The 66821-nt window shown below is 43.7% G+C and overlaps 3 protein-coding genes across 3 annotated transcripts; 1 reads left to right on the forward strand and 2 right to left on the reverse strand.

The window, feature by feature from the left end:
- Positions 1–30731: 30731 nt before the first annotated feature.
- On the reverse strand, positions 30732–42659 carry LOC123753781 (uncharacterized). The gene is made up of 2 exons (XM_069305163.1): positions 42560–42659; positions 30732–32165 (listed from the first exon to the last, which is right to left on the reverse strand). The coding sequence occupies exon 2, from the start codon at positions 32161–32163 to the stop codon at positions 31132–31134; it is 1032 nt and encodes a 343-aa protein (XP_069161264.1). The 5' UTR covers positions 32164–32165; positions 42560–42659; the 3' UTR covers positions 30732–31131.
- A 975-nt stretch (positions 42660–43634) lies between these two features.
- LOC138352704 (protein IWS1 homolog) lies at positions 43635–44552 on the reverse strand. Its single transcript, XM_069305285.1, has one exon. It carries the CDS (start codon positions 44550–44552, stop codon positions 43635–43637), a length of 918 nt encoding a protein of 305 aa, XP_069161386.1.
- Positions 44553–48423: 3871 nt separating this feature from the next.
- Positions 48424–51672, forward strand: LOC138352638 (uncharacterized). Its single transcript, XM_069305164.1, has 5 exons — positions 48424–48483; positions 48767–48847; positions 50611–51088; positions 51166–51356; positions 51454–51672. The coding sequence occupies exons 3-5, from the start codon at positions 50951–50953 to the stop codon at positions 51578–51580; spliced, it is 456 nt and encodes a 151-aa protein (XP_069161265.1). The 5' UTR covers positions 48424–48483; positions 48767–48847; positions 50611–50950; the 3' UTR covers positions 51581–51672.
- The last annotated feature ends 15149 nt before the right edge of the window (positions 51673–66821 follow it).

A 66821-nucleotide genomic window follows, 5' to 3' on the forward strand; every position in this document is an offset into this window, starting at 1 on the left:
AACTAAGTATTAAGTAAAGCAAGTAAATATCAAAAGAAGGCACCAAACCGGGAAGGCTATGTAGTACCATCAAATGTGCGGAATAATCAGAGGGCGCTAAATATCACCAAGGATGCCAATATGAGAACAAAAACGCATAAGGCGAACGATATCAAAAGTATCCGAGTCACCAAGAATTCTATTGAGGGACAGGCGACCGCGAGGGGCGGTCGGAAAGCAAGACACACGCTCGTCTTGGAAGTCAGGACATTCAAGAAGAACATGCACGACTGTAAGAGGAACAATGTAATTAGGACAATAAGGAGCAGGGCGGCTGTTATAAATATATGTGTGTGGCTTCTATGGGGAACTGGTACTATTAAGGGGTAAGGGTAGTTAGAAGACAGAGTATCAAATATGGGAGAGCTAAAAGGCCCGGCCCCCAAAATAAACTATCTACAGTAGTAATAACTTGCTACTAGACCATATATGTTAGTCTAAGGGTTGATCACTGCGCTCCCACACAGGAAGAAGGGATACTCTAATTCATGTACTTATTTATTAACCCCTTAACAACCCCCCATATACACTCACACCAATAACAATAATAATAATAACTTTACCACACTATCTTACGTTAAAAGCCTTGGTCCACGTAGGCAGGATACAAGGTTTACACTAAACAAGCTAGGGTAAAGTACTACTGGATAAGCACTGAAGCTGGATGCAGCTTAGGGTAGTGAGACCATGTGGTACCCTAATACAAAACACAACACTTAGGGGTACCCAAAACACTGGCAAATACTAACTCCAGGTCTCACCAATATTTACTACCAGAGTAGGCACACTTAACACCATATAATACTTAACTTAAGGGTACAGGAACTTAGGGTAAGGGAAATAAGTAAGAGGAGAAGGGAGAAGAGTAGGGGTGCAGCCACAGAGTAGGTCTTGTCCGCACGAACACCAGCCAGAGAAGAGACCGCTCCTAGCGACCAGCTAGCCTCCCTCATGTCGTGGTGCTGGAAGGAGCCTAATTGATCGTGCAGCTAAGCACATTAAAGATCTTCCCCTATGCAATGTATTGTTACTTTACAAATGATTAGAAAGTATTAGTAAGCAAAGTTGGTGCCTATGTTATTATTTAATAATCAACCCCCAGCTCAGTCTTTAAATGCTCTTTGAGAAACAATAATAGTCTTACGTCTGGCAGAGAAGATACAAACAATTGCCGTTCGAGTTGCACTTAACTGTACTACTAGAAAGTTTAATAGCTCAATTTTGACCTCTGGTTTCCACTGGAGAACCCAGGGTCGTAACAGCGGCGCTCCATCAAGTGACCATGGGTTAAGCGAGTATTACCAATACGCAACCTCGCCAGAGCTGTTTCCCACCGCCGGTTACGGTGGAAGGAGGACGGCCACGAGGAAACACAACATTTAAGAGTACGTAGTTTGTTACCAGTACTCAGACGACCAAGAAGCCTGCCAACGGGTAAAGATGGAGGAATGGATGACCGGGTAAAAGTCGGAATATGGAATACCTTTACGAGAGATGGGACAAGAGCGGACAGCTTCCTTGGCGGCAGCATCCTCATGCTCATTTAAAGACACACTAATATGGCTGGGAACCCAACAAAACTCAACCGACTTATATTTACTGTGAACAAGAAACAGCCAATGCTAGATCTCGACAACTACCGGATGAACCGGATTAAAGGACTCGAGAGCCATGAGGGCACTATGCGAGTCAACAACAACTACAAAGGAAGACTGACAACGAGAAAGCAGAAGACGAAGAGCATAGAAAATATCATAAAGCTCCCCTGTAAAGATGCTAGTCTCCGGAGGTAAGCGACACATATAAGTGCGATCAGGAAAAACAAAAGAGTAGCCAACACCGTCCGCAGACTTAGACCCATCGGTGAAGACAAACGGAGCAGGAGTGAGAAGAAAAGTGCTCAAGGAAAAGGCGGTTTAGAACCGTAGGAGGGATAAAAGCTTTAGTGATGCGGGTCAAGGATGTACAAACCTGCAGAAGGAAGACTCTCCACGAGGGCAAAGAAGGAACAACACGAGGAGAAACATTAGAAACACGAACGAAAAGAATCCTGTAAGCGAGATAACCGGACAGAAAGAGGGAGGTGGTGAAGAGGAACAGGAACTACAGGAGGGGTGAAAGTTAAAGCACGACAGAGGTGAGAGGAAGGATGTTGTAAGGACCGCGCAAGATAGCAAAGACAGTAGCGATCACGGCGGTCCTGGAGAGACAGGAAGCCAGTGTCAACATACAAGCTAAGGACGGGAGTCGAACGAAAGGCACCAGAACTGAGGCGCAACTCAGTATGGTGCAAAGCATCAAGACGGTGAAGAGTAGAAGAAGCAGATGAGTAAGCAGGGCAACCATAATCGAGCTTAGACTGGACGAGAGAGGAATGTAAAGCAAGGAGTGCGCGCCTATCTGCTCCCCAAGAAGTATGGGACAATACCCGAAGGAGGGCAAGGGCCTTAAAGCACTCAACACGGAGGTAAGAGATATGGGGGAGACCAAGACCAACGAGTGTCAAGGAATAGCCCCAAAAGCTTCGCAGAATCTTTCTACTCAAGGGGATGACCATAAAGTGACAGAGGGACGAAGAACGACCCGTTTCCTAGTAAAAGACATGTCACAAGTCTTAGAAGTAGAGAACTTGAAGCCATGATCGGTGGCCCAAGACGACAAGGCATCAATCGCAAGTTGAAGCCGGCGCTGAAGGAGAAGCGAATCATCACCCTGACAGCAAAGGGTAAGATCATCGACATAGAGAGAGAAGAAGACACCTGAAGGAAGAGAGGAAAGAAGACTATTGAGGGCAACCAGAAAAAGAGTAGTGCTCAGAACACTACCCTGGGGCACACCTTCGTACTGCTGAAGAGAGGCAGAGAGAGCGGTACCAAGGCGCACCCGAAACGAACGACGAGAGAGGAAGCTGCGGAGAAAGAGAGGGTGATAACCACAAAGGCCAAAAGAATCAAGCTGGGACAGAATATGATATCGCCAAGTGGTGTCGTAAGCCTTCTCCAGGTCAAAAAGGACGGCAACAACGGAGGTCCTCGCAACAAAAGCAGTACGAATATAGACCTCCAAGTTCACGTGGACATCTGTCGTGCTGCGGCACTTGCGGAAAGCAAATTGAGAACGGGAGAGGAGGTGATGGTGTTCCAGGAACCATATCAGACGAACGTTAACCATACGTTCAAAGAGTTTGCAGACACAACTGGTGAGGGCAATAGGGCGAAAGTCCTTAGGGGAAGTTCCCTGAGACCCTGGTTTGCGAACAGGGAGGACAACGGCATCGAGCCAGTCCTCAGGGACTGACGACGACTCCCAGATCTGATTATACAGACTCAGTAAATACTGAGACGTGCACGGAGGGAGATGGCGAAGCATCTCATAATGAATACCATCGGAGCCCGCCGCCGTAGAACCGCAGAGGGCCAGGGCAGAACGAAGTTCAGAGAGAGAGAAGGGATCGTTATAGGAAAGTCGAAGACGATTGCAGAAATCTAAAGGACGAGACTCAAGGATAGGTTTACGATATAGGAAAGATTGGGGAAGATGAAGACCAGAGCTAAGGAAAGAAAAGTGGGAACCCAGTTCGGTAGCGACCTGCAACGGGTCCACCACAAGAGTATCACGGAGGTGAAAGACTGGTGAAACATCGGGAACGAACTTACCCGCTATACATGTTATCATGAATAATGGTAGAATCAATCGCATATTCGTAACATCCCTCCCGGTCCTTAAAAAAAATGAAATTAACTGAAGGTTGATTTAATTTTTTGACTGCATGAAATATAACATGAAAATATAACATGAAGGTACTTCAACAAAAGTATAAAACAGTACAATTTCACACAGTAAAAAAACAAAAACATTTAAATGCATCTTATGAGTATAGAACAATTCATTTAATGGCACTGCAATAGGAAATCCTCTAGATAAGGCATCAGCAATAACATTTTGCCTACCAGAAAACTGACGAATTACAATATTAAATTCTTGCAGAATAAATGACCATCTAAGTATTTTCTGGTTCTTACATTTCATGGAGTTAATGAATGTCAGGGGATTATGATCTGTATATGCTACAACTTGATAGCCTGAAAATGTGTCTCAAACTTCTTAACTGCCAAGATCAAACAAAGTGCTCCCTTCTCAACCACAGAATAATTACTTTGTGCCCTGTCAAATTTACGAGAGAAATAATATACAGGGATGTTCTAAATCATCTGGTCCTACCTGGAACAAAACATCATGTTGTAACACAGCAAACAATTGCTTTAAACTGGACATATGGTCTTCCCAACTCTTACTGAAAGTCAAAATGTCATTTAAATATGCCCTACAATCTGGCACATCCTTCAACAAAGAATTCATTAACTTATGAAATGTTGCTGGGGCATTCCTTAGTCCAAACGACATCACATTAAACTCGAATGCTCCATCAGGGGTGATAAAAGCATCACTTCCCTTGCAAAATCTGTAAGGTGTATCTGGTGATACACATTAGATAAGTCCAATTTTGATACAAAGTTAGCATGACCAATTTGGTCTTGATGCAGTCCTCTAGTAAAGGTAATGGATATACATCAACAACAGTTACCTGGTTTAACTTTCTATAAACCACTACTAATCGCCATTTACCATAGTGGTTTTGGTACCACAAAACACTGTGAACTCCAGAAACTCTGACTGGGTCTAATGAACCCATGTCGTATTAGATAATCAACCTTCTCCTGGATGATACGTCGTTTCTCGGGGAGTCACTCGATAAGGGTGTAGCCGAATTGGAGTTACATCTGTCAGTTTAATGTCATGAGTAATGAGAGACGTCTGAGTGGGGACCTCCCCAAGTAAGTTGGAGGACATCTTCAAAAGGTCGTGGAACTCTGCTCTCTGCCCTTCCTGCAAGTAAGTAATTATCAAAAGAAGGCACCAAACCGGGAAGGCTATGTAGCACCATCAAATGTGCGGAATAATCAGAGAGCGCTAAATATCACCAAGGATGCCAATACGAGAACAAAAACGCATAAGGCGAACGATATCAAAAGTATCTGAGTTACCAAGAATTCAAGTGATAGGTGACCGCGAGGGGCAGTCGGAAAGCCAGACACACGCTCGTCCTGGAAGTCAGGACATTCAAGAAAGGACATGCTCGACCGTAAGAGGGACAATGCAATTAGGACAATAAGGAGCAGGGCGGTGTTCCATCAAGCGACCATGGATTAAGCGAGTATGGCCAATATGCAACCTCGCCAGAGCTGTTTCCCATCGCCGGTTACGGTGGTAGGAGGACGGCCACGAGGAAACAACATTTAAGAGAACGTGGTTTGTTAAAATAACAGACGACCAAGAAGCCTGCCAACGGGTAAGGATGGAGGAATGGATAACCGGGTAAAAGTCGGAATATGGAATACCTTTACGAGAAATGGGAAAAGAGTGGACAGCTTCCTTGGCGGCAGCATCCGCACGCTCATTTAAATACACACCAATATGGCTGGGAACCACACAAAACTCAACCGATTTAAATTTACTGTGAACAAGAAACAGCCAATGCTGGATCTCGAGAACTACTGGATGAACCGGATTAAAGGACCCGAGAGCCATGAGGGCACTACGAGAGTGAACAACAACTACAAAGGAAGACTGACAACGAGAAATCAGGAGACGAAGAGCACAGAGAATAGCATAAAGCTCCGCTGTGAAGATGCTAGTCTCCAGAGGTAACCGACACACATAAGTGCGATCAGGAAAAACAACAGAGTAGCCAACACTGTCCGCAGACTTGTACCCATCGGTAAAGACAGAAACAGAGCGGGAGTGAGAAGAAAAGTGCTCAAGGAAAAGGCGTTTTAGAACCGTAGGAGGGGTAAAAGCTTTAGTGATGTGGGTCAAGGATGTACAAAACCGCAGAAGGGGGACTCTCCATGGGGGCAAAGAAAGAACAACACGCGGAGAAACATTAGAAATACGAACGGAAAGAAAATCCTGTAAGCGAGATAACCGGACAGAAAGAGGGTGGTGGTGAAGAGGAACAGGAACCGCAGGAGGGGTAAAAGTTAAAGCACGACAGAGGCGAGAGGAAGGATGTTGTAAGGACCCCGCAAGATAGCGAAGACAGTATCGATCACGGCGGTCCTGGAGAGACAGGAAGCCAGTGTCAACATACAAACAAAGGACGGGAGTCGAACGAAAGGCACCAGAACTGAGGTGCAACTCAGTATGGTGCAAAGCATCAAGACGTCGAAGAGTAGAAGGAGAAGCAGACGAGTAAGCAAAGCAACCATAATCGAGCTTAGACTGGACAAGAGAGGAATGTAAAGCAAGGAGAGTGCACCTATCCACTCCCCAAGAAGTATGGGACAATACCCAATGGAGGGTAAGGGCCTTAGAGCACTCAACACGGAGGTAAGAGATATGGGGAGACCAAGACAAACGAGTGTCAAGGAATAACCCCCAAAAGCTTCGCGGAATATTTGTACTCAAGGGGATGACCATAAAGTGACAGAGGGACGAAGAACGACCCGTTTCCGAGTAAAAGTCATAGCACAAGTCTTAGAAGTAGAGAACTTGAAGCCATGATCGGTGGCCCAAGATGACACGGCATCAATCGCAAGTTGAAGCTGGCGCTGAAGGAGAGGCGAATCATCACCCTGACAGCAAAGGGTAAGATCATCGACATAGAGAGCGGAGAAGACACCTGAAGGAAGAGTAAAGAAGACCATTGAGGGCAACCAGAAAAAGAGTAGTGCTCAGAACACTACCCTGGGGCACACCTTCGTATTGCTGAAAAGAGGCAGAGAGAGCGGTACCAAGTCGCACCCGAAAGGAACGGCGAGAGAGGAAACCGCGGAGAAAGAGAGGGAGATGACCACGAAGGCCAAAAGAATGAAGTTGGGATAGAATATGATATCGCCAAGTGGTGTCGTAAGCCTTTTTCCAGGTCAAAAAGGTTGGCAACAACGGAAGTCTTCGCAGCAAAAGGAGTACGAATATAGACCTCCAAGTTCACGTGGACATCTGTCGTGCTGCGGCATTTGCTGACTTACCACATCAGACGAACGTTAACCATACGTTCAAAGAGTTTGCAGACACAACTTGTGAGGGCAATAGAGCGAAAGTCCTTAGAGGGAATTTCCAATAGTCCCTGGTTTGCGAACAGGGAGGGAAACGGCATCGAGCCAGTCCTCAGGGACTGACGACGACTCCCAGATCTGATTATACAGACTCAGTAAATACTGAGACGTGCACGGAGGGAGATGGCGAAGCATCTCATAATGAATACCATCGGAGCCCGCCGCCGTAGAACCGCAGAGGGCCAGGGCAGAACGAAGTTCAGAGAGAGAGATGGGATCGTTATAGGAAAGTCGAAGACGATTGCAGAAATCTAAAGGACGAGACTCAAGGATAGGTTTACGATATAGGAAAGATTGGGGAAGATGAAGACCAGAGCTAAGGAAAGAAAAGTGGGAACCCAGTTCGGTAGCGACCTGCAACGGGTCCACCACAAGAGTATCACGGAGGTGAAAGACTGGTGAAACATCGGGAACGAACTTACCCGCTATACATGTTATCATGAATAATGGTAGAATCAATCGCATATTCGTAACATCCCTCCCGGTCCTTAAAAAAAATGAAATTAACTGAAGGTTGATTTAATTTTTTGACTGCATGAAATATAACATGAAAATATAACATGAAGGTACTTCAACAAAAGTATAAAACAGTACAATTTCACACAGTAAAAAAACAAAAACATTTAAATGCATCTTATGAGTATAGAACAATTCATTTAATGGCACTGCAATAGGAAATCCTCTAGATAAGGCATCAGCAATAACATTTTGCCTACCAGAAAACTGACGAATTACAATATTAAATTCTTGCAGAATAAATGACCATCTAAGTATTTTCTGGTTCTTACATTTCATGGAGTTAATGAATGTCAGGGGATTATGATCTGTATATGCTACAACTTGATAGCCTGAAAATGTGTCTCAAACTTCTTAACTGCCAAGATCAAACAAAGTGCTCCCTTCTCAACCACAGAATAATTACTTTGTGCCCTGTCAAATTTACGAGAGAAATAATATACAGGGATGTTCTAAATCATCTGGTCCTACCTGGAACAAAACATCATGTTGTAACACAGCAAACAATTGCTTTAAACTGGACATATGGTCTTCCCAACTCTTACTGAAAGTCAAAATGTCATTTAAATATGCCCTACAATCTGGCACATCCTTCAACAAAGAATTCATTAACTTATGAAATGTTGCTGGGGCATTCCTTAGTCCAAACGACATCACATTAAACTCGAATGCTCCATCAGGGGTGATAAAAGCATCACTTCCCTTGCAAAATCTGTAAGGTGTATCTGGTGATACACATTAGATAAGTCCAATTTTGATACAAAGTTAGCATGACCAATTTGGTCTTGATGCAGTCCTCTAGTAAAGGTAATGGATATACATCAACAACAGTTACCTGGTTTAACTTTCTATAAACCACTACTAATCGCCATTTACCATAGTGGTTTTGGTACCACAAAACACTGTGAACTCCAGAAACTCTGACTGGGTCTAATGAACCCATGTCGTATTAGATAATCAACCTTCTCCTGGATGATACGTCGTTTCTCGGGGAGTCACTCGATAAGGGTGTAGCCGAATTGGAGTTACATCTGTCAGTTTAATGTCATGAGTAATGAGAGACGTCTGAGTGGGGACCTCCCCAAGTAAGTTGGAGGACATCTTCAAAAGGTCGTGGAACTCTGCTCTCTGCCCTTCCTGCAAGTAAGTAATTATCAAAAGAAGGCACCAAACCGGGAAGGCTATGTAGCACCATCAAATGTGCGGAATAATCAGAGAGCGCTAAATATCACCAAGGATGCCAATACGAGAACAAAAACGCATAAGGCGAACGATATCAAAAGTATCTGAGTTACCAAGAATTCAAGTGATAGGTGACCGCGAGGGGCAGTCGGAAAGCCAGACACACGCTCGTCCTGGAAGTCAGGACATTCAAGAAAGGACATGCTCGACCGTAAGAGGGACAATGCAATTAGGACAATAAGGAGCAGGGCGGTGTTCCATCAAGCGACCATGGATTAAGCGAGTATGGCCAATATGCAACCTCGCCAGAGCTGTTTCCCATCGCCGGTTACGGTGGTAGGAGGACGGCCACGAGGAAACAACATTTAAGAGAACGTGGTTTGTTAAAATAACAGACGACCAAGAAGCCTGCCAACGGGTAAGGATGGAGGAATGGATAACCGGGTAAAAGTCGGAATATGGAATACCTTTACGAGAAATGGGAAAAGAGTGGACAGCTTCCTTGGCGGCAGCATCCGCACGCTCATTTAAATACACACCAATATGGCTGGGAACCACACAAAACTCAACCAATTTAAATTTACTGTGAACAAGAAACAGCCAATGCTGGATCTCGAGAACTACTGGATGAACCGGATTAAAGGACCCGAGAGCCATGAGGGCACTACGAGAGTGAACAACAACTACAAAGGAAGACTGACAACGAGAAATCAGGAGACGAAGAGCACAGAGAATAGCATAAAGCTCCGCTGTGAAGATGCTAGTCTCCAGAGGTAACCGACACACATAAGTGCGATCAGGAAAAACAACAGAGTAGCCAACACTGTCCGCAGACTTGTACCCATCGGTAAAGACAGAAACAGAGCGGGAGTGAGAAGAAAAGTGCTCAAGGAAAAGGCGTTTTAGAACCGTAGGAGGGGTAAAAGCTTTAGTGATGTGGGTCAAGGATGTACAAAACCGCAGAAGGGGGACTCTCCATGGGGGCAAAGAAAGAACAACACGCGGAGAAACATTAGAAATACGAACGGAAAGAAAATCCTGTAAGCGAGATAACCGGACAGAAAGAGGGTGGTGGTGAAGAGGAACAGGAACCGCAGGAGGGGTAAAAGTTAAAGCACGACAGAGGCGAGAGGAAGGATGTTGTAAGGACCCCGCAAGATAGCGAAGACAGTATCGATCACGGCGGTCCTGGAGAGACAGGAAGCCAGTGTCAACATACAAACAAAGGACGGGAGTCGAACGAAAGGCACCAGAACTGAGGTGCAACTCAGTATGGTGCAAAGCATCAAGACGTCGAAGAGTAGAAGGAGAAGCAGACGAGTAAGCAAAGCAACCATAATCGAGCTTAGACTGGACAAGAGAGGAATGTAAAGCAAGGAGAGTGCACCTATCCACTCCCCAAGAAGTATGGGACAATACCCAATGGAGGGTAAGGGCCTTAGAGCACTCAACACGGAGGTAAGAGATATGGGGAGACCAAGACAAACGAGTGTCAAGGAATAACCCCCAAAAGCTTCGCGGAATATTTGTACTCAAGGGGATGACCATAAAGTGACAGAGGGACGAAGAACGACCCGTTTCCGAGTAAAAGTCATAGCACAAGTCTTAGAAGTAGAGAACTTGAAGCCATGATCGGTGGCCCAAGATGACACGGCATCAATCGCAAGTTGAAGCTGGCGCTGAAGGAGAGGCGAATCATCACCCTGACAGCAAAGGGTAAGATCATCGACATAGAGAGCGGAGAAGACACCTGAAGGAAGAGTAAAGAAGACCATTGAGGGCAACCAGAAAAAGAGTAGTGCTCAGAACACTACCCTGGGGCACACCTTCGTATTGCTGAAAAGAGGCAGAGAGAGCGGTACCAAGTCGCACCCGAAAGGAACGGCGAGAGAGGAAACCGCGGAGAAAGAGAGGGAGATGACCACGAAGGCCAAAAGAATGAAGTTGGGATAGAATATGATATCGCCAAGTGGTGTCGTAAGCCTTTTTCCAGGTCAAAAAGGTTGGCAACAACGGAAGTCTTCGCAGCAAAAGGAGTACGAATATAGACCTCCAAGTTCACGTGGACATCTGTCGTGCTGCGGCATTTGCTGACTTACCACATCAGACGAACGTTAACCATACGTTCAAAGAGTTTGCAGACACAACTTGTGAGGGCAATAGAGCGAAAGTCCTTAGAGGGAATTTCCAATAGTCCCTGGTTTGCGAACAGGGAGGGAAACGGCATCGAGCCTGTCCTCAGAGACTGACGACGACCCCCAGATCCGATTATACAGACTCAGTAAATACTGAGACGTGCACGGAAGAAGATGGCGAAGCATCTCATAATGAATACCATCGGAGCCCGCCGCCGTAGAACCGCAGAGGGCCAGGGCAGAACAAAGTTCAGAGAGAGAGAGAAGGGATCGTTATAGGGAAGTCGAAGACGATTGCAGAAATCTAAAGGACGAGACTCAAGGACAAGTTTACGAAGAAGGAAAGATTGAGGAAGATGAAGACCAGATCTAACAGAAGAAAAGTGGGAACCCAGTTCAATAGCGACCTGCAATGGGTCCGCCACAGGAGTACTATGGAGGTGAAGGACCGGTGAAACATCGGAAACGAACTTACCCGCTATCTTGCGGATACGCTTCCAGATCTGTGGCAGAGGAGTTTTGGACGTAATGGTGAAGACATAAGATGCCCAACATTCACGTTTAGCTGTACGGATGGCCCTACGGGCCACCGCACTCGCTTTCCGAAAGAAAAGAAAAGAATCGGCCGTCTACCGACGGCGGTGCCTCTTCCAGGCTGCATGCTTACAGCAGACAGCCCGAGCACAGTCTGCATTCTACCAGGGAACGCACTTCTGCGGACTCCGAGAGGAAGAGCGAGGAATAGAGCGGAGGGCAGCGTCGAAGACAGTGTCATGAAAAAGGAGGAGAGCACGAGGGAGAGGCAGAAGGGAGAGGTCAGAGAGAGAAGCACTGAGGGTAAGTAGGTTCCAGTCTGCTTCAGCAAACTGCCACCTAGGGAAGGAGAGGGAAAGGCGAAAAGAGAAAAAGGAAACAAGGATGGGGAAATGGTCACTGCCATGGAGGTCATAAAGAACCTGCCACGTGAAATCTAAGTAAAGAGAAGAAGAGCAGAGAGAAAGATCAAGACAGGAAAGGGTGCGAGTCCGAGAGTCCAAATGAGTGGGCTCACCAGAATTCATAAGAGAGAGGAAAGAAGAGAGGATAAACGGCTCAAGAAGGCGACCTCGGGTATTCGTCAGAACATCACCCCAAAGAGAATGACGACAATTGAAATCACCGAGCAGGAGCACAGGCTCCGGCAAGGAGTCCAGTAGGTGTTTCAGATCAGGAAGAGAAAGCAGGACACTCGGGGGGAGATAAATGGAACAAACTGTGTACCATTTCCCCACAAAGATAAGAGCAGCAGAACAATGGAGAGGCAAAGGAAAAAGTAAGGGGACAAAGGGAACATCAGCGCGAATCAAGAGAGCAGAAGAATAAGGAGCCCTAGGAACAGCTTGTGGGGGGGGGGGAGTGAAAGGAATAGCCATGAAAGCGACCAGGACGAGCACCAAGCATCGGTTCCTGGAGACAGACACAAAGGGGCGAAAACCGCAAAATCAGAAGTTTGAGTTCGAGGAAATTGGCGTAATAACCTTGAATGTTCCCATTGAAGAATAGACATAGACGAGAAGAGAAAGGATAACAACAGAGAACAAGGAAGAAACAAAGGCGAAAGAGCAACATAGCACGTTAAAGAATATCAGGGTCGGGATCAGGGTCAGCAAAGTCAGGGTTAGGGGGCATGGGTTAACTTAGCAATATCGGAGCGAAGGCAGCAGGAGAACAGACCAGAGGTGGGCGAGCGGGGTCCGGAGGAGGAAGGAGGAGACAACAGAGAGGAGCAGTCAAGGACAGCAGCAGGAAGAGGAGTAGAAGAAAGAGGGGAGTGCACCTCAGCAAGGGCAGCAACCGAGGGAAGCGGGGGCCAAGGAAACCTCCATAGCAGGAACAGGGGGCGCAACCACCGAAATGGGAGGGGAAGGAGCAAGAAAATCAGTAGTAGGGACCGAGGAAGAGAGCAAAGCCTTCTTACTCGCCGGGGAGGAGGAAGGAGAGGAGCCAGGCTTACGCTTCTGATTTAAAGAGACCGGCATCCCAGCAACTACGTTCCGGGCAACGGATTTCACCGTCTCAACAGGAGAAGCTGAACGAGAGCACACACGACGGCCGAAAGGAGAGCGATGGACATCAGCCTGCACCGACAGGCGGCGGGGAGAGTCAATAGATGGAGGAGAAGGATGGGAAGGAGGATCGGAGGGAGACGAGGAAGAAGACACAGGAGACATGACAGACCGGGTAGAAAGAAGGGGAACCCCAGACAGAGGACCAGGAAGGGGACCCTCCGGGACAGAACTCAAATGAACAGAGGAGGGGGCAGTGGGCGTATCAGGGTCCAAGGCCCGGAAATGGTTGCGAGTCTGAGGAAGGTGGGAAGGACGAGGAGAGGAAGAGCGCAACACATGAGCATAAGAGACGTTAGCATAAAGCGGGAGCCGGCGAACCTGGCGCCTCGCCTCAGGAAAAGAAACGCTCCTGGTGCTTCAAGTTGAGGACGGCTGCCTCAAGCTTGTAATGGATACAGGCAAGGGAGAAGGTAGGATGGACCTCACCGCAGTTGAGGCAGCGAGCCTGGGGAGAAGTGCACTCCGACTTAGAGTGACCTTCACCCCCACACAAAGGACAGAGAGAGAGAGACAGTCCCAGAGCAGCGGAGGGCACCATGCCCAAATTTCCAGCACTTGTTACAAAGCCGAGGAGAAGGAATATACTCCTGGACAGAGCACCTGGCACCAGCAAGAATGACAGAGGGTGGAAGGGTCCTACCATCAAAGGTAATCTTCACAACCCGGAGGGGTTGACGGCGACTACCACGAGGGGGACGAGTAAACGTGTCCACCTGGAAGACAGAATGGCCTTGGGCATCAAGAATATGCCGAATATCATCGTGGCAGTCCTGCAGATTCCGAACACTGGTCGCAACATGGGGCGGGAGGAGAATAGTGCCAACGCTGGTGTTGGCACTATTCTCAACCGAACGTTCTTTGAGACCCGAACAGGGATCTCGCCAAGGCAGGATTAGGCATCCAAGTGGGAAGCTGCATCCTGAGGAGCAGCAGCAACGACACGTGTACCAAGACGAGTGGGGTTGAAGGTAACAGAGGCATTCCACGGAATCAACAAGATGCCGATGGAGGGAGAAATCATCAGGAGGCGCAAAATTAAGAGGGAGGAGATCAAAGTATTTGGCCCATGAAGCGGGACCAAACAAGGCCTGATACGCATCAGTACGGGAAGGAATCGAGCGAGTGCGGCCGTGGCGCTGACGGCGTTGAGGTTAAAAGGCGCAGTAGTCACAACGAGAGACTTAGCCGCACCAAGGAACGAAGTAGTCACCACTGGGGGCTTGAGGCTCGACCCAACCACAGAGGAGGAAGGGGAGCTTGGAAAAGAAGTCAGGATGGTCAGAGGAGGAGCAAGGTCGGGGCCCAATGCAGCGGGGGCTACAGAGCCCAGTCTTCCAATACAGGCCGACTCGGGGGCTTGGTCGCCCACCCCACGAGCCTGAGAGGGTACAACAGAAACATTCATCGACATACAGACGAAGAGAGAAATTCATTCACGAATGTGCCCCCATACCCACCATGGAGCCACAATTAGAGGCAGGACACCCAACAGGAAGCTATCGCCGATTATGCCGGGGCCCTCTAGGGGTGCGTCTTGAGTATACGCCCACAAACACCACCTTATGAAGGGTCAGTCCGTCGAGATCGGGTTCAGCGACGAAAGGAGGATTGACAATAAAAGGTTTCCCTCGCTCGAGACGTTGGGTACTACAGTTCTACGGGTGCAAGAGTATGCCTCCTCAAGCACCCGAGCGTCAAAATAGAAGAAGTCCAAAGGAATAACCAAAACAAGCAAAAGGTTGGCAGGAAACGTCAAGTAGATAGGAGAAGGGGGTTGAAAAACGAAACATAAGGAAAAGGAAAAGCGATCCAGCACAATTAGAGAAGACAGCAGCAGGAGTGCAAGGCCACAAAAGGACAGAGGACTGTCCCACAGCGCATCACACTCCGGCAGCCGTCTACTAAGCCCCCTCACGGCGCCAACGGGCCGGATGGGGAGGGAGCCTCATCCTGCAAATGACAACAATTCTTCCTCGGAACTGGAATTAGATAAAAGAGGATTACCATCTTCCCCTAAAACACTTGACTCCTCAGGATTTACCTCCTCAGTAACACAACAAGCCACAATACTTGGCCCACAATAAGCCTTCAACCGGTTCACATGTACACTCATGATTTGACGTTTGTGTTGGGGATTGCAAACTTTGTAGGTGACTTCAAGACATTTTACCACTTGATAAGGTCCTGCAAATTTATTTGACATAGAAGTACCCATGCGAGGCTTCAAGACCCTTACCAAATCTCCTGGTTCATAAACTCTGAGTTTGGCCTTGAACCTCTTGTCATGCTTCTCCTTCATTACCTGTTGTTGCTCGCCCAGATGTCGTAATACTCCTTCGTTCTAGACAGCTTGCTCTTCACATCCTTCAGATAACGCTCACTCTGCCTAGCTGTTACATCTCCCAACATTTTCTCTTGCAACATTTTTAAAGATCCTCTCACCTGATGTCCAAAAACAAGATCAAATGGAGAGCAGCCTAGGGCAGTGTGCAACCCGTCTCTAGCAGCAAATAGTACAAATGGTAAATTGTCATCCCAATGTCTGGATGAATCTTCCCCAGTTGCTTTTAACATCTTTTTGAGGGTTTGGTGGAACCGCTTGATTCCCCCTTGACTCTGGGGATGGTAAGGACTGGAAAAATTATGCTGTATACCAAATGAATTACAAAAGGTTTTAAATGTTGTGGAACAAAAATTGCTCCCATTATCAGTTTGAATTATACGGGGCATACCAAATAGTGAAAAAAATCGTTCCAACTGCTTTATAAGTGTAGAAGCCCTAATGTTACGTAAGGCATATGCTTCAGGGAACCTGGTGGTCATACATAGAATAGTAAACATATACATATTTCCGGATTTGGTACGGGGTAAAGGTCCAACACAATCCAGTACCACATGAGTAAAAGGTTCCTCTGGCATTACAATAGGGTATAATGGTGCTCGTGGCACAGTCTGGTTAGGTTTACCAACAGTTTGACACAACTCAATTGTGACAATATCTGACTACATCCTTTTTGAGTTTTGGCCATTAGAAAAAAATTACATATCTTATGATACATACTGGAAATCCCTTGGTGACCTCCCATCAGGATATCATGGGCAGCTTGCAATACCTGGTCCCTATACTCCTTGGGTACAACGAGCTGGGTCCTAGACTCGCAATCATCTGATGAGGGAGTTCCTGAGGGTCTCCATCTTCTCATCAGACATCGATCATTGAAATAACAACCCGTGCTCTCATCCAAAGTATCAATAGTGTCAGCTGCTTCTGTATAACAGTAAGCTAGACTGGGATCAGTACTCTGCAACTCATTCAAGGTCTGGAACTCAACAGCTGGAGCGAGCGGGCCAGGAACTGGTACCTGGGCCACCTCTTCCAGACCATCTGGGTCAGAGTAAATTAGGGCTTTGGCACCGGCCTCACTCTCGACATCCGCGTGAGCTAAGAATGTATCCTCAAGGTCCACCTCCACCTCCCTGTCTGAAGGGGGTCCTGGCCTCGAGAACCTCCACCTTAGTAGTAACAGGACTTACCACACTCTGCTTACCTATGGATCTGGTCACAACACAGGCTGGATAAATGACACCATCATCCGCATCTGGTTGAGCCAGTACTTCACTAGGTTAAGTAAACATGACAGGACAATCTGTCCCACTAACTTGACACTTGTCAAAGTCATTGCCTACAATAACATCAACCCCAAGGATGGGCAACTGCTCACTAACTGCTACAGTGCACCAACCCGGTGTAATTGATTATTTCAGGTTAACTTTAATTAATGGTACATGCTGGACATGACCTCCAAATCCTTGTAATAACACTACCTCCCCAGTGTCTTCTGTGCTAGCATCAGTAAGAACACGGTGAGAAATTAGAGACTGGGAAGCACCAGTGTCCCTTAATAACTCCACTGGCTTCCAGGTTCCACTAGTACATAATAAGGTACCCGAATGTAGGTATGGTTCAAAATTAGTCATCCACTTGGACATGACTGGAGCAACATTGACATTAAAGTCTTGCAAACCCCTACTCATAATCAGACCAGTTGGTCTCAACTCCGGGTGCAAAGCATAACAGGAATTTACCACGACCTCTTCTCCTGCAATGCGTGCAGTATCTGCCAGTGGTCGAAACAACCGAACCAACTGCAGGTTTAAACACTACATTACTTGAGAGTGACAACCCTGTCTGTTTTTCAGTTTTAGGCTTTACAGGAGAAGGGTTCAGGGGAGAAGGTGAGGTAGCTGGTCGGGGCTGGAAAACATGAGATTTAGGAGCATGATAATTAGTCTTAACATTATAATGATTAGTTGGTGCTCGAAAAGGCACCTTAGTAAGTAATTCATGCTCGTCAGCTAGCTTGACTAGTTTCATAAGATCAGTGGTTTGTTTGTTTTCCGCTATAAACAAAGCTAATTTCTCTGGTAGACAACCTAAAACTTCCTCAGTTACTATGAGGTTTCTCAAAGTCTCAAACTCTGTAATGTTAAGTGCTTTAACCCATCTGTCAAAATGATTTTGTTTAACCCGTACAAAGTCAGAAATAGTCTGGTTGTGTGCTCTTTTTAAACCTCTGAATTTTTGTCTATGTGCCTCTGGGATCTGCTAGTATGCATTCAAGATGCTCTGTTGGACAAATTTAAAATCGAAAGAATTCTCAGCAGGAATAGATGCAAAAACTTCCTGAGCTTTCCCCTTAAATTGTTCCTGCATAATGGCAACCCATTGATCCACAGGCCAATTCATGCTGACTGCTAACTTTTTAAAATGTAAAAAGAATATTTCTGGATCTTCCTCATTAAATTTAGGTAAATCTACATGTTTACTATACTTGGAAGAACTATTAGTGCTCTCTGGATTATTGCTAGTGTTACCTTGCCCTGCTGCAATTCTCTGTTTCTTCAACCTGTTATTATTTTCAGCCATACTCTGCTGAATTTCTAATTCTTTAGTTTGCTGCTCGGCTAGTTGTAACTGAGCCTCCAACTCAAGTTGTGTTTGCTGGTTCTGTAACTCCAACCTCTTTTTCTGCTTCCAGTCTAGCCATTTCTAATTTAGTCTCCATCTCCAACTTTAAGATTGCCACCTGGTCACTTGACTCTTCTTCTAACTCTCCTAAACACTCCTCGTCAAGTTGCTCCTCCTCCACCAAGTGTGTGACAATGACTTAACACTTGAGCCTTTAACATTTTACTGGAAACTGTTAGGTTCAATTTATCAGCCATAAACAACAAACCAGACTTCTTCAAGTCTTTAATTTTACCAAACTTTGGCTGCTTCACCAGCACAGCAACCTGCTCCTCCATGGTTGGCTCAATTATCACAACTTAGTACTTAAAACAACACTGAAAATTTTGCTTGGCCCCTGGCACAAGCTGAACACTTACCTCAATCATGAAGCGTTGAGAAGTTTTCACAGCAGCTCAGACTGAACAGAGAATATGTACACAGGCTTGATTAGGTGTCACTAGATAACTACAGAGTACCTAGGAAGGTAATTGCTATTAGTAATCTGCACTGTTAATTAGTACATTATGTTACAGGGAATTAATAATCAATGGATCCCGGACAGTGGCCTTCATTTTGTTATCACCTTTGAAGTCTAGGTATGGTTCTTTTGCTTGCAGTAATCAAAAAATAATAATTTCGGCCCTGCCTCAAAGTTTGTCTAGGGTAGTATTGAAAAACACTGCTTAACATGCAAAACAATATACTGTACTTAAGGGTAACAAGACATATGAAACAGATAAATGGTAAAAATTATAAGAAGCCAGAATTATCCTTCAGAATGCAATAATATCATAAAATCCCTTAATGAGCACAGACAATTTCTTAAACACATGAATGAATCAATGGAGTAGCACAAAATAGTCTTACTAAGAGAACTAACTAAGTATTAAGTAAAATAAACAAGATACACCGACTTATCTCCAATACTTGTCTCCTCCCAGCGAGCTAACCCACGCGACTACTTAGCCTCCCGCCAGCAAGGCAGGCGTCCTACCAAAAGATCAACTTAGCACCCACAGGAATTCTTGTGAAAACTCTACTAACAGAGTGTAGTACAAAAATATATAATCTGTAATCTTAAATGTATATAATACTGTTACAGTAATCACAGGAATTAATTACAATCAATAACAGGAATTATTCAAAGGCTGAAATATTGACGCTAGCTTGACAACAGGCCGCACACTGGAAACATCCAAATATGGTCATACCCCCACGGGTAAGCTACCACTCCCTCCAACAAGAAATAATTTGCACAAGCCTATAAAAAATAATGCAACTCAGGCACACTACAGCATGCTACAATATAAATCATACAATATTAACTGGAACACAACTGGATACCATACTAATAATAGTACTGAACAGGGAAAGGATTAAATGCTATACATAGTTATCATAAATAATAGTAGAATCAATCATAGATTCGTAACAGTGGTATCATGTATATAAGTTCGCCCCAGTAAACTGGTGGATTTTACCATAGCATTTAACTCTACCCATCGACCGGAGGCCTGGTCGACGACTGGGCCGTGGGGAAGGTAAGCCCCCAAAACACTTCAAGGTAAGGTAACCTACCCTAGACAACTTGTTGAGGCCAGGTGGTTTTTTGCTAATTTACGGATAGGTCTGTGGTGCCAGGGATGCTGTGGGATGTGGTGGCACAACAGGGAAACACTGGTTTCTGAGGTGCAAAGACCTTTGAAAAATTACGTTTTTTTTCATTATCGACAAAGTAATATTTGAATTATATTGTTGAGGAAAACTTTTCTTTACTATTAATATTTTAAGGGGACAGATATTTGATATCATAATTCTTTTCTGGTGACAAATTGGAGCATTTTGATCTGACGTAATCCTATAAACGTGCAGCACAAACTGTTGCTTCCACTGACAATAGTAAACAACCAACATTTAATGAATGAAAGCCCAGGTCGCTTGTGTCGTGGATTACGATTGGATCTTCAGATTGCTAAATGCTGTTGTTATATAAGTTTCATGCAGTCCGTCTTCGCATACAAAGAAACTCGTCAAACCCCCAATTCATGAATGAAAATCGGTTTACACAGGACTCACAACAGATGACGAGCAATCCCTATGGCGCAGTGGTAAAACACTCTCCCGGCGGATGCCAAGCGATTTGGGCTGCGATCGTATCTTGGCCCGGGAGAATTTACTGGGCGCCAGTCTTTAACTGTAGATTCTGATCAGCCAGCAGTGAATGTGTACCTGGTTGTTAAACGATTTGGCGGGTCGTATTCTTTGGAAAATTTGGATTGAGGACTTGCTCGAAACGCTATGCGTGCTAGTGGCTGTACAAGAATGTAAGAACTCTTGTATATATAAATAAATACAAAGTAAATACAAAAATGACATCCAAACACTTCCGGAACAAGTGCTCCGCTTACGTCCTCTGTTCGAACCACAATTCTATAAATGCTTTACCTACGTACTTCAAGTACAAATAATCGCCAACAGAACCTAAACACCTAACCTAATTTACGCCTAACCATACATAGAATTTTAATGTATAATAATATATATGAGATCATCTTCATATGATAAATCATCTATTCAAATTGAACTTCAGATAGATAATGTTAACATTAGCAATAAAAATGATGAAAAGTTCCTTGGCCTATACTTAGACAAGAGACTCAAATTCAGCACCCACAAACAACATAATCAAAAAAGTCTCAAAAACGGTCGGTATACTTTCTAAAATCAGATGTTATGTTCCAAACTCTGCTCTCCTCTCCTTATACTATGCACTAATCTATCCCTTTCTTACATATGGTATCTGTGCATGGGGTTCAACCACTGTAAATTACCTCAAGCCCATCATCACCCAGCAAAAATCTGCTATCATAGCTATAACACTTTCTACAGACAACACACAGCCCCTCTGTTGAAGTCCCCTAATATGCTAAACATACACTCCACACATTGTCATATGCTATTTACGTGTACAAAACCTTGTTCCTAAATGCTAATCTTGATCTGAAACTTCTCATTGATAGGTGCAATAGAACCCATGAGCACCAAACCAGAAATACATATCACTTTGATATATCCAGAGTCAAACTAAATCTGTACAAACATTCCATGCAAATACAAGGACCTAGTCTTTGGAACTCACTTCGACGAATTAATTTTTTTTTTAACCTATGCCCAATTCAAAAGTAAAACCAAAATTTACCTACTCTCATCCTCATAGCTTCTTACCTTGTGCTTCTAACTCACGCAATATCATGTACTACCCCCTTCCCTAATATTAGTAGTTAAGACATATATCTTTACCAGTGTAATCACTAATGTAAATTTATATTGTAGTTATTTGTTGATATAAAACCTTGCTACATGTACCTTTTCATCTTACCGGATATGTTAGATTAAGGACCTGCCCGAAACGCTATGCGTGTTAGTGGCTTTGCATGAATGTAAAAATACCAAGCATATGTAATCACACCAACCCATTGTTCCTTGTGAATAAATTATTATTATTATTATTATTATTATTATTATTATTATTATTATTATTATTATTATTATTATTATTATTATTATTATTATTATGTTGAACCCATACAAAAAGGTCTGAAGGAACTCCACAAATAGTCAAATGACTGGCAAATGTTTTTTGACTATTGACAAATGCAAGACCCTGCATGTAGGGCATAACAACCCACGCCACAACTACTAATTAATAACAATACATTATAGCAGATTGATGAAGAAAAGGACCTTGAAGTCAAAATCCACTACTCACTGAAAGTTGTACAGCAGGTAGGAGCATCAGTTAAAAAAACTAACCAAATACTTGGAATAATGAAGCATACCTTTGCCTTTAAGGAAAAGATGGTAGTGATTCAATTGTATAAATCTCTGATGCGCCCCCATTTGGATTACTGTATCCAAGCATGGATACCACATGTTCAGAAGGACATAGCTGCTTAAGAGAAAGTGCATCACCGGGCAACATAAATTATTCCAGAGCTAAGTCAACTCACGTATCAGGAACGGTTGAGGGCCACAGGGCTAACGACACTGCAAACCAGGCATGAGAGGGCGGATCTTACTGAAACCTAAAATACTGAACAATTTGGAGGATGTTGATCTAGACAATTTCTTCAAAAAGGTCAGATTTAACACGAAAAAGGAGCAACGGTTTCAAGCTCAACAAGCCACAATGTAGGACTGAAAACAGGAGATGCTTTTTCACCCACATGGATATTATCCCATATAACTGCCTTCCCGACGAAGCCATAAATGCCAAAACTCTGTTAATTTTTAAGATGCAGCAGGAAATGATCATCAAGGCAAGTGGGGGGGGGGGGGGGGGGAACTTCAACAAGCCACCGGCTTCCTGTCCTCGTCGAAACCACTAGTGTTAGTGGCTCTCAGGTACTCAGGTAAACTATTCTAAGAGATTCCAAATCCCAACTGCCAAATGTGGCATATAACATTAATAAATGTGCCATTGTCAAGACATGTTAATATAAAAGGTATCAACAGCTGCATGTTGATAGTACTGTGTATGAGGCCAAGCTTCATGAACAGGAGACACCGCTATATCAGGGGGTCCACTATATGACAGAAAGGGGGAATGTTGTCTGCCAAGGCTGCTAAGGTTGCAAGACACAATGCAACTAGCGAGAAAATTCATTGTCTGATACTTCCTCATAATGAATGGTTTTAATAGTACCAATATTATGGTAATATTAATTTGGTATGCATATATCTGTGGACCGCTAGAGTTAATGTTTTTATCAATGGCCTGCTTCTCTAGAGGGTTCGCCACCTCTTGAGTTACATGGTAGTCAGAGCAGAAAAATTTTTTTTTTAGTAGAAATGATTGGATAGACACTATGTATATTATAAATCTTATACTGGTGCGTTTGCTTTTTTCTTTCTCTTCAGTCTGCCATGTTTTGTAACAGCCTCGCAACAACACAATGGTGTACGCTTATAGTAGTGCAGACGGAGTCGAAGAGCTGGAGTGCGGGACGAGAGCATAGTAGCTGGATGAGGCTGGAGTCTGTCCAGTGTCGAGGCTGAGGCGTCTTGTGAGGGTAGGAACCGAACACGTCGAGTGTTATATTGTTGTTGGTGAATGTTGAAGATGTGCGATATCTCTCCAACGTCTGTACTGAACCACTCATAGAGTTAGACTAATGATAATTGATTGATTTATGAAGATTAAGCCACCCAAGAGGTCGTACGGGCATGAATAACCCGTAAAGATGATGATTCGTTGTTGTTGTTTTAGATTTAGATACCCAGAACGAAATGTTCATGTGGAACGGGCTATAATGAGCTCGTAAAAATAGTGATGATTTGCTGTCGACTGGTTAGAGTACCAGTCCACACCTCACCTAACCATCCTCTAGCAGGCTTGGGAAGAGGTATTAATTGTACACTTGGGAAGAGGTATTAATTGTAATTAGTGGACTAAGTAGAATTAACAGACCCATCTCATTATCTGCATATAGCTAATTAGAATAGGGAGCAAGTATATTCCTGATATAATATACTTGCTACAGTATGATTACACTACAGTATTATTTAAATAACAATGATTATTATTATAATTTGTATTATTATTATTATTATTAATTCAAGCTTCCTAATACTCATAATATTCTCATGGAACGAATAAGAACGATAAATTTCGTAAGTTCTTGCGTAACTGCTTAATGAATCCGGGCCCCCTGTTCCCAGCAAAATTTTAATGAAGTTGTTTTTCTCATCAACATTTCCAGTGGCGGGTCGTGAACAGTTAGAATTGAGGGACTGCATCATTGCAAGCGTAACACAACAGTAAAATAATAATCATTATTCATTTAATGTCAGCTGCGAAAAGTTGATACTTTACTGAGTTCAATGACAATTTTTCATTGTCATTGTTTGTCAGAGGGTAATTAAACATAAAGTAGTCAAAGCAACTTCAGCACCGTTAGCAACACATGCTCTCATTCAACTAAACACTAAACACGGGACTGATGGATTGACGGAGCTGCATCGAATGCAGCTAAACATTGCATGATGTAGTGCCGTTAAATCCTGCATTATCGTACAGCATGAAACTGCTATTTTTCTATCGTTTTAACGAATATTGTCAAAATTCAGCTTTGAATATATTGAAATTATCTTATAAAGACTTTGTTGCAACACATTTGTTAGTTGCTTATTATTCTAGTGTGAGGTTGATGGGGTCATACGCCTGGTAGTGAGTGCCTGGGGGAACTGGAGCTCAGCAGTTCCTATGAGCAAGTGTTTTCATGATTTTTTTATTTATTTATTTATATTTATTTATTTATTTATGCATATACAAGAATGTACATTGGGAATGTGAGGATACATAATATGGTAATTACAGTCTTGTAAAGCCACTAGTACGCGCAGCGTTTCGGGCAGGTCCTTAATCTAAGAAAATTTTAAGGAGGTAAATACTTGCAAAATTTATAGACAAAAAAATGATAACAGTTACATGGAATGATAAAAAGAAGATGAGAGAAAATTGTAGGTACAGTATATTAAAGCACATAGGTAGCTAAGATTGATTGCAATGACAGCTTGAATGGTAGTTGACAAAAATTGGTAGTCACAATACAGCATATGGCTAGCACATAAAAGAAGACAGTAATGAACACAACGATAAGGTTGTTTGATACTACATAAAAATTAGGAGATTGGGTAACACTAGGTACAGAGCAAATTTAAAGCTCAGTGTAGGAAACTGAGAAGATGAAATTAGGTACTTTTTGGTTTTGCTTTTAAATAAGGCAAAAGTTTTACAGTTTTTCAATTCACTAGGGAGTGAGTTCCATAGACTAGGTCCCTTAATTTGCATAGAGTGTTTACACAGATTAAGTTTGACCCTGGGGATATCAAAGAGATATTTATTTCTGGTGTGGTGATAATGGGTCCTATTACATCTGTCCAGGGAGAGTTTCAGAGCATGGTTTGCATTTAAGAACAAGGTTTTGTAAATGTAGTTGACACAAGAGAATGTGTGGAGGGAGTTAATATTTAGCAAGTTTAGGGATTTAAACAAGGGAGCTGAGTGTTGTCTGAAAGCAGAGTTAGTTATTATTCTGATAGCAGATTTTTGCTGTGTGATGATGGGCTTAAGGTGGTTTGCAGTGGTAGATCCCCATGCACAGATACCATAATTAAGATAGGGGTAGATTAGTACATAATATAGTGAGAGGAAAGCAGAGTTAGGGACATAATATCTGATTTTGGAGAGTATTCCAAATGTCTTAGAGACTTTCTTAGTTATGTGTTGAATGTGGGTGCTGAAGTTGAGTCTCTTGTCTAGGAATAGGCCAAGAAACTTGCCATAATTTTTATTACTGATGTTAATGTTGTCAATCTGTAGCTGAATTGCATTTGATGATTTCCTTCCAAATAAGATGTAGTAAGTCTTTTCGATGTTTAATGTTAGTTTGTTCGTTGACATCCATAAGTGGACTTTTTTTAATTCATTATTCACAACATTATTTAGTGTATGTGGATTGAGGTCTGAATAGATAAGGGTAGTATCGTCAGCAAACAATATAGGTTTGAGAATATTAGAGACATTAGGCAGATCGTTTATATATATAAGAAATAGAAGAGGTCCTAAGATACTGCCCTGTGGCACTCCAACGGTAATTGGTAGAGTGGAAGAAGTTGTATCATTGATGGTTACATATTGGTGTCTGTCACTAAGATAGGATCGGATGTAGTCAAGGGCAAGGCCTCGGATTCCATAATGCTGGAGTTTAAGTAAGAGGTAGATGTGATTAACAGTATCAAAGGCTTTTCTTAGGTCAATGAAGAGTCCAATCGGAACCATGATCATCAAAAATGGCCTCTGGCATGCTAAGTCCTAATTTACTGTCAGATTTTGTATGCAGAAATTGTTCAATCTTCATATGAGACGACGCCAAGACAAGCATGTATGAGGATCACAGGTGCGGGATCACTTCTCACAAGGCAAAGACGCGACCACCATGTATGTCCTGCCTCTGTCACGCGCTGCACCTGTAGTATCAAAATGGTCCTCTGGCCATGCCAACCGGGTCTCTCCAGGTACGAGTTCTCACTAGTTACAGAATTGATTAATCTTCGTCGTCACTGTAATAATTATACCTGGATAAATAGACACTAGAGGTTGTCTTCAGTTCATTGTTTATCCTCTCTCCCCCAAAGGTCTCATAATTATTATTATTATTATTATTATTATTATTATTTATATTATTATTATTGTACAAAATTATAAGGTAAGTAAAACAGAAAACTATCGATATTATAATATAATTATAACATAATTAGTAAAAAATACTACAACATAAGTCTCAATCCTAACAATACATATCACAGACTAAGCACTATAGAGAACACAGTTATATCTGGACTGAAGATGAATTATAATTCATCAGTGAATAATATTACTACAGGCACATTAAATAAATTGGTGAATACTAGAATGGATAAAACAATGGTTAAAACAAAGAAAACAAAGAGTTGTGCCACATGGGAATGACTCTCACTGGGGAAATGTGATAAGTGAGATACCACAAGGCTCCATTTTGGGGCCAACCTTTATTGTTATATACGTCGATGACTTAGATGAGAATATAACAAACCACATTATCAAATTTCCAGATGACACAAAGATTTATGGTAAAGTGGGAAGTGAAAATTATATTGAGATCTTAAAAGAAATCTACATGAACTCCACAAATGGTCAGATGCTTGGCAAATCCTTTTTAATATCGTTAAATGCAAGACCTTGCATGTGGGGTATAACAACCCATGCCACAACTACCAAATTAACCGCATTAACTTGTAGCATATTGATGAAGTAAAGGACCTTGAAGTCAGAATCAATCATTCACTGAAAGTTGCACAACAAATGGGCAGGAAAAAAAGATAAGCAAACCCTAGGAATAATCAAGCGTACCTTTGAATTTAAGGAAAGTAAGGTAGTCATTCAACTGTAGAAATCTCCGGTGCGCCCCACCAGGATTATTTCATCCAAGCATGCAGACCTCATCTTCAGAAAGACAGATTCATTGGAGAAAATTCAGCACCGGGCATCAAAAATAATTCAAGACAAAGTCAACTCTCATATCAGGACAGGTTGAGAACCACAGGGCTAACAATACTGTGTTATTGATCAACAACACTGTAACCTATGTATGAGCTGTGGAAAAGAAGTTCCTGTAAAATAGTCTAATAGGGGGTATAGGTGTTGTGAAGAACTCTGTAGGGTAAGGCAGGTCCTAGTCAATAACGGCTTCTCCAATGGTTTCATCGAAGACATCATAAGAAGGAAAGTGAAAAGCCATGCAACCTCCGAAGAGACAACTAACACAACACCTATACCCCCTATTAGACTATTTTACAGGAACTTCTTTTCCACAGCTCATAAAACAGAGGAAAGGGTCCTGAAAGATATTGTTAATAGAAACGTCATCCCTACAGACAAAAATCAGAGGATACAACTGACGATTTACTATAAAACCAGAAAAACGGCCAGCCTACTCATGAGAAACTCTCCAGACACAAAACAGAACGCTTTAAAAGAGACTAACGTCGTCTATGCCTTCAAATGCCCACTTGGGGACTGTAAGCTCCAAAAAACCCAGTATATAGGCAAGACAACAACATCTCTTTCTAGGCGTTTAACGATGCATAAACAACAGGGCTCCATTAAGGAACATATAATCTCTTCCCATAACCAAACCATCACCAGAGAAATCCTAGTAAACAACACAGAAATCATCGATAGATACAGCGATAGCAGGCGGCTTGACGTTTGCGAGGCACTACACATCAAGAAGTCAACACCAGCAATCAACAGCCAATTATTGCACAACTATATTCTACCCACCTCAAGACTCCGCTCCAATATAGAAGCATCAAGAAATATGGACCAATAGGCTTTCTACAAACACTTCTATTCAATACCCATTGTTTCTGTTCTGTCTTGTGTTGATACTTTTAATACCCTATTAATATCCCCTAGTGTTCTGTCTTGTGTTAATGCCACATCACCCTTCCCACCTCACTCAAAAGTAATGCCACATCACCCTTCCCACCTCACTCAAATGTAGATATAAAATCAGGGAAACGCAAGTTCTAATCAGTTGTGTATTTGTGAAGTCTTTGAAAATGTAATAAGTTTTACGAAACGCGCCCGTGTCGCGTCAGACTAGAAATAAAAATGAATTTTGGAGAAGTGATTTTTGATTTACCTCCAACAGTGAAGCGTAATGTACGAAAGATTGAGAAAATTCGTGTTAGAATTATTAATCTTACTTTTTCGGTCATATTTAATAATATATGTCTACAGGAAAGACTGCTACCAAAATATACTAATATATATATATATATATATATATATATATATATATATATATATATATATATATATATATATATATATATATATATATATATATATATATATATATATATATATATATATATATGTCGTACTTAGTAGCCAGAAAGCACCTCTCAGCCTAGTATGCAAGGCCCGATTTGCCTAATAAGCCAAGTTTTTTTTAATTAATATATTTTCTCTATTTTTTTTCTTATGAAATGATAAAGCTACCCATTTGATTATGTATGTGGTCAAAATTTTTTTATTGGAGTTAAAATTAACGTAGATATATGACCGAACCTAACCAACCCTACCTAACCTAACCTAACCTATCTTTATAGATTAGGTTAGGTTAGGTAGCCGAAAAAGTTAGGTTATGTTAGGTTAGGTTGGTTAGGTAGTCGAAGAAACATTAATTCATGAAAACTTGGCTTATTAGGCAAATCGGGCCTTGCATAGTAGGCTGAGAAGTGCGTTCTGGCTACTAGGTACGACATATATATATATATATATATATATATATATATATATATATATATATATATATATATATATATATATATATATATATATTTATATATATATATAATATATATATATATATATATGTATATATATATATATATATATATATATATATATATTTATATATATATATAATATATATATATATATATATATATATATATATATATATATATATATATATATATATATATATATATATATATAACTTTATTTGAAAATGTCATTACACAAAAAAAGTTACAATATTGATTACATGCAGGGTACAAGGCTGCTTGTCACAAGTTGAACAGCTCCTCCAACTCCTCAGATGGCGGGCAGGAACCATGGATGCAGAGAGCATTTCCTCTCTGGATTGCAACACTAAGGCGCTGAAAAAGAAAACTGGCAGCTCTAGGGTCTCTAGTTGTTTCGATTAGCTTAGACCCCAACTCCTTCAAAAAGCTAGCAGCACTTTTACCCCAGGCACCAAGTGTCTCTGAGGCAATGGGGACAAAATTGTAGTGGTGCTCAAGGTCTCTGTATTTACATGACTTGGCCTCTTCCCGGTGATTGGCAGTTCCTCCTGCTTGTGTAGCACTGAAGTCAACATAGGTATTGGCTAAAGTGGAAACGCAAGTGTAGTCCCACACCAACTGTCTACCATTCTTCCAGGGGTTCACCCTGATTCCGTCTGGGCGACCGACAGGCTCATCAGAATTGCGGGACATTAGGTAACGGGGCTCTCTCTCTGCTGGACAACCGGCTGTGGTAAGGCTTCTCTTAATAATGTCATTGACCTCGCCGTGTCTTGCATGCCATCCTCCTGTCCTTTGGCAGAGAAGGCCATGCCGTCCGTATCTGTCGGCCTCTGCCTCGCCTCAAATACACCTGTATTTGGTGTGGATTGGGGCAGCTAGGCGGAGAGCCACAGGAATTCGGAGGGCCTGCGGTGTGAGACGGGTGCTGGTTGCTGACATTGGGGTTGGTAATAGGAAATCACCTGCATGGGGAGCTGCTACAGCTCTAAGTCGGGCAGTGTCATGTGGTGTTGTCGCAGCTTCTTGGTCGGCAATGGGGCAATCCCAGCTGGATTGCTTCTGGGCTTCAGAAGGCGGTGGTTGGGGGGCTGGTCCTGCGAGAGAGACCCATTTGGTTGTGCAGTCTGTGAAGCTGGGTATCATGTACCCCTGCCTGTTGAACTAGGTGCTCAGGTAGGATTTCCTTCACCAAGTTGTCAGACCCCACTGAAGAGGACAGGAACGCTGGTACAGCAATTTGTGTTGCTGTGCGCACGCCAAGGCCCCCGAGTCTGACAGATATATATATATATGTTAGGCTTATTAACATATATATGTCTTATATATATATATATATAGCTTATTAATATTATATATTAATATATAGCTTATTAACATATATATATATATTAGGCTTATTTGCCTAATAAGCCAAGTTTTCATGAATTAATGTTTTCTCGACTACCTAACCTACCTAACCTAACCTAACCTATCTTTATAGGTTAGGTTAGGTTAGGTAGCCGAAAAAGTTAGGTTAGGTTAGGTTAGGTGGGTTAGGTAGTCGAGAAAACATTAATTCATGAAAACTTGGCTTATTAGGCAAATCGGGTCTTGCATAGTTGGCTGAGAAGTGCGTTCTGGCTACTAGGTACGACATATATATATATATATATATATATATATATATATATATATATATATATATATATATATATATATATATATATAATATATGTAAAGTTTTTCCTTTAAAAAATGGTGTCTTAATAATTTCAACAACTTATTCAATTTGGCCGGAGGTGAAAAAAAGTGGAAAATCTGTGAAATGGGGAATCTCCTCCATTCATACTAAAACGTAGATAGTGCCTGTCCAAAATTTATGTTTGGACTCCACAGTTATTATGGTTGGACTCCACAGTTATATATTTATATAGATTTTTGTTTTGTTTTTAAGGGAATTTAAACCCCCACTAAGGCTCCTGTGCCAAGTGCTTCACTCTGTGACCGCTGCTGACCACGCCACAAATTCTCAGACGGAAGGTGATGTTGTACTCACAGGTTGAGAAAGTCAGCCCCTGGCGGCACGACTTCTCACAGAGTGAAGACAGTTTGCTTCCTTAGTGTGAGAGTGTGTTGCTGTCGTGCGACAGTTTGTTACCTCCGAACAACAGTTTGCTTCTATTGAGCAACAGTTTAATACGACTCTGCAACAGTTTGGAGCCAGTATGGTAACTTCCAGGAGAAACGGACTCCCGCTGAACGACGGACCGTCGACCACTGATGTGGTTTGGACAGTTACAGGCGACGTTGTATTGTCCCTTCGTGCAGGCCACCACACAGTAGTCGCTCAGGGTGGTGGTGGGGTCCTGGTCATGGGATTTTGTCACCCCTTCATCTCTATCTGGAACTTCAGGCTTCGCTGGCCTGGAAAGCTGCTCTGGCTTCAGTTTGTGAACATTTGGTCCATTGGACATATCGTAAGGCGAAACGAGGTAGCGACGGTCGGGGTCGGGATGACAGTCACACTCGGGGCCGCCCACGCCCTCCTGGCATGCCTCTAGACAAAACTCTGTCAGTGGGTCGAGGGTGGTCACCATGTCTCTAGCGGCCACATTTGCCTCAGCGGCATCTGAATGAAGAACTATGATTTCTACACCCGTCATGCGAGGTTTTCCTTCATTGACCGTTGGTCTAGGAAGGTTTCCATCATTCACAGTTGGTTTTGGAAGGTTTCCAATATTCACAGTTGGTTTAGGAAGGTTTTCATTATGCATATTTGGTTTACGAAGTTTTCCATTATTCACGGTTGACTTAGGAAGCTTTCCACTATTCACAGTTGCTTTGTGAAGGCTTCCATCATTCACAGTTGGTTTGTAAACGTCTTCATCTTGCACGACTGGTTTGGTAAAGTATACAACGTTCACTACTTTATTGGGAAGTTTTCCAGCATTCACATGAGGTTTGAGAACGTATCCAACATTCAAGTGTGGCTTGAGCAAGTCTCTGACGCTCAAGGATGTTGCGTCAATCACGGACGGATCCGAGACGTGGGCGGGAGGTGAACACCGGGCACCAGGTGCCGGGAGCACCAACATGGCCGCTGCCGCCCACACCACCGTCCCGCCAACAGTCGCCCACACCATCGTCATACCTGTAACAAACATAACGCTTACTTGTGATTATCCCAGAAGTTGATTATCTTCAGCACAAACAACTAGCTACGGATTCAAGCTCAACAACCCACAGTGTAGGGTAGAAAACAGGAGTTTTTTTTATCCCCAGAGATATAAACCCATGGAACTGCCTACCCGCCGAAGCCGTAGATGCCAAAAACTTTGCTAAACATTAAGGTCCACCTCGACAAAATCCTTAGGACAAATGGAAGGGACCTTTGATAAACCGCCGGCTTCCTGTCCTCGTCGAGTCCACTAGAGAAGGGAAAGGAATTATCAGGAGGAAGCACCAAGCCATTACGACTATATTTCATTTGGAAGGGATCAGAATAAGGATTTGTGATGGGACTAAGGTAAGGAATGATGCCCAACGTCTTGGACGGTCGGGAATTTAACGCTGACCTGCATGAAACGAGACCGTCGCTCTACCGTCCAATCCAAGTGGTTGGGAGAGGGCCACTAGAGAGATTGTGGCCCTGAAGTAAATTTCATATAGGACAGCGTCTAATTTAACCTAACTGGACAGCTTTGATTGGCTCGGCAAACTTAATGTTTAACAGCGATAAGAATCACCCAGATTTTCATCGCCAAATAGAAGCAGCAACCATACACCGTGATCTCTCAAGTTGCAGCAGCAACCATACACCGTGATCTCTCAAGTTGCAGCAGCAACCATACACCGTGATCTCTCAAGTTACAGCAGCAACCATACACCGTGATCTCTCAAGTTGCAGCTGCAACCATACACCGTGATCTCTCAATTTGCTGTTGCAACCATACACCGTGATCTCTCAAGTTGTTGCAGCAGCAACCATACACCGTGATCTCTCAAGTTGCAGCTGCAACCATACACCGTGATCTCTCAAGTTGCAGCTGCAACCATACACCGCGATCTCTCAAGTTGTTGCTGCAGCAACCATACACTGCGATCTCTCAAGTTACAGCAGCAACCATACACCGTGATCTCTCAAGTTGCAGCAGCAACCATACACCGTGATCTCTCAAGTTACAGCAGCAACCATACACCGTGATCTCTCAAGTTACAGCAGCAACCATACATTGTGACCTCTCAAGTTACAGCAGCAACCATACACTGCGATCTCTCAAGTTGCTGCTGCAACCATACACCGTGATCTCTCAAGTTACAGCAGCAACCATACACCGTGATCTCTCAAGTTACAGCAGCAACCATACACCGTGATCTCTCAAGTTACAGCAGCAACCATACACCGTGATCTCTCAAGTTGTTGCTGCAACCATACACCGTGATCTCTCAAGTTACAGCAGCAACCATACACCGTGATCTCTCAAGTTGTTGCTGCAACCATACACCGTGATCTCTCAAGTTACAGCAGCAACCATACACCGTGATCTCTCAAGTTGTTGCTGCAACCATACACCGTGATCTCTCAAGTTGCTGCTGCAACCATACACCGTGATCTCTCAAGTTGTTGCTGCAACCATACACCGTGATCTCTCAAGTTACAGCAGCAACCATACACCGTGATCTCTCAAGTTGTTGCTGCAATCATACACCGTGATCTCTCAAGTTGCTGCTGCAACCATACACCGTGATCTCTCAAGTTGTTGCTGCAACCATACACCGTGATCTCTCAAGTTACAGCAGCAACCATACACCGTGATCTCTCAAGTTGCAGCAGCAACCATACATTGTGATCTCTCAAGTTACAGCAGCAACCATACACCGTGATCTCTCAAGTTACAGCAGCAACCATACACCGTGATCTCTCAAGTTGTTGCTGCAACCATACACCGTGATCTCTCAAGTTGCTGCTGCAACCATACATTGTGATCTCTCAAGTTACAGCAGCAACCATACACCGTGATCTCTCAAGTTGCTGCTGCAACCATACACCGTGATCTCTCAAGTTGCTGCTGCAACCATACATTGTGATCTCTCAAGTTACAGCAGCAACCATACACCGTGATCTCTCAAGTTACAGCAGCAACCATACACCGTGATCTCTCAAGTTGTTGCTGCAACCATACACCGTGATCTCTCAAGTTGCTGCTGCAACCATACATTGTGATCTCTCAAGTTACAGCAGCAACCATACACCGTGATCTCTCAAGTTGCTGCTGCAACCATACATTGTGATCTCTCAAGTTACAGCAGCAACCATACACCGTGATCTCTCAAGTTACAGCAGCAACCATACACCGTGATCTCTCAAGTTACAGCAGCAACCATACATTGTGACCTCTCAAGTTACAGCAGCAACCATACACCGTGATCTCTCAAGTTGTTGCTGCAACCATACACCGCGATCTCTCAAGTTGCTGCTGCAACCATACACCGTGATCTCTCAAGTTACAGCAGCAACCATACACCGTGATCTCTCAAGTTACAGCAGCAACCATACACCGTGATCTCTCAAGTTACAGCAGCAACCATACACCGTGATCTCTCAAGTTGTTGCTGCAACCATACACCGTGATCTCTCAAGTTACAGCAGCAACCATACACCGTGATCTCTCAAGTTGTTGCTGCAACCATACACCGTGATCTCTCAAGTTACAGCAGCAACCATACACCGTGATCTCTCAAGTTGTTGCTGCAACCATACACCGTGATCTCTCAAGTTGCTGCTGCAACCATACACCGTGATCTCTCAAGTTGTTGCTGCAACCATACACCGTGATCTCTCAAGTTACAGCAGCAACCATACACCGTGATCTCTCAAGTTGTTGCTGCAATCATACACCGTGATCTCTCAAGTTGCTGCTGCAACCATACACCGTGATCTCTCAAGTTGTTGCTGCAACCATACACCGTGATCTCTCAAGTTACAGCAGCAACCATACACCGTGATCTCTCAAGTTGCAGCAGCAACCATACATTGTGATCTCTCAAGTTACAGCAGCAACCATACACCGTGATCTCTCAAGTTACAGCAGCAACCATACACCGTGATCTCTCAAGTTGTTGCTGCAACCATACACCGTGATCTCTCAAGTTGCTGCTGCAACCATACATTGTGATCTCTCAAGTTACAGCAGCAACCATACACCGTGATCTCTCAAGTTACAGCAGCAACCATACACCGTGATCTCTCAAGTTACAGCAGCAACCATACACCGTGATCTCTTAAGTTACAGCAGCAACCATACACCGTGATCTCTCAAGTTACAGCTGCAACCATACACCGTGATCTCTCAAGTTACAGCAGCAACCATACACCGTGATCTCTCAAGTTACAGCTGCAACCATACACCGTGATCTCTCAAGTTACAGCTGCAACCATACACCGTGATCTCTCAAGTTACAGCAGCAACCATACACCGTGATCTCTCAAGTTACAGCAGCAACCATACACCGTGATCTCTCAAGTTACAGCAGCAACCATACACCGTGATCTCTCAAGTTACAGCAGCAACCATACACCGTGATCTCTCAAGTTACAGCAGCAACCATACACCGTGATCTCTCAAGTTACAGCAGCAACCATACACCGTGATCTCTCAAGTTACAGCAGCAACCATACACCGTGATCTCTCAAGTTACAGCAGCAACCATACACCGTGATCTCTCAAGTTACAGCAGCAACCATACACCGTGATCTCTCAAGTTACAGCAGCAACCATACACCGTGATCTCTCAAGTTACAGCAGCAACCATACACCGTGATCTCTCAAGTTACAGCAGCAACCATACACCGTGATCTCTCAAGTTACAGCAGCAACCATACACCGTGATCTCTCAAGTTACAGCAGCAACCATACACCGTGATCTCTCAAGTTACAGCAGCAACCATACACCGTGATCTCTCAAGTTACAGCAGCAACCATACATTGTGACCTCTCAAGTTTCAACCATACACTGTGTCCTCTCAAGTTCCAACATTCTCACAAAAAATTATATACTAAATTAGCCGAACCTAACCTAACCGAAGACCTACGAATAAAAAACGGGTCAGCCCATCAATTTGGCGAGCGGACGTGATTTTGGGGATCCGTACATCATATTTTGGCCTTTGGGGATTTATACAACAAAATGCGATGCATATACTGTTCATTAGGACAAGTTGTTAAGATTATTTCAAAGTTTAGTCGTGAAGAAGTTATCCAACAAGTACATAGTATCATCGCTCTGGAAGGTTAAAAAGGACGAATACATCAACCTGTCTAGTGAGACCTATACCTCTGAGTGTTTACCTGAGTTTGCCTGAGAGCCACTATTGGCCTCGACTAGGACAAGAGGCCGGCGGCTTCCTATTTTTGCCTTGATGGTCTTTCCCAGCTGTACCTAAAAAGTTAATAGTTTTGACATTTACGGATTCGGCGGGTAGGCGGTTCCATGGGTTTATAACCCTGTGGGCGAAAAAGCATCTCCTGCTCTCAGTCCTACATTGTGGGTCACAACAATAACAACAACAGTCCTATTTATGCCCGTGTCACCTCTTGGGTGGCTTAATTTTCATCAATCAATCAATCAAGAGTCCCTTCACTTGAGAATGAACCATGTAGGTTCGAAACATTGTGTAAATTTGCAATAAGTGTAATATATTCTACAGTTATTTATTATTTTAGTTTACCTAGAACAAAGATGACCTTTGGAGAAATCCTCTTCCAATCAAACCAAGAAGCACGATCACTAGTCAGAGGCATAGAAGCTCTAAACAAGAAAATAATCAACACATAATATGCAGACACATTCAATGAAACATGTCTAAATGAAAACCTCCTGCCAGTATACACCAAAATATATAAATATATATATATATATATATATATATATATACATATATATATATATATATATATATATATATATATATATATATATATATATATATGTATATATATATATATATATATATATATATATATATATATATATATATATATATATATATATATATATATATATATATATATATATATATTATTAAATATGACCGAAAAAGTAAGATTAATAATTCTAACACGAATTTTCTCAATCTTTCGTACATTACGCTTCACTGTTGGAGGTAAATCAAAAATCACTTCTCCAAAATTCATTTTTATTTCTAGTCTGACGCGACACGGGCGCGTTTCGTAAAACTTATTACATTTTCAAAGACTTCACAAATACACAACTGATTAGAACTTACGTATCTCTGCTATTATATCTACATTTGAGTGAGGTGGGAGGGATGATGTGGCATATAGTGACGTGGCATTAACACAAGACAGAACATGAGGGGATATTAATAGGGTATTAAAAGTATCAACACAAGACAGAACAGAAACAATGGGTATTGAATAGAAGTGTTTGTAGAAAGCCTATTGGTCCATATTTCTTGATGCTTCTATATTGGAGCGGAGTCTTGAGGTGGGTAGAATATAGTTGTGCAATAATTGGCTGTTGATTGCTGGTGTTGACTTCTTGATGTGTAGTGCCTCGCAAACGTCAAGCCGCCTGCTATCGCTGTATCTATCGATGATTTCTGTGTTGTTTACTAGGATTTCTCTGGCGATGGTTTGGTTATGGGAAGAGATTATATGTTCCTTAATGGAGCCCTGTTGCTTATGCATCGTTAAACGCCTAGAAAGAGATGTTGTTGTCTTGCCTATATACTGGGTTTTTTGGAGCTTACAGTCCCCAAGAGGGCATTTGAAGGCATAGACAACGTTAGTCTCTTTTAAAGCGTTCTGTTTTGTGTCTGGAGAGTTTCTCATGAGTAGGCTGGCCGTTTTTCTGGTTTTATAGTAAATCGTCAGTTGTATCCTCTGATTTTTGTCTTTAGGGATAACGTTTCTATTAACAATATCTTTCAGGACCCTTTCCTCCGTTTTATGAGCTGTGGAAAAGAAGTTCCTGTAAAATAGTCTAATAGGGGGTATAGGTGTTGTGTTATTTGTCTCTTCAGAGGTTGCATGGCGTTTCACTTTCCTTCTTATGATGTCTTCGACGAAACCATTGGAGAAGCCGTTGTTGACTAGGACCTGCCTTACCCTACAGAGTTCTTCGTCGACTTGCTTCCATTCTGAGCTGTGGCTGAGAGCACGGTCGACATATGCGTTAACAACACTCCTCTTGTACCTGTCTGGGCAGTCGCTGTTGGCATTTAGGCACATTCCTATGTTCGTTTCCTTAGTGTAGACTGCAGTGTGGAAACCTCCGCTCTTTTCCATGACTGTTACATCTAGAAAGGGCAGCTTCCCATCCTTTTCCATCTCGTAAGTGAAACGCAGCATAGAACTCTGCTCAAATGCCTCCTTCAGCACCTACAGATGTCTGACATCTGGTACCTGTGTAAAAATGTCGTCAACATACCTGCAGTATATGGCCGGTTTCAAGTTCATGTCGACTAAGACTTTTTGCTCGATGGTACCCATGTAGAAGTTTGCAAACAGGACACCTAGGGGAGAACCCATGGCGACCCCATCTACTTGCTTATACATGTGCCCATCCGGGCTCAAGAAGGGTGCCTCTTTAGTACAAGCTTGGAGTAGTTTCCTTAGAATATTTTCTGGTATGTCAAGAGGAGGACAGGCTGGATCACGATACACTCTGTCGGCTATCATCCCGATTGTCTCGTCCACAGGTACGTTGGTGAACAGTGATTCTACGTCCAACGAGGCTCTTATCCCTGTGGCCCGTGTGCCCCGCAGTAAGTCAACAAATTCCTTTGGAGACTTCAGGCTGAAGGCGCAAGGGACATAAGGAGTCAGCAGGCCGTTGAGTCGCTTCGCCAGTCTGTACGTGGGTGTGGGTATCTGGCTAATGATTGGCTGAAGTGGGTTTCCAGGCTTGTGTGTCTTGACATTTCCATACGCATATCCAGGTTTATATTCCCCAATAATCTTTGGCAGGTGGAGCCCTGAGTTCTTGGCGTTCACAGTTTCGATCAGTTTGTTAACCTTTGCTTTCAATTTGGCTGTAGTGTCCTTCGTTACCCTTTGGAATTTAATTTGGTCAGAGAGTATGAGGTTCATTTTCGCCAGATATTCATCTTTTTTAAGAATGACATATATTGGCGACTTGTCACCTCTCCTGACAACTATCTCCTTGTTCTCACGAAGGCTTTTAGCTGCCGCTTTGAGCTCGGGGGACAGTATGGTGCTTCTGTAATTGCCTCGATTCTTTCCTCCTTCCGCAATAAGTTCTGCTTGTAAGGTATCTTTGGTAGTGACCTTCTTTTGTGTCTCGAGGTCGAATATGTCGTCCAACAGAATTTCCAACTCCACTTTCCGGGCCATCTCACTCGGTCTGGACATAACGTGACAGTTTATGCCCAGATTTAGGAGAGTGACTTGGTCCTCAGTGAGGTTAATTCCTGCAAGGTTCAGGAAGCCATCTCTTGGTCATGGAATTGCCATAGATCCTCCATATAATGTTGTTAGTTTCTTGATAATCCTTGTTTCAGTGCTGAGGTGATGTCGGTCTGTGAGGATGTCGAGGTGTTGTTCAATGCGGGTACGGATACTTTCGTCGATGTTGCTATTTCTCCACTCGTTTGTAGCATGAAGTAGTTGCGTTTTGTTGTCTTTGATTTCATTCTCTGCCTTGTATATCTGATCACGAATCAGATCCTGACGATATTTTATCGTGAAGGCTTGATTCCTTGCTGCTGGGTCGTGCGTTTTAAATTAGTATATTTTGGTAGCAGTCTTTCCTGTAGACATATATTATTAAATATGACCGAAAAAGTAAGATTAATAATTCTAACACGAATTTTCTCAATCTTTCGTACATTTCTTTTCACTGTTGGTGGTAATTCAAAAATCAATTCTCCAAAATTCATTTTTATTTCTAGTCTGACGCGACACTTGAGCGCGTTTCGTAAAACTTATTACATTTTCAAAGACTTTAGTTTACACATACACAACTGAATAGAACTTACACATCTCCGATTTGTTTATATCTGCATTTGAGAGAGGTGGATAGGGTGAAGTGGTATTAATAGGGTATTAAATTCATCCTATCCACCTCACTCAAATGTAGATATAAACAAATCGGAGATGTGTAAGTTCTATTCAGTTGTGTATGTGTAAACTAAAGTCTTTGAAAATGTAATAAGTTTTACGAAACGCGCTCAAGTGTCGCGTCAGACTACAAATAAAAATGAATTTTGGAGAATTGATTTTTGAATTACCACCAACAGTGAAAAGAAATGTACGAAAGATTGAGAAAATTCGTGTTAGAATTATTAATCTTACTTTTTTGGTCATATTTAATAATATATATATATATATATATATATATATATATATATATATATATATATATATATATATATATATATATATATATATATATATATATATGTCGTACCTAGTAGCCAGAACGCACTTCTCAGCCTACTATGCAAGGCCCGATTTGCCTAATAAGCCAAGTTTTCCTGAATTAATATATTTTCTCTAATTTTTTTCTTATGAAATGATACAGCTAACCATTTCATTATGTATGAGGTCAATTCTTTTTTATTGGAGTTAAAACTAACGTAGATATATGACCGAACCTAACCAACCCTACCTAACCTAACCTAACCTAACTTTATAGGTTAGGTTAGGTTAGGTAGCCGAAAAAGTTAGGTTAGGTTAGGTAGGTTAGGTAGTCGAAAAAACATTAATTCATGAAAACTTGGCTTATTAGGCAAATCGGGCCTTGCATAGTAGGCTGAGAAGGGCGTTCTGGCTACTAGGTACGACATATATATATATATATATATATATATATATATATATATATATATATATATATATATATATATATATATATATGTCGTACCTAGTAGCCAGAACGCACTTCTCACCCTACTATGCAAGGCCCGATTTGCCTAATAAGCCAAGTTTTCCTGAATTAATACATTTTCTCTAATTTTTTTCTTATGAAATGATAAAGCTACCCATTTCAGTATGTATGAGGTCAATTTTTTTTTATTGGAGTTAAAATTAACGTAGATATATGACCGAACCTAACCAACCCTACCTAACCTAACCTAACCTAACTGTATAGGTTAGGTTAGGTTAGGTAGCCGAAAAAGTTAGGTTAGGTTAGGTTAGGTAGGTTAGGTAGTTGAAAAACAATTAGTTCATGAAAACTTGGCTTATTAGGCAAATCGGGCCTTGCATAGTAGGCTGAGAAGTACGTTCTGGCTACTAGGTACGACATATATATATATATATATATATATATATATATATATATATATATATATATATATATATATATATATGTCGTACCTAGTAGCCAGAACGCACTTCTGACCCTACTATGCAAGGCCCGATTTGCCTAATAAGCCAAGTTTTTCTGAATTAATATTTTTTCTCTAATTTTTTTCTTATGAAATGATAAAGCTACCCATTTCATTAAGTATGAGGACAATTTTTTTTTATTCGAGTTAAAATTAACGTAGATTTAACACCGAACCTAACCAACCCTACCTAACCTAACCTAACCTATCTTTATAGGTTAGGTTAGGTTAGGTAGCCGAAAAACAATTAATTCATGAAAACTTGGCTTATTAGGCAAATCGGGCCTTGCATAGTTGGCTGACAAGTGCGTTCTGGCTATTAGGTACGACATATATATATATATATATATATATATATATATATATATATATATATATATATATATATATATATATATATATATATATATATATATATATATATATATATATATATATATATACATATATATCCTGGCCAGGGAGGATTTACTGGGTGCAAATCCTGAAATGTATCATCTGTTTAACTCAACAGTAAAATGTGTACTTGGTTGTAAAAACGATTCTTCGCGGCGGGGATCGTATTCCAGCGACCTGCCCGAAACGCTACGCGTATGAGTGGCTGTACAAGAATGTAACAACTCTTGTATATATCTAAAAAAAAAAATACAAATTAAAAAAAAAATATATAGGACTGACAACAGGAGATGCTTTTTCACCCAAGTGTCAAAACTCTTTAAACTTTTAAAGTACAGCTGTAAAACATCATTAAGGCAAATGGGAGACTTCGACAAGCCGCCGGCATCTTGTCGTCGAGAAGTCTGTTGGTAGTTACTCTCAGGAAAACTCAGTTCCTGAGCCCAGTATGTGCCTCAGTAACATTTTCCACTACCACCTATACAAGGTTATTTGTAGACGAACTATTCTAATGTTTTAGGATTACTTCCTGTTGACAGTGTGCTGATGTTGACACAAATTTCCTGTAGAAGTGAAAGCGTGTTAGTGTCTGTGCGAGAGAATACATGTACTGGTTCCCGATTATTGTGTAGTAATTCCCTGTACTAATACGTTTGCAAGACAAAATTGCTAATCAACTCCTTTTTAATTTCCCGGATATATAAAATAAATGCCAATAAACGGTTAATAACTTTGAGCCGCTCTAAACAGGTGTTAAGAATGAGTCTGTTTACCTTAATGTGTGCCTTGAAGTTCTAGCGCGCTGCAAACGAGTGCTGGGAAGCGCTCTGGTAATCTGTGAGCAGCGGGAGATGAGGTGTGTTTATGTATGTGATGTGCCGCCCGCCGTTCCCCACCCCCCGCCCAGCCATAACTACCACCCAGGGACTTGACGTCACGAGACCAACAGGCGGCAGCTGAAGCACCTAACGGCGCCAACACAGTCGCTATTGAACCTCCTGATCCCTCTGTCTGACCCTTCAGGCTGACCCTCCTTGCTGGCCCTCCTAGTTGGCCCTCCTGGCTGGCCCTCCTGGCTGGCCCTCCTTATCCTCCTGGCTGGCTCTCCTGGCTGGCCCTCCTTATCCTCCTGGCTGGCAATCCTGGCTGGCCCTCCTGGCTGGCCCTCCTAGTTGGCCCTCCTGGCAGACCCTCCTTGCTGGCCCTCCTTGCTGGCCCTCCTAGTTGGCCCTTCTGGCTGGCCCTCCTGGCTGGCCCTCCTTATCCTCCTGGCTGGCTCTCCTGGCTGGCCCTCCTTAGCCTCCTGGCTGGCAATCCTGGCTGGCCCTCCTGGCTGGCCCTCCTGGCTGGCCCTCCTGGCTGGCCCTCCTTATCCTCCTGGCTGGCTCTCCTGGCTGGCCCTCCTTATCCTCCTGGCTGGCTCTCCTGGCTGGCCCTCCTGGCTGGCCCTCCTTATCTTCCTGGCTGGCCCTCCTTATCTTCCTGGCTGGCTCTCCTGGCTGGCCCTCCTTATCCTCCTGGCTGGCTCTCCTGGCTGGCCCTCCTGGCTGGCCCTCCTGGCTGGCCCTCCTTATCCTCCTGGCTGGCTCTCCTGGCTGGCCCTCCTGGCTGGCCCTCCTGGCTGGCCCTCCTAGTTGGCCCTCCTGGCTGGCCCTCCTGGCTGGCCCTCCTGGCTGGCCCTCCTGGTTGGCCCTCCTGGCTGGCCCTCCTGGCTGGCCCTTCTAGTTGGCCCTCCTGGCTGGCCCTCCTGGCTGGCCCTCCTTATCCTCCTGGCTGGCCCTCCTGGCTGGCCCAACTTGCTGGCCCTCCTGGCTGGCCCTCCTGGCTGGCCCTCCTGGCTGGCTCTCCTTATCCTCCTGGCTGGCCCTCCTGGCTGGCCCTCCTTATCCTCCTGGCTGGCTCTCCTGGCTGGCCCTCCTTATCCTCCTGGCTGGCTCTCCTGGCTGGCTCTCCTTGCTGGCCCTCCTGGCTGGCTCTCCTGGCTGGCCCTCCTGGCTGGCTCTCCTGGCTGACCCCCCTGGCTGTCTCTTCTGGCTGGCTCTCGTGGCTGGCTCTTCTGGCTGGCCCTCCTGACTGGCTCTCCTGACTGACCCTCCTGGCTAACCCTCCTGGCTGGCTCTTCTGGCTGGGTCTCATGGCTGGCTCTTCTGGCTGGCTGTCCTGGCTGATCCTCTTGGCTGGCTCTTCTGGCTGGCTCTCCTGACTGACCCTCCATGCTGACCCTCCTGGCTGGCTCTTCTGGCTGGCTCTCCATGCTGACCCTCCTGGCTGGTTCTTCTGGCTGGCTCTCCTGGCTGACTCTCCTGGCTGACTCTCCTGGCTGACTCTCCTGGCTGACCCTCTTGGCTGGCTCTCCTGGCAGGCTCTCCTGGCTGGGTCCTCTGGCTGGCTCTCTTGGCTGGCTCTCCTGGCTGACCCTCCCGGCTTGCTCTTCTGGCTGGCTCTCCTGGTTGGCTCTTCTGGCATGCTCTTCTGGCTGGCTCTTCTGGCTGGCTCTCCTGGCTGGCTCTCCTGGCTGGCTCTCCTGGTTGGCTCCTCTGGCATGCTCTTCTGGCTGGCTCCTCTGGCTGGCTCTCCTGGCTGGCTCTCCTGGCTGGCTCTCCTGGTTGGCTCTCCTGGCTGACCCTCCCGGCTTGCTCTTCTGGCTGGCTCTTCTGGCATGCTCTTCTGGCTGGCTCTCCTGCCTGACCCTCCTTGCTGGGTCTCCTGTCTGGCTCTCCTGGCTGTCTCTTCTAGCTGTCGTTCCCCACCATTACCCCCTCCCATGTCTATCGTCTTCCCCACCATCTCTCACTTCCGTCCCCTTGTCATCCCCACCATTCCCCACTTCCTCGTCCGATGCCTTCCCAAATGATCTGATGCTCCCATCAGAAAATTGGTAACATCGAGTGATCTGATGTTCCCATCACTGAATTATAAGAAAAATAGTTAAAAAATGAAATGAAAATATGAAACAAATAAAAAAATAAACTATACTCTCGAAATGAACAGAATAGTAAACAACACAGCTCAATTCCAATGCAATTCACACAAAATAATTACATCAAAATGAAAAAAAATGAAAATGTATGAAAATTTAATTTGTCAATGCAATTGAGAACATTGAAATGGAATTGTAACATTTTAGTATAGCGTGTATTGCTCTTACATACAACAAATGATGCTGTTTTTGGAAAAAAAGTTTTTTACCTGTCACAGGTGTGGCATCTATACATATTCTTATGAAATGAACGGTATGGTAAACAACACAGCTCAATTCCAACACAAATGTCGCACAAAATAAATCAATAAAAATTAAAATAAATCGAAAACTATATATAACTATATAAAACTATATAAACTATATATAACTATATAAAACTATTTATATATATATAAAAATTAAATTTATCAATGCAATCGGAAACATTGAAATGGAATTTGTAACACATTTAGTATAGCATGTGTGTTGCTATTATGTGCAACAGATGGTGCTGTTTAAAAAAACAAATATGTTTTTATCTGTCACAGGTGTGGCATCTATATGGTAGGTATATAAAAACATGCGCATATTCGAATGGAATGTTATGTCAGAATTTCAAAGCAATCAGTGAAAACTTTGGGAGATAACAGCGTATGTTGCTCTTACGTCCAACAGATGGCGCTTTTTTCCAAAAAAGCATGTTTTTCCTGTCACAGGTAAGGAATGTATATAGTAGGTATATATAAAACACACGCCTACTCGAATATAACGTCGCGTTAAAATTTCAATGCAATCAGTAAAAAGGTTTCAAAGATTTCTCTCACACGAAAAACACAGTTTAAAAAAAAAAAAAACACGTTTTTTCTGTTACAGACGTGACATCAATATCGTATATATATATATAAACCCGCTCGGATGCGAATGGAACATTGTGTGAAAATTTCAAAGCAATCGATGAAGAAGTTTCAGAGATTAGCGCTGTTGAACAAACGAACATTTCCATTTTTATTTATTTAGATTGTTCAATGCTTAATGTTAAGCAATTTTCTTTCCTTGAATTTTTAGTTTAACATGCATTGATTCTATTCTTGTAAGTTAGTAATTTTATTAATGTACTTGCTAAATATATCTAGTTTATATAGTTTAAAATATTTTGGGGCTACCTGTTGCGACCCAGGTAATGATTATGATTACCTGGTTCTCACGGACAATAGAAGTAACATATCTGATTCAACCATCTCGTATGGTAGGATAATATGATATATATATATATATATATATATATATATATATATATATATATATATATATATATATATATATATATATTATTAAATATGACCGAAAAAGTAAGATTAATAATTCTAACACGAATTTTCTCAATCTTTCGTACATTTCTTTTCACTGTTGGAGGTAAATCAAAAATCAATTCTCCAAAATTCATTTTTATTTCTAGTCTGACGCGACACGAGCGCATTTCGTAAAACTTATTACATTTTCAAAGACTTTAGTTTACAAATACACAACTGAATAGAACTTACGCATCTCCGATTTTATATCTACATTTGAGTCTATATATCTACATTTACTATAAAACCAGAAAAACGGCCAGCCTACTCATGAGAAACTCTCCAGACACAAAACAGAACGCTTTAAAAGAGACTAACGTCGTCTATGCCTTCAAATGCCCTCTTGGGGACTGTAAGCTCCAAAAAACCCAGTATATAGGCAAGACAACAACATCTCTTTCTAGGCGTTTAACGATGCATAAGCAACAGGGCTCCATTAAGGAGCATATAATCTCTTCCCACAACCAAACCATCGCCAGAGAAATCCTAGTAAATAACACAGAAATCATCGATAGATACAGCGATAGCAGGCGGCTTGACGTTTGCGAGGCACTACACATCAAGAAGTCAACACCAGCAATCAACAGCCAATTAATGCACAACTATATTCTACCCACCTCAAGACTCCGCTCCAATATAGAAGCATCAAGAAATATGGACCAATAGGCTTTCTACAAACACTTCTATTCAATACCCATTGTTTCGTGTTCTGTCTTGTGTTGATGAAATTAATACCCAATTAATGCCACCTCTTGTTCTGTCTTGTGTTTATGAAATTAATACCCTATTAATGCCACCTCACCCCTTCCACCTCACTCAAATGTAGATATAAAATCGGAGATGCGTAAGTTCTATTCAGTTGTGTATTTGTAAACTAAAGTCTTTGAAAATGTAATAAGTTTTACGAAACGCGCTCGTGTCGCGTCAGACTAGAAATAAAAATGAATTTTGGAGAATTGATTTTTGATTTACCTACAACAGTGAAAAGAAATGTACGAAAGATTGAGAAAATTCGTGTTAGAATTATTAATCTTACTTTTTCGGTCATATTTAATAATATATGTCTACAGGAAAGACTGCTACCAAAATATACTAATATATATATATATATATATATAATATATATATATATATATATATATATATATATATATATATATATATATATATATATATATATATATATATATATATATATATATTTATATATATAAACATGTTGTACTGAACAGGGTGAGGAAAGCTTGAGCTACCTCATCCCTTTGTGTGTATTTTACCTCAATAAACTTTTTTTTAATTTCAATTTCAATTCTCCACTCCACTCCATTAAATATATATTACCATGATTCTTTCATCTGCAATAGTGTCATTGGTGATAGAGGCGATTCTAAATATACCTTTGCTCCGTTCTCGATTAAATCCTTTAAATTCTCCTTGACTATTGGAGCTATCTATAGATTTTCCAATACTAACGTAGCATCATTCTCAGATAACCTAAGAAATCTTATCATAAACAACAATCTAAACAAAAATCCCATCATTCCAAGAGGAGACTTCAATATTGACCTAGGTCAGCAAAATAGCCTCCAAGTCGACTGTTTCCGAAACAGCACGAACTCCTGTATGCTAATCCCACAATCACCAGGCCCACCCGAATCACTCAAACATTTGCTACTACCCTGGATCACTTATGGACTAACATAACAGCTCCCCTTACATCTGATATAATCACTGACAGAACAACTGACCACTATCCTACCTTCCTCGTAGCGAACATGGACATAACACCACCAGCTAAGTTTTTTTATTTATAAATGAATAAATAACAATTAACAGGGTCACCAACGAAAACGTTTGAAGAAGCGCCGTCTAGAATGACTGAGGTCAGTCCCGCGAGACTAGTTATTCGATCTGTCTCACCTCATTATGGACTCATATTTGTTTAATATTTACATTTATATAGTAGCTTAAACACGGCAAAATAATTGGAAACATTGTGATTAGTGAAGGTCAGTGAAGTTCAAACTATATAACATAGACAGGCAACTAAATTAATAATTATTATAATTTAAAAACAGACAATCATAACAATTACTCAAGAAAGTCAATGATTTAATGTAATTGGGAACGGAATGAAATAGTACCACGTTCTCCTGTAGTTGCAACACCCGTCAATAGATGGCGCTAATAGGTTGGTAGAGCGTTGGGTTGGGTGATACATGAACATACATTTTATAGGGAGCTTTCCTATCCTTGTTCCACAGTCTGTCGTACTAACGTCTGTTTGTAGTGTGTGGGGGGAAGGCAACGAGGTGGGGCAGCGTTCCTGTGGTTGTCATTCTAGGCATTGCTTTCTTTACTGGTAACATTTCTCCTGTATATCAAGGTTTGTCACTTTTTTAGTATTAAGTTTATGTATTAATTTATTGGTGTGCAGTAAAGTCTTCCCCTCCTTTCCCTCCAGGGCAATTCCTGCGTGGGCCTGAAGTCACTGGCTGGCCCACTAAGTCTTACTTGGTTCAGTTTTATTTATGCGGAGTAAGAGTGTTTGACTCTTGTGGTAAATCCATATGTATATCTTGGAAACTTTTCTTGTGAAGTTCTGCTAGTGTATGCAACAGCAGTCGCTAACTTCAGATTTTGAACAGTAAAGCAGTTATTAATTTCAGATGCATTCGTATTCCTGGATATTGCTGCTATGGACGACCCTGGTGGTGTCCAAAGTGCTGGTCGCTGCACAGATCTCCAACGTAAGTAAAATGTTTGTTGGTTAAATATTCACCACAGTGTGTTGGCACACGTTTGTACCTAATGAGTTCATATATATCGTGGCATGTTAACAAATTTCATTACTTCTTGGCGATTTATGAAATTGCTTGACTTAAGCTAATCTTGCTAAGAGTAGCTATGCTTACACTTTACCTTGTATTAAATCACGAATTTTTCAAATAATAAATGACTTAATATAAGAAAACGATTAACTTCAATCACGCTAAACCATACATTTAATTTTTAAGCAGTAATCCTGAATATCTAAATGACACTTGATATAACTAGTGTTAGAAGAATATGCCTGGATACTTTCCGCAGAAAGTAAACGTAGACTGTGAATAGTAATCAATTGCAATTTTTTTTTTTTTCTTATAAATAAATCTAGGCATTCGACTACCCTGACATCTTTACTCCATGGGAATAAGTCTTACAATTTGCCTGTTGGTAGCATTATCTTTTTGGTGAGTCTCGCCTAGAGACCAGCACTTGCCTTAAACACTCCTGTAAATGCAAGTCTTAACACTTTAGATTTTAACGGTGTTAAAACTTTTGAACTCGATAATGGCACACACGTGTATAAAATACTGCCTGGAAATATTGGGCGTTTAAGTGTCCTGGCTAAGCTCTAAATTACTGCCTTTAATTAAACACCCCCTTATCGTTTCCTAGTTACTTTTCCAGTATGTATTTGCATCTTACTAAACAGAAGAAACTAGCAATTAAATTGCCTTCTCTTGGGAGGTTGGTTGAGGCTTCAATTCAGGGACTCCTGTGATGTAAAAAAGATCTGCTTCTATTAAAACTTTAGTAGTTTGTTTCCCGAGGACGATTAAAAATTGTCATGATGCTACCATGACACAACCGGTTGTAACGTACGTCCTTAAAAAGAAAGGAATATGTGCAATTGCATTGTTCAGACCTGTGCAAAACTACATGCATATGTAGTATATATAAATAAAAATGGATATGTTCGTTTATGCATAATCGCTAATCTCAAAGTTCACCACAGATTGCTTTGAAATTTTCACACAACGTTCCATTCGAATAGGCGCGTATTTTTATATCTACTATATATCTGCTTCACCTGAGACGGGGAAAAAAACATGTTTCTTGAAAAACGGCATCTGTTGGTCGTAAGAGCAGCACACGGCTCTACTAAATATAGAGCATCTCTACTAAATATTAAAATTCCATTTCAATGTTTCTGATTGCATTGATGAATAGAATTTTCATAGATTTTCATTTATATTACTTTTTGTGATTGGAATTGAGCTGTGTAATTTAGTTTCGTGAGTATAATTTCCCCCCCCCCCCATTTCGTCTTTTAACTCTTATTTCAGTGAAGGGAACATCAGATCACTGTTCACAATTTTCTGATGAACGGCAAACCATTTGGGAAGGCATCAGACAAGGGAGTGGGGAATGGAGATGACAAGGGAGTGGGGAATGGAGATGACAAGGGGACGTTAATGAGATGGTGGGGAAAGATGAGGCGACGAGAATGGTGTGGAGGACAAAGGGACAGGTAAGGTTGCTGTGCTGAGTCACAGCAATGCGTGGCCGGGTACTGCTAGTCTTCAATAAATGTGGAACCTACTACAAAATTATCTAAATTTACCTAAGGCTCCAGTTTTTGGTGCTTCCTAGATTTTGACCATTAGTAAAGAAATTCTTAATTTCATAGCAAGCTTGCTACTCCTATTATTATTTAAACTAATTTTATTCCTTCCAAACACATCAGCCAGGTTATGGGAGTCAGACCAGAGGACCGGGAGATGCGGGTAATGCTGGTCCGAGAGGTTCATCGGGTCAACAAGACAGCAGTCCAGTTGTAGGTGGCGGTCCGGCCGTCGTCAGCGGTTCGCGTCTGGGTGCTGGATTAGGCCTTGGCAGCAGTCAAGGAATAAATATTAACCTCGGCCAAGGCATCGGCGGCGGTCCAGCTAGTACTTCTGGGCAAAGAGTCACCGGCGGTGAGAGGGCTGCACAGGTCAGCAGCGGGCCTCGAGCTACCTCTGGCAGCAGCGGTCCGGCTTCTTACGCTGGGGCAAGGTATGGCAGTCCTCAAGTGAGCAGAGTGGATGCACTATTTAACCCCACTGTCACCCAGCTCTTCACCGTCGACCGCTTCGTCACCCTCGCTGATCAGGCTTTCCAGAGTGTGGCTGTCACCCCTCACTTCCCTCACAGTCCAGACTGTTACCACTGGAACACGCGGGGTGAGTACTTGGTATGTATTGTGACAAACGATGGTCTGGAGGCTGAGCTTAGACTAGCTAATTGTTGTCTTACACAGGTGGTCCAGACGCCGGTGGATGACCGCGTCGCCCTCCAGACAACGGTAGTTGTCAGACCTTCAACACTAACGGTCACGTACGTGCAGTCAGACTTCAGGATTGTGACTGAAAGGTCTTTAGACTACGTGACCATCGCTCACACCTCTTACGTCATCATGCAGACTACCTACACTACTACTGCTACCCAAGTGTAAGTTTGATGCCAACGCTAGAGTATTTTATTGTAACTGCCAGCCTTTTGATTACTTGTAAAAGTATTGGGTAATTGGCCACTTTACTCCCCACAGGCTGTCGTACACGACAACGCTGGTGAGAACAAACATCAATACTAAGAGCACGGTGTTCACGGACTACCGCACAGTCACCGACACAGTCCTCGTCCCCGGAGCCCGCTACGGTTATAGACAGCTCTAGCAAGTTCATTAGTGTTAAGGGTTTAAAGATCGTAATATTAAACATGTATAACAGTATCGGTGTGTATGGTCTATTAAAACCTAATAAAAGCATTGGGTGTTCTTTTAATACCTGACTTGGTGTAAATGATAAATAATTGTGCCTATTTACTAGAGGTGAAATCTGTTTAGAGGTTAAGATGGTGTATACCTATAAGCTTTATTCCTAAGGTTGGTACAGCTTTAATGTTACACTAAAAGGCTACTTTCACGACAAGAATGTTCACCAACTATTCAGCACAGAGCCTTGGGAAATGGTCAGTGATCCAACGAAGCACGTTTCTGGCAACTCGTGAAAACGTAACGGCCACGGGAGTGCCAAAGGAGAACACTGGCTGTTGTTGGTACAAGACTACATTATACAAAGTACTTGGTGCGTTTGAGGTGATGTATATTCTACTGAAATGACTTGATGGCTGCTTGGCTAACAAGCATTTCATTAACACAAATAAGATACATGTACCAGGAAGAGTCAACCTTTAAGAGGTTACCTTTATGGTTAACAAAGTGTAAAACTTTACTATAAATTTCCTAATTGATAATCGGCAAGGAAAATTAAATTGCTAATGAAATAAATATCCATGTATCTATGCAAACGTGTTTTTTTTCTGGCAGTTCTTTGGTAGCAAGTCTATGCACTTCATTCATACAGCCATTCCCATCTTTAAGTGGAAACTTGATGCGAGTGGCTCGGGTGTACCACCCTTAATAAGAGCGAGTGACTGCCTCGCTCTTCTTGCTGTTATAGCTGTGCAAAATGGAAATGCAACCCGTGCATTAACTATTCATGAATCCGGCCCTCCCTCCCGTTCAGCTCCTTGATGCCGTGAGGGGGAGCTAAGTGGGCGGCTACCGGCGTATGATGCTCCTTAGGACAGTCCTCTGCCCTTTCGTAGCCTTGTACTCCTGCTGCTGTCCTCTGTAATTGTGCTGAACAACTTTAACTTTTTCTAATGTTTAATTTTTTTTCTCCCCCTCGTCTCCTATTTGCTCGTTTCCTGCCAACCTTTTGTTTGTTTTGGTTATTCCTTTGGACTTCTTCTATTTTGATGCCTGGATGCTTGAGGAGGCATACTCTTGCACCCATACAACTGTAGTACCAAACGTAGAGAGCGAGGGGGACCTTCTGTCAATCCTCCTTTCGTCACTGAACCCGATCTCGACGGACTGACGGTTCTTAACGTGGCGTTTGTGGGGCGTATACTCGCGACGCACCCTTAGGGGGCCCCGGCATGATCGGCGATAGCTTCTTGTCGAGTGTCCTGCCACTAATTGTGGCTCCATGGTGGGTGTGGGGGCACAATGAATGTTTCGTTTTTGTGTTCGTGTTAAATTGTTTCTCCTTTACCTTCTTAAGCTCGTGGGGTGGGCGACCAAGCCCCCGAGATGGTCCGTGTTGGAAGACCGGGCTCTGCAGCCTCTGCTGCATTGGGCCCCGACCTTGCTCCTCCTTTGGCCTTTCTGACTACTCCCCTCGGCTCCCCTCCCTCCTGTGGTTGGGTCGAGCCCCACGCCCCCAGTGGTGACTTTCTTCCCCAGGCCCAGCTCTGTCTCTAGTTGAGACTACTGCGCCTTTTAACCCCCCTCCGGGGGTTCTCGACGCCGTCCTCGACACGGCCACACTCGCTCGATTCCTTCCCGTTCTGATGCCTATCGAGCCTTGTTTGGTACCGCTTCATGGGCCAAATACTTTGATCTCCATCTTGATTCTGCGTCTCCTGACGATTTCTCCCTCCATTGGCATCTTGATTACATGGATGCCTGTTACCTTCAACCCCACACGCCTCGGTACACGTGTCGTTGCTGCTCCTTCTCAGGATGCGGCTTCCCGCTTGGCTGCCTTATCCTGTCTTGGCGAAATCCCTGTTCGGGTCTCTAAGAACGCTCGGTTGAATGCCGGTGTTGGCACTATTCTCTTCCCACCTCATGTTGCGACTGGTGTTCGGAATCTGCAGGACTGCCACGATGATATTCGGCATATCCTCCATGCCCAGGGCCATTCTGTCCTCCAGGTAGACACGTTTACTCGTTCCCCTCGTGGTCGTCGCCGTCAACCCCTTCGGGTTGTGAAGATTACCTTTGATGGTAGGACCTCTCCATCCTCTGTCATTCTTGCTGGTACCAGGTGCTCTGGTCAGGAGTACATTCCTTCTCCTAGGCTCTAACAAGTGCTGGAGGTTTAGGCATGGTGCCCTCTGCTGCTCTGGACTGTGTCTTTTGTGTGTGGGGGGGGGGGCGAAGGTCACTAAGTCGGAGTGCACTTCTCCCCAGGCTCACTGCCTCAACTGCGGTGAGGCCCAGCCTACCTTCTCCCGTGCCTGTATCCATTACAAGCTTCAGGCAGCAGTCCTCAACTTGAAGCACCAGGAGCGTTTCTTTCCCAGAGGCGAGGCACCAGGTTTGCTGGCTCCTGCCTTATGCTAACGTCTCTTGGGCACGCGTGTTGCGCTCTTCCTCTCCTCGTCCTTCCCACCTTCCTCGACCATTTCCGGGCCTTGGACCCTAATATGCCCACTGCCCCCTCCTCTGTTCGAGCTCTGTCCTGAAGGGTCCCCCTCCTGGTCCACTGTCTGGAGTTCTCCTTCTTTCTACCCGGTCTGTCATGTCTCCTGTGTCTTCTTACTCTGATCCTTCTTCCCATCCTTCTCCATCTATTGGCTCTCCTAACGGCCATCATGTGTGCTCTCGTTCAGCTTCTGTAGAGATGCTGGAATCCGTTGCCCAGTACATAGTTGCTGGGACACCGGTCTCTAAGTCGGAAGCGTAAGCCTGGCTCCCCTCTTTCCTCCTCCCCGGCGGGTAAGAAGGCTTCACTTTTTTCCTCGGCCCCTACTACTATCGCTCCTTCTCCTCCCATTTTGGTGGTTGCACCCCTTGTTCCTGCTATAGAGGTTTCTTTGGCCCCCGCTTCCCTCTGTTGCTGCCCTTGCTGAGGTGCGCTCCTTTCTCCTCCCCCTCTTCATGCTGCTGTCCTAGACTACTGTTCTCGGTTGTCTCCTCCTCCTCCGGACCCTGCCCGTCCACCTCTGGTCTGTTCTCCCACTTCCTTCCTTGCGTCTTTGCTCAGTTTACCCATGCCCCCTAACCCTGACTTTGCTGACCCTGTTCTTCTTTAACGTGCTGTGTTGCCCTTTCGTCTTTGTTTCTTCCTTGTGCTCTGTTGTCCTTTCTCTTCTCGTCGATGTCAATAATAAAATGGAACGTTCGAGGTGATTACGCCAATTTCCTTGAACTCCAACTAATGATTTCGCGATTTTTGCCCCTTTGTGTCTGTCTCCAGGAGCCGATGCTTGGTGCTCGTCCTGGTCGCTTTCGTGGCTATGCCTTTCATTCCCCCCCCCCCCCAGCTGTTGCTGGGGCTCCTAATTCTTCTGCTCTTAATTCGCTCTGATGTTCCCTTTGTTCCCTTACTTTTTCCTTTGCCTCTCCATTGTTCTGCTGCTCGTATCTTTGTGGGAAAATGGTACATCGTTTGTTCCCTTTCTCCCCCCCCCCTCAGTGTCCCGCTTTCTCTTCCTGATCTGAAACACCTACTGGACTCCTTGCCGGAGCCTGTGCTCCTTCTGGGTGATTTCAATTGTCATTCCCTTTGGGGGTGATGTTCTGACGAAAACCCGAGGTCGCCTTCTTGAGCCGTTTATTCTCTCTTCTTCCATGTCTCTTCTGAATTCTGGTGAGCCCACACATTTGTACTCTAGGACTCGTACCCTTTTCTGTCTTGATTTTTCTCTTTGCTCGTCTTCTCTTTACTTAGATTTCACGTGGCAGGTTCTTGATGACCTCCATGGCAGTGACCATTTCCCCATCCTTGTTACCTTTTTCTCTTTTCACCCTCCCCTCTCCTTCCCTAGGTGGCAGTTTTCTAAAGCGGACTGGATTTACCCTTAGTGCTGCTCTCTCTGACGTCTCCCTTCTGCCTCTCCCTCGCGCTCTCTTCCTTTTTCATGACACTGTCTTCGACGCTGCCCTTCGCTCTATTCCTCGCTCTTCCTCTCTGGGTCCACTGAAGTGCATTCCCTGGTGGAATACAGACTCTGCTCGGGCTGTCCGCTGTAAACGTGCAGCCTGAAAAAGACACCGCCGTCGGCAGACGGCCGATTCTTTTCTTTTCTTTCGGAAGGCGAGAGCGGTGGCATGTACAGGTAAACCTGAATGTTGGGCATATTCTGTCATAACCATTCCGTCCGAAACTCGTCTGCCACAGATCTGGAAGCGTATCCACAAGACAGCGGGTAAGTTCATTCCCGATATTTCACGGGTCCTTCACCTCCGTGGTACTCTTGTGGCGGACCCGTTGCAGGTCGCTACCGAACTGAGTTCCTACTTTTCTTCTGTTAGCTCTGCTCTTCATCTTCCCCAATCTTTCCTTCTTCGTAAACCTGACCTTGAATCTCGTCCTTTCGAATTCTGCACTCGTCTTCGACTTCCCTATAACGATCCCTTCTCTCTCTCTCTCTGAACTTCACTCTGCCCTGGCCCTCTGTGGTTCTACTGCAGCGGGCAACTATGGCATTCATTATGAGATTATGAGATGCTTCGCCATCTCCCTCCGTGCACGTCTCGGTATTTACGGAGTCTGTATAATCGGATCTGGGAATCGTCGTCAGTCCCCGAGGACTGGCTCAATGCTGTTGTCCTCCCTGTTCGCAAAAAACGGTCTCTGGGAACATCCCCTAAGGACTTTCGCCCTATTGCCCTGAAAAAGTTGTCTGCAAACTCTCTGAACGTATGGTTAACGTTCATCTGATGGGGTTCCTGGAACACCATCACTTCCTTTCCCCTTCTCAATTTGGTTTCCACAAGTGCCGCAGCACAACAGATGTCCTGGTGAACTTGGAGGTCAATATTCGTACTGCTTTTGTTGCGAAGACCTCCGTTGTTGCCGTCCTTTTTGACCTGGAAAAGGCTTACGACACCACTTGGAGATATCATATTCTATCTCAACTTAATTCTTTTGGCCTTCGTGGTCGTCTCCCTCTCTTTCTCCGCAGCTTCCTCTCCCGTCGTTCCTTTCGGATGCGCCTTGGTACCGCGCTCTCTGCCTCTTTTCAGCAATACGAAGGTGTGCCCCAGGGTAGTGTTCTGAGCACTACTCTTTTTTCTGGTTGCCCTCAATGGTCTTCTTTCTTCTCTTCCTTCTGGTGTCTTCTCCGCTCTCTATGTCGATGATCTTACCCTTTGCTGTCAGGGTGATGATTCGCCTCTCCTTCAGCGCCGGCTTCAACTTGCAATTGATGCCGTGTCGTCTTGGGCCACCGATCATGGCTTCAAGTTCTCTACTTCTAAGACTTGTGCCATGACTTTTACGCGGAAACGGGTTGTTCTTCGTCCCTCTTTGTCACTTTATGGTCATCCCCTTGAATACAAAGATTCCGCAAAGCTTTTGGGGTTATTCCTTGACACCCGTTTGTCTTGGTCTCCCCATATCTCTTACCTTCGTGTTGAGTGCTCTAAGACCCTTACCCTCCTTCGGGTCTTGTCCCATACTTCTTGGGGAGCAGATAGGCGCACTCTCCTTGCTTTACATTCCTCTCTTGTCCTGTCTAAGCTCGATTATGGTTGCCCTGCTTACTCGTCTGCTTCTCCTTCTACTCTTCGCCGTCTTGATGCTTTGCACCATACTGGGTTGCGCCTCAGTTCTGGTGCCTTTCGTTCGACTCCCGTCCTTAGCTTGTATGTTGACACTGGCTTCCTGTCTCTCCAGGACCGCCGTGATCGCTACTGTCTTCGCTATCTTGCGCGGTCCTTACAACATCCGTCCTCTCGCCTCTGTCGTGCTTTAACTTTTACCCCTCCTGCGGTTCCTGTTCCTCTTCCCCACCTCCCTTATCTGTCCGGTTATCTCGCTTACAGGATTCTCTTTCCGTTCATGTTTCTCCTCGTGTTGTTCATTCTTTGCCCCCGTGGAGAGTCCCCCTTCTCCGGTTTTGTACATCCTTAACTTGCATCACTAAAGCTTTTACCCCTCCTCCTTTTCTGAAACGCCTTTTCCTTGAACACTTTTCTTCTCGATCCCGCTCCGATTCCATCTTCACCGATGGGTCTAAGTCTGCGAACGGTGTTGGCTAGTCAATTGTTTTTCCTGATTGCCCTTGTATGTGTCGCTTACCAAAGGAGACTAGCATCTTCACAGCGGAACTTTATGCTATTCTCCATGCTCTTCGTCTCTTGCTTTCTCGGTGTCAATCTTCCTTTGTTGTTGTTGTTGAGTCTCGTAGTGCCCTCATGGCTCTCGGGTCCTTTAATCCGGTTCATCCAGTGGTTGTCGAGATACAGCATTGGCTGTTTCTTGTTCACAGTAAATTTAAGTCGGTTGAGTTATGTTGGGTTCCCAGCCATATTGGTGTCTCTTTAAATGATTGTGCGGATGCTCCTGCCAGGGAAGCTATCCGCTCTTGTCCCATTTCTCGTAAAGGTATTCCATATTCCGACTTTTACCCGGTCATCCATTCCTCCATCCTTAACCATTGGCAGGCTTCTTGGTTGTCTGTTACTGGTAACAAACTACGTACTCTTAAATGTTGTGTTTCCTCGTGGCTGCCGTCCTACCACCGTAACCGGTGATGGGAAACAGCTCTGGCGAGGTTGCGTATTGGCCATAATCGCTTAACCCATGGTCACTTGATGGAGCGCCGCCCTGCTCCTTATTGTCCTAATTGCATTATCCGTCTTACGGTCGTGCATGTCTTTCTTGAATGTCCTGACTTCCAGGACGAGTGTGTGTCTTGCTTTCCGACCGCCCCTCGCGGTCACCTGTCCCTGAATAGAATTCTTGGTGACTCGGATACTTTTGATATCGTTCGCCTTATGAGTTTTTGTTCTCGTATTGGCATCCTTAGTGATATTTAGCGCCCTCTGATTATTCCGCACATTTGATGGTGCTACATAGCCTTCCTGGTTTGGTGTCTTCTTTTGATAATTACTTGCTTACTAAAGAGTAAAAGTCACGGACAAGTTTTAGTTGTATAGAACCTGAAGCTATGATTGGTAGCACAGGACGACACGGCATCAATCGCAAATTGAGGCTGTCGTTGGAGGAAAGGTGAGTTTTCACCTTGACAGCAGAGGATAAGATCGTTAACAAAGAGCTGAGGCAACTCCTGATGTAAGGGAGGCAAGAAGACCACTAAGAGCAACCAGGTAAAAAGAGTAGTGCCCAGAACTCTACCTTGGGCTACACGTTCGTTTTGCCGAAAAGAGGCAGATAGAGTGGTACTAAACCTCACTCTAAAGGAACGAGTAGAATGGAAGCATTGTAGAAAGAGAGGGAGAATTACCACGAAAGGTGAAAGGACGTAGTTGGGACAGAATACGGTATCTCCAGGTGGCGTCATACGCTTTGTGCAGGTAAAAAAGGACAGCAACAACAGAGGTCTTCGCAGCAAAGACAGCAGGAACATAAACCTGCAAGTACACAAGGACATCACTCGTGCTGCGACAGTTGCGAAAGCCGGATTGAGTAAGGTAGACAAAAAATAATACGTTAAAAAAATCTGCAGATGCAACGTGTTAGAGCAATGGGGCGGAAGTCCTAATGTGATGTTCCAAGAGGACCTGGTTTCCAAATAGTAAGAACAACCTCAAGCCAGTCCTTGTAGAGTGAAACCGACTACCAGATATGGTTATAAACATTCAGTAAATACGGAAATGTGCATAGAGGAAGATGGCGAAGCATCCCATAAGTAATGTCATCTGAGCCCGCTGCCGTAGAACAGCAGAGGGTCAGGGCAGACTGGAGTTCCTAGGAGAGAAAAAAAGATCGTTATTGGGGGACTGGAGATGAGAAGATCCACAATTGACAAGGCGAGACACTTTTGTTATGGTCATAATCACGATGTAAGCATGGTTCTTATCAGATAAGCTGTCAAGGAACATGGTTTTTCATTCATTAATTGAGTTTATCAGTGTTTGAGGGGTGTAACCTAATTGTGCTTATATGGGGTTGAGTTTAAGTTCTTGGGTTCCACCTCTCAGTGGATGAATGATTTTCATCGCAAGGCGCGCGTGTGTGTGTACGTGCGTGCATGTGTGCACGTGTGTATGTGTGTGTGTGTATTTATTGTTTGTATTTGTTTTACATATGTATCTGTGCGTGGGTTGAGCTTCAGCTCTTTCGCCCGACCTCTCAATAGTCAAACATGTTTAAATGTGTATGCGTGTGTACTCACCTATTTGTGCTTGCGGAGGTTGAGGTCTGGTTCTTTGGTCCCGCCTCTCAACAGTCAATCAACGGGTGTACAGATTCCTGAGCCTACTGGGCTCTGTCATATCTACATTTAAAACTGTGTATGGGGTCAACCTCTACCACATCACTGCTTAATGCATTCCACCTGTTAACTACTCTGACATTGAAAAAGTTCTTTCTAGCGTCCCTGTGGCTCATTTGGGTACTCAGTTTCCACCTGTGTCCCCTTGTTCGCATACCAAACCGTGTTAAACAGTTTATCTTTATCTAACCTGTCAATTCCTCTGAGAATTTTGTAGGTAATGATCATGTCTCATCTTACTCTTCTGTCTTCCAGTGTCGTGAGGTGCATTTCACGCAGCCTTTCGTCGTAACTTATGCCTCTTAGTTCTGGGACACGCCTAGTGGCATACCTCTGGTCTTTTTCAAGCTTCGCCTTGTGCTTGACAAGGTACAGGCTCCATCCTGGGGCCGCATATTCCAGGATTGGTCTGACATATGTGATATACAAGATTCTGAACGATTCCTTACACAGGTTCCTGAAGGCCGTTCTGATGTTAGCTAGCCTCGCATACGCCGCAGAGGTTATTCTCTTGATGTGGGCTTCAGGAGACAGGTTTGCTGTGACATCAACTCCTAGATCTTTCTCTCTGTCCGTTTCATGAAGGGCTTCGTTTCCCATTCTGTATCCTGTGTCTGGCCTCCTGTTTCCACTGCCTAGTCTCATTACCTTACATTTACTCGGGTTGAACTTTAGTAGCCATTTGTTGGATCATTCATTCATTCAGTCTGTCTAGGTCATCTTGTAGCCTCATACTATCTTCCTCCGTCTTAGTACTCCTCGTAATTTTTGCATCATCAGCAAACAATGAGAGGAATGATTCTATACCCTCTGGTAGATCATTTACATTTATCAGAAACAGTGTGGGTCCAAGGTCTGAACCTTGCGGGACTCCGCTGGTGACGTCTCGCGAGTCTGAGACCTCACCCCTCACAGTGACTCGCTGTCTTCTGTTACTTAGGTACTCCCTTATCCAATGGAGTACCTTCCCTTTTACTCCTGCCAGCATCTCTAACTTTCGCACAAGTTTCTGGTGTGGTACTGTGTCAAAGGTTTTCTGGTAATCCAAGAATATGTAGTCTGCCCAACCCTCTCTTTCTTACCTGATCGCAGAATTCAGTTAATCCAGTGACGCATGACTTACCATCTCTGAAACCCTGTTGGTGTTGTGTCACAAAGCTCCTCCGCTCTGGATATTCTACTAGCTTTTTTCGCACAATTTTCTCCAATAACTTGCATGGTATGAAAGTTAGGGACACTGGCCTGTAGTTCAGTGCCTCCTGTCTATCCCCCTTCTTGTATATCGGGACTACATTTGCCGTCTTCCAAATTTCTGGCAGTTCACCTGTTACCAATGAGGGATAGACAACCACCATGGAGAGTGGCAGGCACAGTGTTTCTGTTCCTTCCATTAGTATTCATGGCGATATTCCATCCGGGCCTATAGCCTTTGTCACATCCAACTCTAGCAAAAGCTTCCTTACATCCCCACTGGTAATCTCAAATTCTTCTAGTGGTGCCTGGTTAACTATTCCTTTTCTTATCTCTGGAACTTCCCCTTGCTTTAATGTGAAGACTTCCTAGAATTTCTTATCGAGTTCCTCGCACACTTCTTTGTCGTTTACAGTGAATCTGTGTTATGATCGCAGGTAGCAGAAAAACGAGTCTCCCCTTTGAGAATTATTCTATCAAGCCTGATCTGACTAGAAGGTCTAGGAAATATAGAGGTGAAGACACAGTTGTAAAATAGTTGGTTGGATTTGATAAAAAATTTGAGATTATGGGCAGTGAATAAGAAAATAGATAAATGACTGGTTAGGAGATGTGGATAATTTGTTGGAGGTGTGAGGCTCGTTTAGAGAGGAGCTTAAGTCACTTGAGTACCAGACATCGCGAGGGGAAGCTGTGCTCCGTGTGAGCTCCTGTCAGAGAGGGACCCCTAGTGATATATCTCCAAGGGAAAGGAAGTGTGCAGACGTTCCGGCTGTGGAATCGAGCTGGGAACGTTGTGGTCTCAAGTCCTGGACGGTGAGGAGAGATTAAGCCGCCCAGAGACATATTCGTGGGGCGTGGGAGCGCCCTGATCAGACGTCGTCAGAGGGATAGCGCCCTCGACTAGACAATCTGTGGTAAGCACGATTTATTTAAGCCAGTTTATAGGGATTACTTGTAATTGGTCGTGTGCCCAGCGACAGTAGCGTATGTTTATTGATAAGTTAGACATGTTTTGGAAAGGCAGGAAGCCTAAATAAGAGGACGGAGATGAGAGAGACAGCTGGAGGGACGAGCAGCACATCCTCTCCCGTCGACCGCCTGAAGCCAACTTACTGGCGGCGGAGGACCCTCCCAAAGTTGAGGAGCCGCCAGCCGGGCAAGGCGGAGCATGAACCAGCCCAAACGGGGGAGTCCACTCGCACAGTGTGTAGAGAGCAGATAGATGTTGGATGCAAACATATTGTGTTAATTATTTCGTCTGTGTTACAGGTTTGTCTTTGGGCAAGAAGTTGCTGAGAACTTCGAAGCCAGCATAAAGGGAGTAGTTGATGAGACTCCAAGGTAGTGGAGGAGAGGACTTCGAGCTGTGAGGAGAAGCAGTGAAGAGGAGTGTCACGTGCTTCTGTAGAAGTGGCGAAGCACCATAGTTGCCCAAGGAAAACTTCATGGTGTAGCAGCCTGGAGGAGCTGCAGAGGATCCTGGTAGTTAAACCCGGAAGAACCTGAAGAGATCAGGGTAGTGAACTTCCAGATGTGGAAGGGACGTTCTAAATGATTACTTGTAGGGAGGTGATAGTTTGGTTGTCGTTAGCGTGCAAGACACAGTGAAAGGTGAGTAATTGTTTGCCATTCTTGTGCCGAGGAGTGTGTATACTGAAGTATAGAGTTACAGTCGTAGGCTGGATTACCTACAGTTGTATGTGTTCTAGGACTGATAGGGTGATCGATGGATCATTGTTGTATATCGAGGAACATATATAATGATATTTATGTCATTGCATTCATACGCCAATTTTCCTTGCACATGTTTACAGATGTATATTCTCTTGCTGATAGTACCACATTGTATTATAAGACTTAATCTACTTGAGGAGGTTGGTAGTATTAGGTGGTGAACCAGGAGATAGGATACCACTTGATAAGCAGATGATAGTTCTGATGGTGTTGGAGTGCAACCTGACTGAAATAGTGTAGAGTGTAGGATTCATTATTATTATATGTGTGTATGTATTGTGTATGTGCTTTGTCCAGTGAATGTATTCAAATTTGCTGGTGTTTGCCCTTGTCCTAGTGAGGCTTCCCAGGAAGTAGGAAAGAAGGAGAGAGAGAGAGAGAGAGAGAGAGAGAGAGAGAGAGAGAGAGAGAGAGAGAGAGAGAGAGAGAGAGAGAGAGAGAGAGAGAGAGAGATAGAGAGAGAGAGATAGAGAGAGAGAGAGAGAGAGAGAGAGAGAGAGAGAGAGAGAGAGAGAGAGAGAGAGAGAGAGAGAGAGAGAGAGAGAGAGAGAGAGAGAGAGAGAGAGAGAGAGAGAGAGAGAGAGAGAGAGAGAGAGAGAGAGAGAGAGAGAGAGAGAGAGAGAGAGAGATAGAGAGAGAGAGAGAGAGAGATAGAGAGAGAGAGAGAGAGAGAGAGAGAGAGAGAGAGAGAGAGAGAGAGAGAGAGAGAGAGAGAGAGAGAGAGAGAGAGAGAGAGAGAGAGAGAGAGAGAGCCAGCCAAGAACCACCGCTGTGGACAGGGTAGAACAGAAAACTAATAAGTCAAAGGGGATTGAGGAGATCACATCACATAAGGAGAGAGTGGGAAGTCACAACGGCTCGAGTGGGTGTGTGCACGTGACAACGAGGCTAACTATTGGAGTCGCATCCCCTAAACGTGTGGCGTTGAGCATCAACGACAACATCCAACCCACAATATAATAAATGGGGGGCTTGTGTCCGGGAGAGTGAACTGACACACCCACACCCTGTTCAAGAGTGGATTTATACACCCCTTATTGAAATAGATACTGTGTGACCGCAGGTGTATATTCTCTCTCTTGGGAAGACTCACAGGAAAAGATGGATAAGGTGCAAGCATATGTGGAGTCAGGCAAACCTGAGGACCTGGAAGGTTGCACGAGTGATCAATTAAAACAAATAGCAGAAAAATGTGGCATCAGGTTGAAAGCATCTTAAGTTGCTGGGATGAAGGATGAGATCCTGAGGCAGTTAAGAGCCAAGAGTGAAGCGACAGAACAAGGAGCCCAGAAAGGAGCTGAAAGTGGAAAGGAGGATGATGGGCAGGATGAAGTGAGATCCCAGGGATCGAGTAGGAGCAGCAAAGTAGCCGCAGTAGCAGGAGTAGCCGAAATAGGAGCTTGGAGAGATTCCAGTTAGAGCTCCAGATGCAGCGTGAGGACAAGGAGAGACAGTTCCAGCTGGAAAAGATGAAATTGGAACTCCAGATGAAAAATGAAGCCGAAAGGGAAAAAGGAGAAGACCAGTCTGGAGGTAGAAAAAGAGAAAGCCAGGATAGAGGTGGAGAAAGAAAAAGAGAAAGCCAGGCTAGAGGTGGAGAAAGAAAAAGAGAAAACCAGAATAAGGGAACTGGAGTTGGAACAAGAAAAAGAAAAAGAGAAAACAAAACAAATGCAGATAGAAGCAAATAGGACTCTGGCTGAGCGAAGGATTGAACATGGGTTGCCAGAGAGCACCAGTCAGGTATCACACTCACCAGATGTTAGAGTTAGGGAGAAGGACATTCCCTTGTTTGTTCCCGAAGAGGCAGAGAGTTTTTTCGAGCACTTTGAAAAGGTAGCCAGCATCAAGGAGTGGCCACAGGAGGAATGGGCCCAGCTGGTCCAGTTAAGATTGACCGGTGCAGCCAGGGAGGCATACACCCAATTGTCACTGGAAGAGTGCCAGGATTATGCCACAGTAAAGAGCAGCATACTGCGCTCGTTTCAACTAACCCCAGAAGCTTATAGGAAGCACTTCAGAGAGATGGTGAAGGTTGGAGCATGTACGTTTGCCGAGGCGGCAAGGGATCTGGAAAGACGATTCCAGAAATGGATTGAGGCTGCCGGAGTTAGATCTTACGCTGACCTGAAGCAATTGATGGTCATGGAAAAGTTCTTAGAAATGATGCGTCCTGAAACAAAGTTCAAGATCCAAGAAGCGGGGGTAAAGGAGATGAAAGATGCCGCAGATAGGGCAGATATGATTACTGAAGCATACAAGAGCTTGAGGGAGAACAGAGTGAAGAATGAGGTGAGACGCAACAATGGCAGACACAGTGGAGTCTGGGGAGGAAGAAATTATGAAAGACCCAAAGGAGTCTGGGGTGAGAAGAATTTTGATAAATGGGCAGATAAACGTAGGTACCCTAAAACTCAGAAGAGTAAGTCGCGCACTTCGTCTGAAAGTGAGGATGGAGGAGCTAAACGAGAAACTAATCGTTATCCAGGAAATCAAGAGTCCAGTAAAGCCCCACAGAGTGCAGGTAGTGTGCCTGGCTCAAGGAACTCTCATGCGAGTGGACAAAGTCAGAGCCACTCCGGTACATATAGAAGAGACTTTTCCCAGGTGAGGTGTTACAGTTGTAACGGATTGGGTCACATGATGCGACTGTCGGCAGGGCAAGAGAGTTGTGACCCTGGCCATGTGTGATTCCCGTAGTAAATATACTAATGTATTCCAAGACAAACCACAGAGGGTGAACTTAGTGAACGAGAGGTATAGGCCGTTCATGAGCAAAGGTTGGATCAGTATAGGAGGCCAACCTGAGGTAGAAGTTGGTATCTTAAGAGATACCAGAGCTAATCAGAGCTTGATTACGAGAAGCCTGATTGGGAATGATAGACAATTAGCTGGCAGTGGGAAGATGAAAGTATATGGGTTATTGTCTGAGAGTGACATGCCCGTTTGTACTGTCCAGCTAAGGTCGGAATATGTGTCGGCAGAAGTGATGTTGGGAGTGTGCCCCGACATACCTGTTCCAGGAGTCAAAGTGATCCTGGGGAATGACTTGTGCGGGACAAAGGTGTTGCCACGAGTCATAGCGTCCCACGCACAGATACATATGTAAAACAAATACAAACAATAAATACACATACACACACGTTTAAAACATGTTTAAACACACACACACATACACACGTGCATACATGCACGCACGTACACACACACACGCGCGCCTTGCGATGAAAATCATTCATCTGCTGAGAGGTGGAACCCAAGAACTTAAACTCAACCCCATATAAGCACAATTAGGTTACACCCCTCAAACACTGATAAACTCAATTAATGAATGAAAAACCATGTTCCTTGACAGCTTATCTGATAAGAACCATGCTTACATCGTGATTATGACCATAACAAAAGTGTCTCGCCTTGTCAATTGTGGATCTTCTCATCTCCAGTCCCCCAATAATGATCTTTTTTTCTCCTAGGAACTCCAGTCTGCCCTGACCCTCTGCTGTTCTACGGCAGCGGGCTCAGATGACATTACTTATGGGATGCTTCGCCATCTTCCTCTATGCACATTTCCGTATTTACTGAATGTTTATAACCATATCTGGTAGTCGGTTTCACTCTACAAGGACTGGCTTGAGGTTGTTCCTACTATTTGGAAACCAGGTCCTCTTGGAACATCACATTAGGACTTCCGCCCCATTGCTCTTACACGTTGCATCTGCAGATTTTTTTAACGTATTATTTTTTGTCTACCCTACTCAATCTGGCTTTCGCAAGTGTCGCAGCACGAGTGATGTCCTTGTGTACTTGCAGGTTTATGTTCCTGCTGTCTTTGCTGTGAAGACCTCTGTTGTTGCTGTCCTTTTTTACCTGGACAAAGCGTATGACGCCAACTGGAGATACAGTATTCTGTCCCAACTACGTCCTTTCACCTTTCGTGGTAATTCTCCCTCTCTTTCTACAATGCTTCCATTCTAGTCGTTCCTTTAGAGTGAGGTTTAGTACCAATAT

This window comes from Procambarus clarkii, chromosome 54, assembly GCF_040958095.1.
Source record: "Procambarus clarkii isolate CNS0578487 chromosome 54, FALCON_Pclarkii_2.0, whole genome shotgun sequence".
In the NCBI taxonomy this organism is placed as follows: domain Eukaryota; kingdom Metazoa; phylum Arthropoda; class Malacostraca; order Decapoda; family Cambaridae; genus Procambarus; species Procambarus clarkii.

Coding starts and splice junctions, on each gene's coding strand:
- LOC138352704 (XM_069305285.1), bottom strand. CDS start 44,552: ATGGGAGGGGGTAATGGTGGGGAACGACAGCTAGAAGAGACAGCCAGG.
- LOC138352638 (XM_069305164.1), top strand. CDS start 50,951: ATGCACTATTTAACCCCACTGTCACCCAGCTCTTCACCGTCGACCGCT. Junction 51,089..51,165: donor TTACCACTGGAACACGCGGG/GTGAGTACTTGG, acceptor TGTCTTACACAG/GTGGTCCAGACGCCGGTGGA. Junction 51,357..51,453: donor ACTACTACTGCTACCCAAGT/GTAAGTTTGATG, acceptor TACTCCCCACAG/GCTGTCGTACACGACAACGC.
- LOC123753781 (XM_069305163.1), bottom strand. CDS start 32,163: ATGACGATGGTGTGGGCGACTGTTGGCGGGACGGTGGTGTGGGCGGCA.